This window comes from Glycine soja, chromosome 15 (genome assembly GCF_004193775.1).
Source record: "Glycine soja cultivar W05 chromosome 15, ASM419377v2, whole genome shotgun sequence".
In the NCBI taxonomy this organism is placed as follows: Eukaryota; Viridiplantae; Streptophyta; class Magnoliopsida; order Fabales; family Fabaceae; genus Glycine; species Glycine soja.
In genome coordinates this window covers 43,977,094-44,049,182 of record NC_041016.1, presented here as the reverse complement: position 1 = coordinate 44,049,182, position 72,089 = coordinate 43,977,094, and the positions used below count along the sequence as shown (strand labels likewise).

The following is a 72,089-nucleotide window of genomic DNA, read 5'->3' as shown; positions in this document are numbered from 1 at the left end:
GCAAAATAGCAAATATGAAATCTTGTCAAAGTAAAACTTGAATGGCATACTTATGAATTTCTTTTTCTGTTTGTCCATGAAACTTCCTAATTTCAATTTGATAATTTTAAATAATTTTGAGTATTTTCTTTTAGTGTATATAATCTTAGTGAGCAGCACTTTTAGACAATTTTTCTGCTAACGTCGTGTTCAAATTTGATTAATTTTATTCGTTTGTTCTCATTTCGTATGAACAATTTAGTTTAGTAATTACTAGTTAGTTTGTAGAAATATTTTTTAATGAAATGATCATGCCACCAATTTTTATGTCATCATAATTCTTGCTTCCAAAAAGCAAAAAATTAAAAATAATTAATAATTCTACATCAGTTTAGGCCACAACAGATGTAGAATGTCTAGCATTCTACATCGGTTATTAGAACGATCGATGTAGAATTTTGACATTCTACATCGGTTTTCAGGACAACCGATGTAGAAATCTGGCATTCTAAGACGGGTTTAGGGTCCAACCCGTCTTAAAATGGACAGAGTTTTACATCAGTTATCCTAATAACCGATGTAGAATGTTAGAATTCAACATCGGTCGCTCAACCGTTGTTGTGTTTCAACGACACCGGACTATAACGACGCGTGATAACCGATGTAGAAAATTTACTTTCTAGTAGTGAATTATCAGCTAATAAAGCAACGTTCATTGATGTTGGTACAATAAGAACCACTAGGGTCGGTCTCGGTCTAGTGGTGGAGTATTTGGAGTAATATGCATAAGGTAAGTTCAAACCCCAGTGTGACCATTATGCACCCAAAAAAAAATTATGATGAAATAAGCAAATTCATAAACTCTTATGGTATGACCTATATTAGACATGACCAAGATGAGGCAAATTGTCTGAAAGGGGGTACTATTAGAAACTTATTCCTGAGTTGGGTCTCTTTTATAACTATTTACCCCATGGGGCTGTTTTTTACGCGAGATGCATGCAAAAACCATGCAAACCGCCAACCCCATTGGCGGGTTTGCTATGGGTGTGACACGTGGCAAAGACGCCATTGATACTGGCGATTCCCCTGGTATCGCCACCCCCATTGGCGATTTGGCCATGCAAGGGGGTGTAGCCAGTTTGACTGGCGAGTTCTAAGAAGAGGGCGTATTTAATTTTTTTCCGTTAAAATCAATCATTCCTAATTTAACTACAATCAATTACAATTATATTTAATTTTTTCCGTCTAATTTTTTTCCATTAAAATCAACATGCCTAATTTTTTTCTGTTAAAATCAATCATCCATAATTTAACTACAATCAATTACAATCGTATTTAATTTTTTCCGTTTAATTTTTTTCCGTTAAAATCGGCAATGATTGTAATTGATTGTAGTTAAATTAGGGATGATTGATTTTAACGGAAAAAAATACATTGATTGTAGTTAAATTAGGGATGATTGATTTCAACGGAAAAAAATAGTCATGGTTGATTTTAACGGAAAAAAATTAAACAGAAGAAATTAAATACAATTGTAATGGATTGTAGTTAAATTAGTGATGATTGATTTTAATGGAAAAAAATTAGGCATGTTGATTTTAATGGAAAAAAATTAGACGGAAAAAATTAAATATAATTGTAATTGATTGTAGTTAAATTAAGAATGATTGATTTTAACGGAAAAAAATTAAATATGCCCTCTTCTTAGAACTCGCTAGTCAAACTGGCTACACCCCTTTGCATGGCCAAATCGTCAATGGGGGTGGCGATACCAGGGGAAATCGCCAGTGGCGTCTTTGTCACGTGTCACACCCATAGCAAACCCGTCAATGAGGTTGGCGGTTTGTATGGTTTTTGCATGCATCTCGCGTAAAAAACAACACCATGGGGTAAATAGTTTTAAAAGAGATTCAATTCAGGAATAAATTTCTAAAAGTACTCCGTATAGCACAATTTGTCCCAAGATGATATAATAAATTATGATACTTTTTGTCCAATTCCTTACAAACCCGTACAAAAAGCGAACAAATATGGCATGATGTATGTGGGCAAAACAAAGGTGGGACAATTAGTGGTTTTCTTAAACAGCCTGTGGCAAAATTTGAACCTCATTCACCATAAAGAGAAATGCTACCACCAACGCACTCTACTAAAGGCTGAAATTTATTCAAAATAAATATTTGTTGAGTCTCACTTTTTGGTTAATGAATTTTTCTCGTAGTTTTCAATAAATTTTAAAAAATAATTAAACGTAAGAGTATGTATCGGAAAGAGTGCATGGCTAGAATTTCTCTTCACTAAAGAAAAATAAAATAAAAATTGTATAAATATTAATAGTAAATAGCTTAGATTGCCCTTATATTTGGACCAGCCCTAGAAACTAGCCTCTTCCATTCCACAATGTTTATTAGACGAGAAATGCATTCAATTTGGATCGGCTAGTCTAACTACTCTTGCATGTAAGGGTAAAATAATGGAAGGCCTCACCATTCCAAACAATTTTCATCTTGGTAGTAAATATATAAAATTATAAATAATCTCTCTCGTCTTATTATAAGTAAAAATTAAAGAAAGAAAGAAAAGGAAAAAGACTTGATAAACAGTATTGCAGTGTGTAACTTCAACTTCTAGTTAATTATATGATCTATTTTTTTTATCAAGTAATTATATGATAATTTGACTATAGAAAATAATAGTATAATATCATATTGTTTTAGTTGGGAGTGAGTATACAAATCAATTTGATTTGTGTAAGGCCTGACCCACAAAGTTTGTATTTTTACGTATCGAAGAAGTTCATTCTACAAAATTAAATGGACTACATTTTTTAGTTCATATCAGGTCAACGAAGCTCACAATTAAACAGGTTGGGCTGTGGACTTAATAAAGAAAGCTTAAAATTTTCTTTTAAAAAAAAACATAAATTTATCAAATAATTGATATTTCTTTTTACTTTTTCTTCCATATTATAAAGCTAAAGTAGAGAATAAGAACACATATAAATATAATTATAAACATTCAATTAAATATTAAACATTCTAACTCTAAAATATCAAACATTTGCAAGACTATTACCTAACAAAAAATATAAGAATTTAAGTAAATATTAAACATTTAACTCTAAATAAAACATCAAAGACTAATATATACCTAGTAATAAAATATCAAAATTCTAACACATCAAATATAAGTGTAAAGTGATTAAAGTTAAAAGTATTTTTTTTACTCAGGTTATCCATGGATTTCGCATATTAAGTCTACAAAGTCCGTGGATTTGTCATACTAAACCAAAAATATTTTACTATTAGATAAATTATATTCTTTAACCCATATTCACGCAAATCACGGACTAGTCCGTGAGTTCGAGTTCATATACCAACCCTAATTTTAGTCCAAGCTTCCAAAAAGAAAATATAGTCATCAAATAAAGAGCACACAATTCACTAGAATTTGATGTGATTTCTCTTATTGAAGCTTTATTGGATGGTTTTTTTTTATCAATGCCTACTAAGTCTTCTAAGTATGCCATGGAGGCATTTCTGTGCGTCAAATCTGATGTGCTCAATTTTGGAGGTTACTAGAAATAATGTTAAGTGGGGAAATGAGGACCATCCTCGATCTCAATTTAGTGGCCCAGGTAAGTTTTTCACTATGTCACTGTCAAATATTAACAACTTAGTCATTCACAAGAACAATTCACATATTTTTTTAATTACCGTGATATAAGTACAAAAGTATTTATTAATTTTATTAAAATATCATTAATTATCTTTAATAAAAAATTTCTTTATAATTATCTTTTTTCCTCCACAAGAGTCAAACGAGATTTTGTTGGAACCAAATGTAATTTTCGTTGGACCAATAACATGCTGGCGAATAATTTGCATTTTAAATCCAAATTAATTAAACTTGTATTTTCTGGAATATCAATTTTCTGCTTACTTGTGTGAGATGAGGGGAAAAGCTTAATTAATAATCAATTTATTATTAGATGCAATCGATCAATGTCATATGTGTAGAAGATAGAGCATCACGAGACCTGGATACAGATCATTGGTGAAGTCAGTGCAGAGAAAATTAAGGGCAGTTCCCTGGATACATGTATCGTATATTAGAAGAATTGATTAATCATGATATTCACATTCTTAAAAAATAACACCAGTGACAATATAAAATCTTTTGAATAATAATTTCTTCGTAATAAAATATTATAATCTCATCACACACACCTTTCATATAACAATAATTAATCATTGATAATATCATAATTAATCTACACAATACTAAATCAATTGCAGTGGAACTTCCTACCAAGTTCCTGTGTTAAGTGGTCACAGTGCTACTCAAGATATTTAGAACAAAAAAATAAAGAATATTGTTATCAAATGATACTTAAAATATTGAAAATTTTAGTTAGAATTAAACATATTAAAATAATTGATTAAAAAATATAAAATGTTAAGTTAAATTATTTAGTTGGTATGAGAATATATGATATGCATATTAGAACAAGGTATTTGAATTTTGAAGATAAAATATATGTTTAAAATTTGTTTTTGATATACAGTTACATGTTAGGATAGAAGTTCACGGATTAGGAATTAGGGATTTGATATCAAACAGAGAAAGATAGAGGGAATGAACATTTTGTATCATTAACTTTGACTTTATTAACTAGTATTAATTTTTAAATTGTATTTTTATATAACTAAATTTTATAATAAATAAATATTTGTATATATATGTATAGATTAGATTATAATTAAAGTTCATAACAAGTAAATATTTTTAGACATATAAATTATATTCAAAATTTATCATAAATAATTTATAATGGGATACAAAGTTTTTTTAATAACTAACATTTTTCTTTTAGAAGTTATTTTAATTTGTTTAAAAATAAAGATGTGAAGATAAAAATATAGAGATAAATTATTTTATATATATATATATATATATATATATATATAAGTCAACTTTGCTTAAAATTTTTAGAGTTATTGAATAAAAAATTTTAATTTTATAACAATCGTTGATTTAATTTAATTATGTAAATTTCACAATAACAATCACATCAAAACTTTAAATTTACATTAGCCATCAAATCGAAACATTTTATAGAATTATGAATTTTAAAAATAATTTTTTATTGTTATTATATATTTATCAAAATAGAAAAAGAAAAAAATCAATTAAATAAGAGATGATTTAGTATTAATTTTAAAATTATTTTTTAAAATAATTCTATAATTTTAGAATATTTCCATTTCAAATAGTTATTTAATATAATAATTTATGCACAAATTCCAAATATCTTATATATATATATATATATACATATATATATATATATATATATATATAAATTACAATAACATACATTTAAATTTTAATTTTTTGTTAAGAATAAAATTACTATATATAAGTGAAAACTTTTTAGGATTATGAGTTTTATAAAAATGATTTATTATTATTATTATTATTATTATTATTATTATTAATCAAATAGAAATACAAAAAATAAATTAAATAAGAGATAATGTAGCATTATTTTTAAATTTTTAATTAATTATTTACATTTAAAAAATATTTATTTAATTTATTTAATCCAATATATATATATATATATATTAATAATTTATGTACTTATTTAAAATATTTTACATCTATATATCTATGTAAATTATAATAATATATATTTAGTTTTAAATTTTAAAACATACTTTAATTTAATTTTTTGTTACAAATAAAATTATGCTTACTATATTATAAAAATATAATATGAGAGAAAATAATTTGATGAAAAGAATTGTAAAAATATTATTAAATTTTGAATAAATTGTAAGAATATGCATTTAATTTGATTACTTTTAAAGGTAATAATTTATATTAACCTTTCAACTACAAAATAAAAAAGATATATTTTTATTTTTAAAAAGTTAAAAACGTGGTATATTAAAACCTTTTTTTTCTTTCTAATGAATCAAGCACTGTTGCATAATCATTCGTAATTAGTGCCGAATTAAATGTTGAGAGTATTATCAAATCATTTCACCAATTAATTTATTCAGTTGATTTTGTAGGCAAAGATTAATTCATTCAATGTTCAAATCAATCAATAAAGTATAAAATTGATTTAAATTTTGTAACTTTTTAATATCATTTTAAGTTTTAATTGAAAACATGAACTGACCTTATTATTATTACAATAAAAATCATTATTTTCTATTACATATTCTATATTCGTTTGTGAAGTATAGGATCAATAAGTATAACAATAAATATAAATTATTAATGTTCTAATAAATTTTTAACAAGTGGACATCATCATTTATTATGTTGAAGGAATCTACAATATTTAGTATTGACCATTACAGAGAATATGTTCTATTTGGTGTCTAACATGTTAAATCGAGATAGCGTTCACCCTTATGGAAATCAATATAACATATTATCTTTGAGTTAACTTGCACGTCCAGTCTCAAGAAGCTCAAAAAGACTGAGAATGACGACAAAGAAAAGTGCACATGTTATGTTTTATACAAATTTTATTTGTCTCTCTTTATTTTGAATTACTAACATTTGAATTTAAGAAAATGACAATCTAAAAGATAATAGAAGGTTTTTATGAAATATTTTCTTAAAGGTTGCTTTCGCTACAGACAAAAAAGATAATAGAAGATTCTTACAGAATATTTTCTTATTTTGAATTACTAACATTTGAATTTAAGAAAAGAATAGTATAAAAGATAATAGAAGGTTTTTACAGAATATTTCCTTAAAGGTTGCTTTCGCTACAGACAAAAAAACACATGGCGTTGTTTGTATTATGGATCATTCCTCTCCTTTCAGAGCATAACACATTATCTTATCCTTCAGTGTGAGACAACAATCCTTTCAAGGAATCGACATTGATCCCATAACGGGTCCTTCACTAAAGTCTATAAAAGGTCTTCTCCATCGAGGAAGCAAATGACAAAAAACATTACAAGAGAGTAAGAAAAATACTTGAAGCAAAAACTTTACTGAAATCTTGAGACAACTAAATACAGTTTTCATTAGTTTATTCTTTGCGAAGCAAAGTTATTTTGTATTTGAGCTTAATTGTTTATTCACTTGTTGAGTGTTAAGAATAGTTATATTCATCCAAACTTTTGTTTGTGAAAGCAAGAGTAACTTAATGTTAAACAATGCTTGGTTTCTTAGATCCCCCCTAAATCTAAGAAGGTATAAAAAATGGTATAAAAAATACTTGTAAAATTAGGAGTGATGGATTAGAATACTTATTTTGTAATCAAGTTTTGATTAATGGAACCCTTTACTAGTGAGTAAATCAGAACTAGATGTAGTTCAATTTGAGTAAACAAGTATAAATCAAATGTTTCTACTTCTCTTCATAATGTTTTATTGAGCATCCTTATAATACTTTCTATCACCTTTTTAACACCAAGTGTTTATTTTAAAAATTGTTTTAAGAAATCTCTCTATTATCTAGTCACTGGACAACTATATCAATCTTCTTTAATATTAGTTTTATCATCATTGGACGACATGCCACATATTTATATTGTTGTCTATATTAACTTTTATATTGAAAAATTTATATCTTTGATATACATACATACATACTATTCAACCCCTTTTAGTGTGTTTCTTATTATTTCATATAAAAGTTATGCATTTTTCTTTTTGCATACTTCCTTATGCAAAAAGATTGAAAGTTTTACTTCATTAGTATTCTCTTTTTAAGGATCAATTAACATGTATACTCTTCTATTCGTTAACTTTCTATTTGCTCATTATTTGTTTCTTGCTTGATTAACATTGATGTGTCATTATGCTATCGTAGTTTGAGATAATGAGAATGTCACTAAACATATCTTACTTAGTTTTCTTGAAATATTGACACTTTATATAGATAAGAGATAAAAGTTCATCTTCAAATAAATTTGGCGAAACATGTGTGATAATTGCTATTCAAGAGTACTAAATGCATTAAAAATGGATAAAAGGTAGCAATGTGCCTCAAATCTTATGGTTTCTTGTGTGAGATATGTAAATAATTGATTTTTGTGTGAGTTTATACAGTGAAAGCTCCATTTAGATGACTAATGTTGAAATTATTTGAATTTTTAGGCTGAAGAAGAAAAGATTTGAAAATGTTGCTGAAGGTCTCGCTCAGCGAGCCAGATTGGTCAAGTGAGGCTAATCCGCTTAGCGAGAGAAGAACCCTAGAGAATGTAAAGTCAGAGAGCAGCGCGCTAAACGCGTAGCCAGCCCGCCCAGCAAAGCTCTTGTCTCTTCTCGCGCTTAGCGCGTCCAAGCCCGCTAAGCGCACAACCACTAATTCTCGCTCAGCGAGACATGCTCGCTGAGCGCACATTCGTAATTTGAGAAGCCCAAAAGTCTTTAAAACTAGAAGAGGAGGGGGAAACTAAGCAAAAAAAGCAGCATGAGAGAGAAGGAATAGAGCATCAAGGTTGAAAGAAGATACTTTTGTTAGGATTTAAGTATTGGAAAATGCTTCTAGTCCTTAGAACTTGGTAGAGCAGCTGGAGGCCTTCATTTCTAGGAATAGTATAAAGTAATCTAGTAAATACTGCATCTTTTGCGTAATGCAGCTCACTTAGCATGAGTTTGTTGAGGAATCAAGAACGAAACTAGGAGGGCTAGGCTCTTTCATGTGAAGAATTACAGCTAGAGTAATTTAACGGTGCAAGGAACATTAAGATAATGTTAAATAAAGAAAAACTTCTTTAATCACATCAAGAGAAAGTTCAGTAGAATACTCCCCGACACATTCACCTTGGTATTTGTTCTATTTTACAACTCTGCATTTGCTGTTGTTAATTGTTCTTAAGCTGAGAAAAATTACTACAATTACTAGAAAATATAAATGAGCTATTTCATTTTACTTTACTGCAATTAAAATTATTTACAAACTAAATATGCGTCATTGAAGTATAATAAATTTCATGTAGACACGATACTTGGTCTTATTGTTTTAATTACTACTTGAACGAATTGATACACTTGTCAATCTTCTAACAATGTGAAGTGGGGATCGAGGACCAAACACCACATAATAACTAATAGTAAATATTTCGAAGATATATAAATATAAATTATAATCACATTGAATATTATATCAAATTTATTAAAATTTTAAAATTGGTTACTATAAAATATATTTTTATAAAAAAATAATAATTGAAATTAACGATTTTATAAATATGAAGTTTAATTTAAAATAATACATATTATATTATTTTCATTAATATATAAGAATATATATTGATAAATAAAATATTATTTATAAAACAATTATAATTTTTATTTTAACTACTAAAGCATATTTTATGAAATTTTTTAATTAATTTATAGATATTTAGTTAATTTTCAGTTAATATTTTGAAATCAAATAATAAATAAATTTTCGTGTGTGTGTATATATATACACACTTCATTTTTAATTTGTTTTTAATAGAAAATTGCATCAACTACCTTAATGGTGATTGTTAATCATTTTTTATAATAATTATTAATAAATAAAAATAAATAGAATTCTTTTAGACTCATTTGAATGTCAATTTTAACTTTCTAACTGTTATTTTTTATATAAATTCATATCTTAAGAAATAATTTTATTCTTATAAATTCAGTTCATGATGTACTAAATATTCATTACGAATAATAAATATAAGACATATATAAATATGGAATAATAATATAATTATTATTAATAACATTGTCTTTTTAAATTTAATAAAAATAGAAATAATAACATATTAATAATAACAGGTAATAATATTAAAAAATAGCAACACATATCAATAATGTTTTTATAGATAAATAATGTTCATATCAATTAAATTATAAGATATAAAATTTTGATCATATAAAATATTTTTAAAATAAATATTATTTATAAAGCAGTTATATATTAATAACTTTAAAATATAAAAAGTATTAAAATAAAAATTAAATAATAATAATAATAATAATAATAAATCTGATTGCATTGATAGACGGTATTCAATTTAAGCCGTAATAAGGTTAGTTGATCCAAAACTTCAACAATATCACATAATTGAAACTAATATTTTCAGAATGATTAAAATATAATTTAAAAATAGAAATTTAATTTTTTGCATAAAAAATATTTAAAAATTATTAATTATAAACACAAAAAAATGAAAGTACATATAAACATAGTATTAATAATAAAAAATTAATACTTAAATTTAAATATTGATTAATTTAAATTTATTATATATTTTTTAATATATTCATTTCATAGGTGTTACATCAGTATTATTAATTGATAAAAGAAAAAATAAAAATAATTTTCATTAGGCTTAATAATTTTTAAGACAACAAATCCTCAATTAAAAATATAATTAGCTATGGTCCTCAATTTTAGTATAATTATATTCAATATGCTAATAATTATTTTAAAAATAAATTTTATTAATGTGTGTATATATATATTATAAATAGTAAATAAAAAATATATAATTTAATTAAAGTACTGAATTGTACAGATTTAAATCTAGTATCAAGTATATTATAGGTAAAGATCGATAATCATAGAGTTGTTTGAGATGATTGAGGAATAAAGTTTTTGGGTTAGATTAATTTCCCCCTTTCTAAGGGAGTAACCAGAATTTATAAAAATATATTTCATCACTAATGCATCATGTGATCAATTTCCCCTTTGTAAGGGAGTAACCAAAATTACTAGAAAAGAAAAACATGAAAATGAGTAGAACAAGTATCCAATAAATTTTAAATTGATTATCCTAATTAAACATTACGTGATAAATTTTAAATCTATCTAATAAAATAATATGATCTAATTATATCTAATAAATTGATCTTATAATTATTTTTTTATCCAACTTTAGAACAAATATATCTTTTATCAAGTTTCAAACAAGTATATCTAATAAAAAAATTAATGTAATTAAATTTAATATAATTTTAATATAATTATATTTAATATGATACTAAATATTATAAAAAATAATATATATATATATATATATATATATATATATATATATATATATATATATATATATATATATATATACTATTAAATACAAAAGTACAAAGTATAAATTTAAAAAATTATAATTTAATGAAACTCGTGCATCGCATGGAAATAAAATCTAATATTTATTTTTAATTTGAAATCTTATAAAACCATTTTTACTTAGAAATTGTATAAAATAATTTTATGAGTAAATAATATTTTTGAAAATCTTTGTATTATATAGGTGAAATGTTTATACTAAAAATTAATTAAATCTAATTAGTTAATATATTTTTTATTAAATAAAATTTTATCTCTGTGTTTAATAATTTTATATATGAAACTTTGGTTAATTAATATTTACAAAATAAGGTTAAATATTATTATTTTTCATAAATATTTTAATATTAATTTATTAAATATAATTTAATTACAAAAATATTATATATGGAACAATATCATAAATTAAATTAATTCTTATGGTGTTGAAATTTCATACACAAATACATTTGAATAAATTGCATGAGGTTTGTTTGTCATACTTATTTGCTTTTATTATAATAATAAATTTAAATATTTATAATTATCTTGATTAAAAAATATACATGGGTGATAATCATTAATTTATTAAAATTTTAAATATGAAGATATACTTTTTTTAATTAGCTTAATTATATTTGAATGATTTTTATGAACTAAAAAATAGAAAAAAATATTTATAACTTTTTGTATCAAATGCATTATATTTTCCTTTTTAACTTGTTTACTATAAAAAAATCAAGATAAATATATATTTTAAAATTATATTGAATATACTTATTCTAATGTTGAATAAAAAATAATTACAAGATTAATATATTAGATATAATTAGATCATATTATTTTATTAGGTAATATTTAATTAATTAATTAATTTAAAATTTATTAGATAATATTTTATTAAATTTAATTATAAATCACGTGATATTATATGATTGGATGTGTGACTTATTTTCAAGTTATAGCGAAGTAATGACCAACCTAAGGAATTTTTTAATGTTACATGATACGCACTTGCTCAACATCGTATTTGGACACAATTGAAAACAATAGTCATCAAGGCTTTTGTTTTAAAGGTTTTGAAGTGTTCTGTTTCTTTTCTATTTGAGTTTTCACCAACTCAAATACGAGTAACATCTACATGGTCTTGATCTCAGCAGTTGTGACCTGTGATGACTTGTTTTCTTTAACTAGCTGCATATAGTCATATAATCATGAATAACAATTTTGTCAGTCATGAATAACATAATTTTGTCATAGGCTTATGCTATTATCACTTGGACAACTTTGCAAACTTTTCACTTCATTTGATGAAAGAATTCAAATTACAAGGTTCTAGTTCTGAGGGCTTATTATTCATGACTTATAAGTATGTTTGACTTTTATTAGGATTTAGGAATATAAAGTACTCAATTTTCTTCTGTACTAGTTTCAGTCTTGCAGACATTTGACAAGACTACTAACTGAAAGGCAGCTTGAAAGTGTCTAAGTGCCCATAAATGATTCATTAATCATTAAAAAAGTTTACATTGGTTGTGTTTATTAACTCTATGGTGTTGTTGATAATGTCAAAGTACAAGTTTTATTAGGAATCTATTAGTGCACGAGTATGATAACAAGCAAGAACTTGGCTTGAAGGGGCGGTGACCTCCATAATTAAGGAAATGAGAATATTAAGGTGTTCTTATTATAGGAATTCTATATTTATAGTGATATTACAAATAAAAGAATTTGTAATTTGGTGCTAATAGAATCCTAACAAAATTAGTGGAAAAGCAAACCAAAACTGAAATATGGAAGACATGATTCCCAGCTCAGCTTCCAACTGTTGAGACATAGTCCTTGAGGTACCCAAGTGTGGTCACCTTTCTCATGGACCTTTCTCTTAGATCATGGCTGAGGTTCATTCTTCATATCATTTCCTATGCCATATAAAATCACCTTGTCCTCAAGGTGATAAGTGACTTTAAGTTGGGCACAATCCTCCCATGACGTATCATCTGGTGGCAATCCATCCCATTGAACCAACACCTTGAGCTTGGGATCTATGGAAGCAGGGTCCTGACGAATTCCTACAATAACCAAAGGAGTGATAGTTGTTTGGTTGTCATCGAACATCACTGATAACGGCAAAGGAGACACTAGGTCTGTGGTCGAATGGCGAAAAGGTTCGAGTAATGAACAGTGGAATACATGGTGGACATGTGCACCTTCAAGCAATTGAAGCTTATAAGCAACCTTTCCAATACGTTCCAAGATTTGATGGGGCCCATAATATCTCTTAGCAAGCTTAGAGTAAGCTTCTAAAGTTTTGAAAATAGTGGACTGATGATGAGGGCACAATTTCACCATGAGTTAGTCCTCAAAATTAAAATTGACATATTTTCATTTCGTATAAGCAATTTGCTTCATAAGAGCCCGTGCCTTCAAAAGCTTCTTCCTGATTTTAGAGAAAACAACTTCCCTATTAGTTAGGAATTCGTCAATGGCCTCGAGATTAGAAGTTCTGGCAATGTATTGAGGAATGTTGAAAGGCTTCTTGCCGAAACTAATCTCATACAGAGAAGCCTCAGAACCCAAATGACATGATGTATTTTAAGACCATTCGACCCAGTTCAAAAATTTACCCCTCGAGGATGGCTTCTTATGGACGAAAGCTCTAAGGTACTATTCAATTACACGATTAAGCACCTCTGTCTGCCTATCAACTAGCGGATGATGCGCATAACTCATCCGTAGGCGAGTACCGCTAAGCCTAAATAGTTCCTACCAAAAACGACTGATGAACAGAGGATCACAGTTCGAAACCAGGCTTCGAGGCATTTTGTGAATCTTACCCATAATTTCCATGAAATGAACGATGATAGTGTGAGATGTATGATGGGTTGGTAGCATGCCCAAATGAATTCCCTTAGAGAAACGTTCTACGACCACCAAGATAGTGGTGTTTCCACGAAACACCAGCAAGCTGACAATGAAGTCGAGAGAAAGGTCTTCCCACAGCTGGAATGGGACCGGTAAAGGGCACAACAACCTAGCTACCTTTCAAGTTTCATACTTTGTTTGCTGGCAATCAACACATGTCATGATAAAACGCTCCACATCCTTACGAATTCTCGGCCAATTAAATTTCTCACTAAGCTGTGCTAGGGTCTTGCCTACTCCCATGTGGCCACCGATCGATGAAGAATGAAACTTTGTGAGCAAAGTTATAATGAAATGTGAACCCTGAGGTAGCCAAATGCGACCACCTTTAAGGATTAAGTCCTGAGCAATGGAATAATCTGCGTATAGTGTTGGTGTGCTCAAAATACCTTGGCGCAACTAGATGAAAGCTAGGTCTTGCAGGAGGTGCTGCTTAAGTTCCTCCAAAAATGGCAGGCAAGGAACTGATAAAAGGAATATAGAGCTTGAAGCAGGGTCTAGAAGTTTGGATAAAGCATTTGCGGCCATATTCAATTTTCCTGAACGGTAGTGAATTGAATAATCATACCCCATGAGTCTGGCGAGATACATTTGTTGTTTCGATGTCTGTACCACTTGGGTCATCAACTCTTTTAGAACATGATGGTTTGTAATAATGGTGAAATGGTGGCACAAAAGATATTGTCGCCATTTCTTCACTGCAAACAATTCATGGACATAGGTGGAAGCACAAAGCAATTTGGGACTGAAAGGTTTATTGAAGAAGGCAATAGGATGCCCTCCTTGTGATAGCAGACGCTCACACCTATGCTGGAAGCATCGGTCTCCAACGTGAAGGGCAGGGAGAAATCTGGCAAAAGCAGAACAAGGGTTGTGGTAAAAGCACTCTTTAATGCACTAAAAGCATTCTAGGCGGCCGAGGTCCATTCAAAAGGATCCTGGGTTATCAACCTGGTCAACAGAGTCGTGATGGACACATATCCTCGAATAAACCGGCGATAGAATCCGGCGAGGCCCAAAAAATTGCACAACACCCTTGTGGATTTCGACGTGGGCCACTAGAGAATAACATCAACCTTAGCCTTAACAGGTTCAACTCCTTTAGCCGAAACCAGGTGGCCAAGATACTCAACCTGAGTTTTTGCAAAAGAACATTTTGACAAATTAAGAAAAAATTATCCATCCAAAAGAACCTGAAAGGCTTGTTTCAGATGAGTTAAATGTTCACTCAGGGTTCAACTATAAATTAATATATTTTTTATGAAGACGATAATGAAATGCCGAAGAAATGGCCAAAAAAAAGCAATTCATTATCGCCTGAAACGATGATGGAGTGTTGCACAACCCAAACGACATCACTCAGAATTCATAGTGGTCACGATAAGTGTGGAAAGCAATCTTCCAGACATCATCTTCATGCATTAAAAGCTGATGATATCCCTAAAGAAGGTCTCACTTCGAAAACCAAGTTGCACCCCCAAGTTCATCAAGGAGCTCATTAATTATGGGGATCTAAAAATGATCCTTGATTGTAATCGCGTTCAACGCATGATAGTCAACACAGAATCTCTAGGAGCCATCATGTTTTCTGACCAAGAGTACCAGCGACGAGATGGGGCCGATGCTAGGGCAAATGTGCTCCTTCTGCAACATTGAATCTACCTAGGCTTCAATTTCATGTTTATGAAAATGAGGGTAACGATAGGGGAAGACGTTCACAGGTCCAGAGTTTGGAAGGAGGTGTATATGGTGGTTGGTAAGGCGTGAAGGAGGCAAAAAGTGTGGTGTCTAAAACAGGGAAACAAATTTAGTGATGAGGGTATGAATTTTCGGAAGGTGAGTTGTGCTTTTTTGGGTTGAAGGGAGGTCTATAGGTATAATGTGAATATGAAAGTAGGCACTGCCTTCATCCTTACGAACCAAATGACGAAGTTGGGGTGGGGTGATGAGATAAAGAGAAGAGTCAGCATCGCCCTTCAACTCAACAATGCGTCCATCTTGGAAAAACTTTATAGATAAATCATTGTAGTCCGTCAACACATGGCCAAGGGATTTAAGCCATTGCACTCCCTATACGAGGTTTGCACCACATAGCGGCAAGACGTGGAGGTCAACGGTGAAAGTGACGTCCTAGACATATATCGGAATAGCTTCACATAGAAGGTGACAATCTAATTGATGTCCATCACCCACCACTACGCGAAGAGGGGTAGTGGCTAGAGGAGACAAGCCCAATTGGTTGACTAAATGCTCCTGAATGAAGCTGTGGGTACTACCCCCATTAACTAAGATCACCACCTTCTGTGGTGCAAGGTGGCCCAAAAGCGTGTGAAGGCTAATATGGGCCTGAGGTGGGTCATGAGAATTAGGTGGGTCAGGTAATGGGTTCATGGCAGGGTTATCTTCTGGAAAACCCTCATCATCTTCTGCAATCAAAAGAAAAGCCTTAGAGGCGCATTTGTGGCCGCGATGGAACTTTTCATTGCAATTGAAATAGAGGCCATGCTTTCACCGCAAGGCTAACTCCTAAGGAGACAGTCTCCTGATAGGTAGAGAGGAGAGTGGTTTTGACGATGTGGGTAGCAAAGGGGAGGAGGATGACGCCAGAGAAAACGAAGGAGGAGACAAGGTAGTGAAAGATGGAATTGGAGTAGGTTTGCCACGGAAGGAGCGTTGGCTGTCGAGAACCTTCTCCTCCTAGAGGCAGGCCAAGCGAGCGGCTTGTACCAACATTAGTGGTTGCAGGGCCTAAACTTCATGGAATCCTTGGGGTCAAGCCAAAAATGAAGCAACTCAAGAGGAATTGCGGTGGGAGATCGATGATTCGGTTCGCCAGGTCCTCAAACTAAGAAAGGTATGCTTAGACAGTGTTGTGTTGCGTTAATTTGAACAAAGCCCAGCTGGGTCCTCATACAGGGAAGGGGCAAAGCGAGTCTGAAGAGCTTAGAGAAATATTGGCCAAGACATGAGTTGACCATTACGGGTCATAAAAAAAACTCGAGAGTTTACGTAAACTAGTGAGAGTTACATAGACTCGACTTGTAGACTCGTAAGAGTTCACTTCATATAAAAATAATAACAAAATGTCTACAAATAACATACCAATTAAACATTTCAACAATATAATAAAGCAAAATAGTAAATCATAAATTTCATAATACTTAAATAACCAAGTCTAGTAATGCATCATTACTAGGTAATAACTTGTAGATATTATAGTAGTGGTAGATCATTCCCATCAAGGGTTTGATGTTATTAAAGGTGAGAATTTTTTTATTTGGGAACAACACACTAAATAAAAGTATGTTGAACACTAAACAAACATAAAACAATCCAAAATGACTTACATTTTGGTTTATTTTTTTTAACTTGCGGATTCGTTGACTTGGTGGTAAACTCGAGAGTCTACCGAGTTTAGTTAGAGTTTATAGAGTCTACCCAGAATCTACTAAAAAGAGAGTTTACCCACGAGTCAACTCACAGATGGTAAGTGGACTTGTAAACTCATAAGAGTTAGCGAGTTAACTCAAGAGTTTGATAACCAAGCGGGTCATCCATTAAAACCAAGTCAGGGCTCTACCTTCCATGTAGAAGGAAGCGATAGTTAGACACTCATGGTCAGGGGTTGAGTAATATTCAAAGAACTGATTTATCTTGAATATCCAACCCAGAGGGTCTGTACCATCAAACCTTGGAACTTCAAGCTTCATGTGATGAGAAGAAGAGGGCGAAACAGGTGGTGGAATGGCAGTAGAGGACGATGGGGAGTGGCTAGGGGATTCAGGGGTAGCGAGTTTGGAATGAGTTAGTCCAGCTTAAGGGTCATGGTGTGAAGTGTCTCATTGAGGGATAATTGATGGGTTGGTGATAGCATCCTCAAGTCTATCGAAATTCACCTTGGAACGAGTCAATTCCGCCATGGAAGATGGAAAATGAGAGCACCAAATTGTTAGTGCACGAGGATGATAACAAGCAAGAACCTGGCTTCGAGGGCTAGTAACCTCCAAAACTAAGGAAAAGAGAATATTAAGGTATTTTCATTGCCTTTGCCTTATTACAGAAATTCTATATTTATAGTGATATCATAAATAACATAATTTGTAATTTGGTGCTAACATAATCCTAACAAAATTAGTGGAAAAGCAAATGGCAGACCAAAACAGAAATATGCCAAACATGATTGCCAGCTCAACTTCCAACGGTTGTTCAGACATAGTCCTTGAGTTACCTAAGTGTGGTCAGCTTCCTCATGGACCTTCCTCTTGATCGTGGCTGAGGTTCATTCTTCCTATCAGAATCATAATTTATTTGTTTGGTAATGCAGTGGATGCGTCACATCAGGAGAGACAGTTATGTTGGAGACACAAAGTTTGGAAGTGTTTCTGAACAACATTAATTCAGGAAAAGTTGTGATTGTGTCTCTTTCTCCTCAGTTAAGGGCTTCTATTGCAATTCATTTTGGTATTTCTCCAATTCAGGTGACACTTTAGATATTGCTTTGGTCATAATATTTTCTTGGGTCAGATATATTTTTGGTTACTCTAAAATGTTTTTATTTTGGTTTTTGTCATTGTAATTATTTTTTATGATTTTAATCCCTCCAAAATCTAAAATCACTAGATTTATGGTTTGTTTGGTAGGAGAGAAAGTGGGAGGAAAGAAAACTCGTCTAACAAAACATTTTTGTCTGCTTGTTTGGAGAGAGAATGAAAGAAAAAATTGTTTTTGTAGATACAATAATTTAAAATTTTCCTTCCTATCATTTTATTTCCAATTCAAATTTTAAACCTTTTCTTCCTTCTCTATTTTCCTTCCATCCAACCAAACATACCATTAGTCCCTGTTGCTGACAGACTTTCTTTATATTTGGGAAGAAAAAAAAAGTCCAACCTTCTTGTTCCCCTGACTGTCAGCCAAACTCTTGGCATTACATGCTTTCAAAAAGCTGACAAGATTTTTTAAATCCTTGGGAGTGAAGGCAATTTTTTATAGAAGTTGCAGTAGAGATTTGACCCTTGTTGAATCTTGTGTGGAGTTCATCACAAGGTATATGACAGAAGCACTTGGTTGATGATGAGAAGACTAAATTAAGCCTACCTATAATTGCATTAGCCTGCCCAGGTATAGAAGTTAAACATATCAAGATCATAGTATTGGCAAATTGTCTATGAAACACAGAGACTTGGACGTTGGACATCACTTGACACATGAATAATGACTCGAAAAAAATCCAAAATATAAGAACTCAACAAAGTGAAGTGTATTAAAAATTATATAAGTTATCAATAAGCACATGTGTTGGGGTTAGAAGTTGAACTTGTGTAGAAATCTTGAAAAAATGATTTTTTTTTCTTTAGACTTTTGAAGTAGAAATGTAGATGTTGTGTACGTTGACGACTATGGTCTGTGTTTCTCATTAACATGGCTCTATGTTTCTGTTGTGATTGCTTCTTACTATTTCATTTTTTGTGTTAGAAATATAGGGTTGGGGACTAGAATTACTTTTCAATGTGCAGAATAGGTTACGGTTATTGATGTGAACATCTATGTGCAGATTGGGTATCCTATGCGAAAAAGCAAGTTGGATCCTTTGTTCTACCTTATATTTCATCAGTAAAGATTCTACAGGAAACGATTGGAGCTATCATAAAGAACTATGTGTGCCAAGAATTAGGACTTAGGTTGTGTATTAACTCCAAATTATAATTTGAGATGGAAAAAAACATACATTTACCTTGAAGTTGAGGGAGGTCACTTAATCTTTTGATGATTATGATGCCTCAACCGTTAGTCATATGATATATTTTGGCACAAAGCAATTTCCAGAGAGTTATATGCAGAGTAAAACACCTGAATGATTTTTTTAACTGGCCAAAAGAAGTTTATCGTGTCATTGTGATGCCTTGTTATGATAAAAAGCTTGAGGCTTCTAGGAATGACTTTGCTTCCCTATTTGGGTACCAAGTTGAAGGGCATGAGAGTGAAATTAACATGATTTCAGAGGTAGATTTAGTATTGAGAACTGGAGAAGTTTTGGAATTGATTCAGGTTATAAGTTTGATGCATTCCCTCTTTTTTTGTCATTTTTTTCTCACTTTTAACATAACTAATGTATGCTAATGAATGTTTGGGTTCAATCTTACAGTCAAAAGAAGTTGATTTTAAAAGCCTAGGTTTCTTCATCTTTACAAGAAAAACTAGTAATTAAGTGTAACATGTTCACTAAAAACAATCCTTTTGTAGTGAATCATTTATTAAGAAAAATAAATAAACTAAGAGACTCCTCTGGACAAAATGTATGAAACTAAGTAACTAACTTTTGCTTCCATTATCTAATTTCATGTGTTTGTAAAACAATGGTGTTCAAATGTAGTGTGGTGCTTTCAGGCTAATAAATATTAATGAAGAAGGATACATTTATGGGGTCCATAGAAGCTTTGGAGGTTATGCGGAAACAATTTTCCGATGTGCTGCTAAAAAACATTTTGGAAGACAGATTGATGACTACTTGACCTTTAGAAACATCAGGAATTCGGATTTTCTTACTCTGGAGGCAAGTTCTTGTGAACTTTATAACATTAGTTTTATGCTTGTGAGGAAGGTTGTTATCAGTATCTATTGTATGAATATCTGACTATTTAAGTATTTATCCATTATAACAAATTGGACAATTGGTGTTTAAGAACCATTCATTGATGACATAAATTTCCAAAGTAGTTTCTTGATGTGTGTCATTTAATTTCTCTCATCATTTCTTTGAAGTGAACATTCTTTCATGCGTAAGAGTCCATGATTATCCCTTCACCAACAATCTTTGCTTGTTGTTTATCATTCTTTCATCATGCAGTGCAATTTATGTTGCTTTGGTCCCTGAAAGAAAGTTTTCATCTATGCAAATTAGTTTTGATGGATGAAATTGTTTACACGTTGACAATTATAGAGCCTCTTCAAGGGACAAACCTAACATAAGTTGTCACTTTTTGGGATAAAATTATGTATTAACTCGAAGATAATATAGGGTTTTGTTGTGCCTTGTATAGCTAGAGTTTGTTTATCTGGGTATATATAATATAATGCCAAGCTATATAATGATGTAGATGTTGAGACTAATGTGTATGTCCAAGATTAAATTATCATGAAATCAATTCTAGTTTTTATAATAAAGTATTTTGTTTCTTTATCATATTTATATTGTTTGATAAAATAGTTATTTTGATAAATTCTTTGATTATGGTTAAAAATTTGTTATCATAACAGATTATGAAAAATGAGAAACATATCTTTTATAATTTTAATTTAAACTGATCTTGATATAAGATTATTGTGAATAACACATAATAATATGCATAGATCAATATATGTGAAAGTATTCATTGCATGAATATTAATAGGTTTTATTTATTAATTTACACATATAGATAATGAACACAGAGATGGGATCATTGAACTCAAATGAGGTTTTCTAATGGTTAATGTTACCTTAGACTATCAATAGGAAATTTTTTAGAAGAAATGTATTTTTTTTAACATGAGATTATCATAATAATTAATAAGTCATTTGTTATATTTTAATTTCGGGATACCCAATGTTTCAAAACACTAGTTGAATGGACATTAAATATGATTGAATACTTGTAGGATTAATGATTATTTAAGAAAGAATTCATCTACTCTAGGTAATGAGTTTGAACTTATAATAAAATTAAGATCTTAGCCAAGACAATTGATTGAAAGAAAAAGTAAGTTTCTTAAGTCATTCATGGTAAGTTAACTTATTAGAGTTTAACAATTATACCACACTCTAGAGTTAACTCTATGCTATATTGATGGAAAAAGATTATATCGTTCTTCTAATGGTTCTTGAGAGTTAAGGATGTAAGGAGTGTTGCTAGATGCCTATCTTGACAATTGAAGAACTTTCATGCTTGAGGAATTGATATGCAGGTATTTATTTATAGCATAATTTTATTGTGATAGTATTTTTTTGAACCAAAATAGATCCTTTATTCCCCTGTACATGTTATGAACACAAGTTTTCTATTAGTAGATTTAATGGGCTATTAGTTTTCATTATTCCATCTAGATTTATTTTTCAAAATTAGGTTTTTTGGTCTGGGATTATTTATTTTATTTGTTTGGATTCTCATTCTGGCTCAAAATAGGATTATTTCATTAGGATGTTTTGCTATGTTGGGTCTACAAATAAATCGTAGGTATAAACAATTGAGTCACTTTTTGCTTAGTAATAATAGATATTATATTTCTTGTTACATTGGGAGAGTTGCTGAATCCTAATGAAAGAGAGTACCCTGCCAAAGCCTATAGGACATAGAGGAGTACCTTTGCTTACCGTTCTACATATTGTCTCTGTTATGGATTAATAATGTTGAAATTTGCTCTCTGTTATGGATTACAGAACCTTGTTAACATTGTACAAAAACTTAAAACTGGAAAATGTGATTATCATTTCTTAGAAATCATGGCATGCCCTTCAAGTACCGTGTTTTCCCTATATTTGAGATTACAGAACCTTGTTAACATTGTACAAAAACTTAAAACTGGAAAATGTGATTATCATTTCTTAGAAATCATGGCATGCCCTTCAGGTACCGTGTTTTCCCTATATTTGAGATTTTATTTATTTGTTGGTTTTTGTCATCAATATTTTTTCATGAAGCCCATAAAGTTGGTAGGTATTGAACTGGAAAGGAATGTTTATTGGTTCAAGTTGCTTAAATGGGGGAGGTCAAACTAAACCAAATTCAAGGCTATCTCCAAATGAACTGAGTCAATTGTTAGAATCAAAATACATGGAAAATGTAAGTAGTATTATCTTAGAGAGGTTAAAAAAGTCATCTAAATTGTGCTTACACCTAAATATAGGGATGTGTTGAAAGTCCCACATAACAGGTAGCTGTGGGCAAAAGGAAGACATGTTGAAATCCTACATTAATTAAAGATAGTCTTAAGGTGGATTATATAAGAGAAATAATTTTCACCTTACAAGTTGGTTTTATAGGATCGAGTTAGACCCAAAATGACAAGAAAAGCTAATATTATTAAAGATATCACAAAAACATTTTTCACTAATGTCTCACATTGTTTCTTGTTTTTAAAAGAATCAAGATACTTCTTGTAGTTTCTCAGCCAGCATCCTTTCTCCTTACAGAAGAAACACTTAGCATCACTTTGGTTATTCTTGGCCTTGTTGTGCATGGGTTTGGTCACACCACCCTTAGATTTTGTGGGGCAAAGCGGATATTGGCAAAAACAAGCCCTTGGTTGCTTGGTCAGTAGTTTGTTCTCCGAAAAAAGAAAGGGGTTTAGGCCTTTTTAATCTCAAGGACTGGAATCTTGCGCTTCTTTCTCGTATCCTGTGGGACTTTCATTGTAAGAAAGATTCTCTATGGGTTCAGTGGGTTCACCGTTACAATTCTAGAGGGAGCGATGTGTGGAATTACAATACTTCTTCATCAGATTTAGTTTTGACAAAGAAAATCATTCACATAAGGGACTTTATTATCTCCAAAGAGCTAAGTACGGAAGAGGCCAAAAAGAGGATTCAATCTTGGAGCACCAATGAACAATTGCTTGTCGGCAAAGTTTATGAATACATTAGAGGTGTCAAGCCTACTGTTAGTTGATGTTCAGTTATATGGAACTCAGCAATCCCCCCTAAGATGTCTTTCATTCTATGGGTTGTTAAAAGGAACCGGTTGCTTACTCTTGACAAAGCTGCTTTTTTGAAGAAGGGTTCCCTCTGCCCTTTATGTTCAAATGAGACTGAGTCAAATGCTCATTTGTTCTTTTCTTGCAGGAAATCTCTCCAAGTTTGGGTTCACATTCATGATTTGGCTCCTTTTCGCAGGTGTTTCACTTCTTTGCAGCGCATTACTGACTCTTTAATTAGGGGCAGATCCACATCAGGTGTTCAAGGAAAATTTCGTTGTCTGGCTATAGCAATTACAGTCTACTGCATCTGGCTGTCTAGGAAAAAACTGATTTGAAGATTATCAATTTTTTGTAGTAGAGGTTATTAGTAAGATTAAGTTTCTTTTGTATAGACAAGCGCACCTGTTGCATTTGTTTTAGCATCTTGATATAGGCCTTCTTGTATTAGGGAGGCTTTTGATTTTCTCTAACTGCGGGGTATGCCCCGTTTATTGTTGTATCATTTTGGGTTTAATATAATTTACAATTTTCCTAAAAAAAAAGAGGCTTCCTTTTTGGTCTATATTTTCCCTTGCCTTTCTTCTTGGAGTTCTTGCCAACAACAATGGTAGCTTCCTTTTCTTTGTATAGGCGATTTGATTCTCATAATCAATCAACAAATTCAACATCTCATGCAAATCTTAGTTCATTTTGTTCATGTTGAAATTCACGATTAATTGTGAAAAAGTATCAGGGAAAGACCGCAGAATCAAGTCTTGAGAAAGCTCTTTCCCAAGTTTGCATTTTGACTTCTGAAGTTGCTCTATTATTAGATCAATCATCTTAAGGACGTGTGGTCCAACTTGAGCATTTACAGGCATTGTGAACTTGAACAAAGTCTTAGATATATAGTATTTTGCAGTCTTGCTCTAACTACCATACATCTTCTTAAGATGTTTGATGGTTTCTTGTGGATCCATATCCTCATGTTGCCTATGGAGTTTCAAAATCATTGATGCCAAAATAATGAATTTGTCAATAAGGGAGTGTTCCACATACTTCTTATAAGTATTGGTTGCCTATTTAGGTCAAGTGCTTCAATAACATGCTTATCAATGTGTCAATAAGCTTCTCGTGTATGAGAACACTTTTCAAATTGCGATATCAGTCATCATAATTGACTCCAACCAATTTATGAGATTCAAGTATTCCACGGAGTAAAAGTAAAGACATACTATCAATCAATCATGCAGTAAAACACAATTATGTTAGAACATATTTTCACATTTAAAAAGAAGACAAAAGAGTTACAAAATTAATAAAAATATTAATTAAAATCATGAATGAACTACTTGGTTGCCAAGTCATTTCTCATACATATTTTAAGGAAGAGAAATTGTATCATATACACTTTAAAGATTATCATACCTCATAAGTTCTTGGTTGTTAGATTAATACTATTGAAATCTATGAATTAAATGTAACACTATCATGAGTAGTCAAAATGTTTAGTATAAAAAATAATTTCGAAAATTACATCTCATGCTATAATTAATTATTAATTATAAGTTTCCTTTCTATCAGGTTGCTTCTTCTTATTATTAACCATTAATTATATATTAAAAATGTGTCATATACACATCTCACGACACTATTACAAATGAAGCCTTTTAAGTCGATTCTGCAAGACATTTTACGACAGTTTTGAACCGTCATAACACAGTGTAGTAAAATGTGCCAACATGTACAACGACGGTTTTAGAATCGTCTTTATAAATTGGAATTTCTAAGACAGTTATTCTGACAACCGTCTTAGAATGTGTCGTTTGTTAAAGACGGTTTTTGGTTTTTAACCGTTGTAGTAGGCCAACTTTCTAAGACGATTCTACGAATAATCGTTTTAGAAAATTAGACATACTAAGACGGTTTTTCCAATAACCGTCTTAGTATGTCATTTGTGTGTAAGACTTTCTAATTCGTAGCAAAATACCAGGTTATCTACAAATGTCAACTAAAACTACAACACTGCATTAGGTTAAATAATTTTCCAAGCAACAGTTTTAACAAAACAATGTGAATGAAAAACAATCAACCTTCAACGTGCATGTTGGGTTTGTGGGTCTGGTTCAACCCGTGTCCGGTGGCTTAAAATCAATATGTTCTTCCTTTATAAGGATGGGGTAGATGGAACTACTTTTGAATCTAGAATGAGTATTAGTAACATATGTGGTTTAATAGAAATTACAATACAATTCGACACTAGTGTTATGTTTCTTACATAATTTTTACATATATACTATTAATTTCTTAAAATTTAAAAATTTAAATACTATATATGTCATATAGTGGTCCTAGTAATAATTTATTGAGGTTGAGGGAGTGATGCACTAATATAAAGCAATACGAATCACAAGACATATCCCAAAAAAGAAATTGCAAGTGCTAAGTAAATTAAAGAAGTAAGGTTCATCTGCAAATCATTCATGCTAAAATTGATTATTATTGTTATACACTTGGTGAAAGTAAGGTTCCTCTGCAAATCATTCCTGCACCGCTCACGCAACCCCCCCCCCCCAACTCCAACTTCACTCATGTTCCTCGATCTCCTTTTCCCTTCTAATATTTGTGCCTCCCAAACACCCTGAGGACAACCATTAAGTTTCAGATTAAGTGTTTTTCAAATTAGAACTATGCTACAACATTTTTGGATCACTAGGCTATTTTGGAAATTGTCAAAACTTTCATGTACAGATCACAAGCTACATAAAATGGCAATAACATCCCTAAAACACAATATGTATTTTCTTCAGTAATACTATCAAAAATGACAAAAAAGATCAGTGCATTTCTTGTGGATTGCCGTTAATTTTAGGCATAAAACATGCGACAGTTTTTCAATTCATTATGTTCTGGTTTGGCATAACCATAGATGATAACTCTCAATCAGACACTGAAATCTAACATCAGAAGTTCATATGATTTCTCTCTCTCTCTCTCTCTCTCTTTATATATATATATATATATATATATATATATATATATATATATATATATATATCCATTGCTTAACATTTGAATTTTCAATCACACAAAGTTTGGACTGACTCACCCAAGCAAACTAGCATTTCCTGGAACAAATGAACTTCCCACACCACAACTGGTATCTATTGCATTTGTCTTTAAGAAAAAATAAAAGAACACTAGCATCACATTAGATTATCATCTTCATAATACATTAGTCTATATAATGATGCTTTCTCAATATGAGAGTTTTGTTCTAATATAAGATCTTTTTAATTAAAATTTGAACAAGATTATCAGAGGTGAAGTCTAAGAGATAGGCATGTACACACACACACACAAACATATAAATCCAGCCTGCATAACTAATTTCTTCTAAAAGATATTATACATTACACGCTGGCTGATTTAGGAACCATGATAAGCATCAGAATAATAGCCAAAAACAATTTCAGAGTATACTTTTTCATAATGTTGCTTTGCTATCTGCAAAAATTGATCAACAGCTAGAAATGCCTTAGTTCTAACATCACTGTTTAAACAATGAAAAGAACAACATGCAACCATTGTCTCAATAAATGACCAAATAACCAGCAGTACAAAAAAACGATCTCTATTTAGAATATAAACACAAGAAACAAAAAACAAAGCATCACATAGCACATGTATAAATATATATACAAAAGAAGATCCACGTGAGCATATCAATATATAATAAATAGGGAAAAAAAGGAATCAAACAACAATGAATTACAGTACAAAAAAGATGAATCAACCCCCTAAAAATACTAATTAATGGGGTAAGTTAAGTCACTGAAATATTCCTAATCTTCACATAGTAAAGGAATTACAAGGAATACAAGCTCATAGTGAGATATAACCTGTTAGGATCAATTGTGAGCACAACAACATTAGGAAGAATCCGAGTTGCAACTTCAGTGATGTCATAGTAGGAACTGGTGGCGCATAAAGCCATAATTCCTGAATGATAAAAATTCAAAATTACGTAAAAGAATGTTGGAGGAAAAGTGTAACAATGAAGAAGAGTTATGTTGGAGGAAAAGTGTAACAATGAAGAAGAGTTATAGATACATGTGTATGGTTCTGATACCTGCTCCTCTAGCAGGTGGAAAAGTATCACGTAATGCACGAATTGTAAATGCATTAATCAAAACTCTTTTATTGTCTGCAAAATAGCTTCCAAGTTATTTCACCAAAGAAAAATATGCTAACATTATTAAATAAAGCACATCACACTTTGAATTTCAGAGCACATTTGGAACATACTCCTTCATTTAAGTAACTTCCAATATTGCCTAATAATATGGTAGTATTTGTTCTAATTGCTGGCTCTTCATCAACCTACAAAAAATTGCAAATGGTATACATTTGATATATGGAAAACCATGAAAGCATGAACATAAAAAAAATAAAATAATAGAAATAAAAATGCAGATTTTTTCCCTAAATAAAATGCTTGCATACCAATCAAATTGGCAGTCAGGTTATCAGTAAATTTTGAGAGATAAGAGATGTGAACAACATATGCTTCAAAAAAGGATCTATGTACTAATCAATACATTATAGAATTTTAATGGGACACTTCAAATTTTTGTGTCTCCCATATAGGTCTCTCATGTCCAAGATTCATAGAAACAGTCTAAAACACTATTTTAAGCAAAAGGGAAAAAGAGTTGGTTGAGGAAGTACCTGCAACTTTGACAAATACTTCAATAATGACCCTGACATTGTCCTTTGAGACAACTACAATTATGAAACAAACCACATTTTAACAAACAATTGTGCAGTGAAGTTTCACCAAATAAATATGCTATAAAATTTGGGAAAGGAGGAGGAAAAAAATAAAGAAAAGGAACAGCACAGGAAACAAGCTCTAAAAAGTACATGATACTTTAAGAGTCAATCAGAATTTGTTGACCATTTAATATTACAAATATCAATGTAATGTAAACTATGCATCTCATTGAAGGTATGATGAACAGAAAAGCTAAATTATGTTAACTAATTTGTTATTTTAATTTCTAAAGTACTTTGTTATTTGACCTGGTATCTCCTATTTTTCTCTATAAGAGAGAAATGGAATCTTTCAGAGCAGAATGCAAACAAGTTTGTGACAGCAGTGTTAGCTGGGAAAGTGGCACTAACAGCAGTGCAGTTATTATGGGTGAACTTGATCATGGACACATTAGGTGCTTTGGCTTGGCCTAGAACCTATGCTACGAAATGCCTACACAAAGGTTGCTCCATTTGTTCTTCAATTGATCCAAGAAGGAGTGGCACTAAACACTACTGGTAGTGTGCACAAGTCCAATAAATGAGGTTCTGAATTTGAGTTTCAGGTAGTGCCACAAAGAAAGCAATCCTATCTTGGGCTGTATTGGAATTGAACATGGAGATGGAGAAATTGACAAGAAGTTATTCCATCTAGACAAATCCAGGTCCTGAATAACACCACCACTACTATTTTTGCCACTGATATCAACAACAAAAGGTGGCAATTGACCAGAGAGACAGTTATAGCTCAATTCAAGAACCAGCAAGTGATTCACCAATGACAAAAAGTGGTGTTGGAGAGTACCAAACAATCTATTATGGGAGAGATTAAGCTGAAAGAGAGAACGGAGTTTTGTGAGAAAGGGGGAGATGGAGCCAGTGAGACCTGTAGATGGTAGAAACAAGGTTTTCTAGTAGCTATTACCTATTTTGTTGTTAAGATGTTGGTTTCACTGTTTAAGTGGGTTGGTCAGCAAATGTATATCTAATAGCTATTAACTATTTTGTCGTTAACATCTATTTCACATTACTAATTTTTGATTCATAACTCTTTGTTGTTTGTCCATGTGGATGAAATCATTGATTATGTGGTGGACCAGGCAAGAGTACATTCTCATCGAACTGCATCAAAATTAGTTCTTCAACTGTCATTTTTGTTAATGATATGCAACCTGGTCGTTGTTGCATATAATGTTCTCACTTAGCCAAACTTTCTTGTACTGCATCTCCTTTTATGTTCAGAAGGTTTTCAACTACCTAAGAGAGTTGATGAAGAGGAAACAAAGAGAAGATAGGTGGAGCTCAACTTTTAGTTTTATTTGCTATCTAGCTAGTCACAGCTGAATTGATTTGTTTGTATTTTTGGAAAATATTCTACAAGTTGGAGTATGAGCAAAATCGGGATATGAATTCACGAATTCAAGAATTGGAAGCTTCTCTTGGTTCTTTAGATAAAGATTTAAAACATGGACATCACATAGAGGCTGCAGCGAAGTTAGCAGCTGAGAATGTTACGGAATAGATTAATCAATTTAAGGAAGAAGCTAAAGGTATATTTGGTGTAACCTGTTTTTTTGGATTTCCTATCTGTTTATTCCCCTTGTGGATTTGGGGTGTTATTGGGTTGAAAGCTTGGTTATCTGGGTAGTCCTTTGCTGTTTTGCAATTTGAAATTGATGGGAACACAGATCCACCATTACTTCAAGACTGGAAATCAAAGTCATAAGATTGTGAAAAGGAAATCCAAGACTGGAAGAAGAAAGCTTCTGCAGCCACATCATACATATCGAAACTTAATGGTCTGATACACTCTAAGGTTAGATGGGCACAGTTCTTCTCTCTTGTGTAACTTACACTTCATAATAGATAGGCAACATCTTTTGACTTTCATAAACTAAAAATGGCAGTAAAAGATAGGCGAGAGTCAGGCATGGGTCAAATTTAGGAATAGCTTAAAGCAACAAATTGATGCCTTCATATCTAAGATTGAAAGAACAACACAAAATTTGATGGCATTGGACCAAAATGAACCTCTGCTAGAAAAAGAAAGAGTTGTAACTGAAGACTTTGAAGCTGTCAGCAAACAGGAGAGGGAAAAAAGACACAGATTCAATGACGTTAAGCACAAAAGTTCAAGCTATTTTTTATCTGCCTCAGGCAACCACACTGTACAACAGACAACAGGATTTGAAAATAAATTAAACATTATTTGAAGAGAAGGTCCGTGAGGCAACAAAAGTTAATTTTGTCTCTCTTCCTCTCTCTCATGGGTCTCCGAATCAAACTAAATTATATACACCTTTTTGGTTTATAAGACAACAACCCTTTAAAACTATGTTTTACTCTGATTTCCCTCGAGGTCTTCAAGACGAATGATTAATACATGTTGATTAAAGATAAAATAACTCAATATTATTATTACAAGTACTCAGGCAAACATGCTACAACGGCCCTCCTACTCTAATATGCCCTCATTATCAATATCACTACAGAAATTGCATTACATTCACAATCAAGTCTCAATAGTACCAGAAAAGTATGTTATAATCTTACCAAGTAAAAAGGTTGGTACAATCTTCTACAAAGCAGTGAGGTACTTAAGCAACTAGGAAGCGGCTGACCAAGGATACCATAACCTGAAATAATGTAACAAGATGAAATATCTAAAGATTCAACTCATGAACTAGTGTTAGTATGACTATAACTCGAAGCTTTAACAGGGAAAATAAGAAGCGGATTAAGTAAAAGCCAATGACTGATTCTTAGAATCATACCATTAGTACATTGCCATACAGCATAACAATTTCATGGTATGAAAATGGTATACAACTTCCATAAATAAAAATATTACCAGTCCAAAAACAATTTCAATTTTGTACTTTGAACCTTCTTTGATACCCTCTCAATTGTCCAACCTGAAATGCATATCAAATTGACAAATAACAATAGAAAAAACTTCAAATAACAATAGAGTTCAAATCACAGTTGAAGAACTAATTGTTTGCAAAGCAAAGACGACAACAAGAAAAATAACTAATTGTTAATGCCATGAGTGTTGTTTCTGTTTCTGTTTTTTTTGGTCATGTACCGACCTTGCTGCCACTCGTGGTTTATGTATCCTAGGATTTATCAACTAACATAATAAGGTAAAATAAGAATTGTGCAAGTGGCTGGAGTGAAAACGCATCATTACAACAATATCTAAGGTGAAAGTTAGTGCCACATGGCAAATAATGTCACCACATACATAATTTTAAAAGGTTGTGTCTTTTTTAATAAAGAGAGGCAACTTACAAAATGAGCCACAACACTGATATTTTCAGCCAATGACTGTAGCAATTTTTGCTTTGCACACCAATAAAAATTGCCGAAGCTTTACAAGAGAGGAAGAATAGTCTATCAGCCATACGCACAAATGAATCAATTCAAGAAACAATATTGTACCACAATAAAAGAATGTTAAACTCAATGTATGATGAAAAACTATATTTTTTCTATAGGTTGTGTTTTCAAGAATTAAAATATGATTATCTTCCTCCTGGAGATAGAGTGAAAGCCAGAAATGGTCATAATTGATCCTTTCCAACTATTGCCACCGATAATAGAAATTAATTATGTTTTGTCATGCTTAGGTGATTATACTGTGATTAGAATTTATAAGTTAGAACAACATCATTGTTAAGTTGTGTCATAAATCGTAATAGTTATCAACTTCTGGGTATAGCTGAGATAGTTATGTTAACAGAAATAGCTGGGTTGATAGTGCATGTGCTATTGCTTATTTACTTGGTTCAAAATCAGAATACAGGCCATCTTTTCCCTAGTATCAATATACAAACCACCTTTCCAAAAATAAAAAAATTACTTTATGCCAAAGAAGCAGTTAGAAAGAAGTTCAAGCAAATGACCATAGGGAATAAATAGATTCATCAAGTAAATTCCTAATAAGTAAAAGTAGAATGAGAAACTTTTCACACTTTCATAGTGTCAATAGAATTGATAGAAAATTCCAAAATAAGAAAAAATTGAACACAACTTGGTCTTGGACTTGTTAAACCTGTGCAATTTTTCATCTTTATTATTATATTATTTCTTAAATGATTTCCCCCTTATATTGTAAGAAAATTCCAAAATTATAAAAATGAAATAAGTGATTTCATCATAATTAAGGAAGTTTCTAGTTTTTTCGTCAAAGTGGTTGCTAAGACATTGCTTATAGCAAATTGTCATAGTAAATAACCAACAAACTCACAAGCTGTTACATCAGAAATAGAATTAGCAGTTATTCAAATCTTCAAAGTTGTTACATCACTGTTAATTTAAAAGTCAGCTACCGCAACCAAATCCCGTTTCACATCAATCCCGTTTCACATCAATAAATTAATCACCATTCCACTAATAACTGAACAAGATTTTTCAAGGGCTTGTAATACTTTTACTGAATCTGTTGTTACTAATATATCGTATTGTTTATATTACCCCAAAGATACTGTCATAGGATTCAATTCAGACATTTAGTTGCCACACTGGTTATTAGGAGGTATACTTAAGGCTTTCTAAAACTAGGTTTTCCCCACTACAAGCCAAGTCTACTGCTGCTTTGACATATTTTTCTAATGCTTTCAAATTCAAATATGATGACAGAGACACTTTCTGCCTTGCAGGTGTCTATGGAGACTGTGATGGTGAATTGGTGGATGAGGAGTAAAAAAGTGTAACTAAATAAATCACTTGCCTTCCAAAATTTGTGAAACATCTATGTTAGTTGTCTCTTAGTGTTTGCATCATGCTATCACAGTTATCCAACAAACCTGAAAAGTGAGTCAGCTAAATTAAGGTTAGCTTCTGAAGAAGGCTGCTCAAATTTGGCCCACAATCTTATAATTCTAGACATTACTAACTTATAATTGCATCCATTTTTGTATTTGATTGTAATTTATTTATCACCTAAAATATTTAACAGTATTTTTGAAAAATTATATCATTTTTCATGAAAATATAATTAGGTAGCTTTTGAATTAGGTTAGGTTTTGAAAAAGAGGAGTTACTGATGTGCAAAAGTTTTTCCTGTCAAAAGTAGTTCAAAAGTATCGATATACCATCGATCCTTTTTTTTTTTGCAACTCAATTTTTTAACATCCATGATTTATATATTTTTTGGCTAAACCACATGTTTAATTTTATAATTTTTAACTATTTTAGAAAATTTAAATAATGTTGAAGAAATATTTTGAGGCTTAAAGGGGCCATGAAACCACTACTTTCACCTTCTCTCCATCCCTGCTGTTTGGATTTTGGAATAGGAGACTTTGTAGTGAAAAATTTGGAAGAAAACTAAAAACCAATGGGAATCTAAATAAGCAAATGTTCCTTTATTTTGGGACATACGTATAGTTTGGGAAGGGTCAGGGTATACAACAATTATCTCTCTCACAAATTCCTTTTAAAATATTAGAAAGTGTGTGACTGTGACCTGTAACATTATTCTCAAAGAAAAGAGTAAAGCATCCATCTTGGTCTACACATGTATGAGGCTAATACTATGATTGTCACCTGTAACATTATTCTCTATAGGTATGAGGCTAATACTATGATTGTCTTCTACACATGTAATCTTTCTATGTGAAGGACTAAGATAAATATATTATTTAATTGGAGTAGTAACTGGAGAAATAGATTTTAGTCATTACATCCTTTTCTTTGCCACAATCACCTACAAGCCTACTACTAGTAGATAATTTTTAATTTCTGAATACTTGAAAATCAATAGTTCTGTTCTTCAAACATTGCATGCAAGTACATAAGTAATAAAGCACTAGTTACAACCCGTTAACTCGAGTAGGTAGATAAATAATGAACCATTGCCATAGCGCATGGTCTTTAATCACTTTTAAAATTGCAAAATTATTAAATTAATCACACAAACATATGCTTCAATTTTCAAACAACAATTATGTGTACAATGAAGAAACCCCAAACAAAGAATGTACAGGATAGCATGTACCTTGTTAGTACTACACTCGTTCCCAGAAAAGAAACAAAAAATGGTCCAGCATTACATAAACCATACAGTCCACACGATTAAATATTAAATAAAAAATAATGAAAGGGAAAGAAGAGAAAATACCAGCAAGGCGCAATCCAATGGTCCAACATACAACAAGTAATCACCGGTTAACACAACTAGAATTCCAATGCAGTAGAATAATGAGCATATATTGGTCTTCTGGGCACGTCGAAGCCTTGTCTTTTTGGCCTTGATAACCTGCATTCCAACCAACACAATCAAACATGAAGCTACCCAAACTGAACCACAACAAAAACAAATCAAAAACCAAGAGCAGAGCATTTCACATAACACCACTAAAAATGCACAAAATTAAAATAAAATTACGACACCTAAACATGAACACCTCCTCTGACTTGAAATTAGCCCACCACGCCTTCAAGTTTCTATAAAACCTATTATGGGGAGACAATGCGGGGGACCTTCGATGGCACTCAAACAACGGGCACGAGATACGGCGGCACGAAAGCTAGATAATAGTGGGGATGAGGGAGCTAGGTTGGGATGAAAGAAAATGAGGGAGGTAGCTAGGTTCGCACAAAAGTCATGGGAGCGCGAAAATGCTAGGGCTTCTTGGTAGTAGTCAATACGTGACTAAGCAAACAAAGACGGTCTTTAGGACATAACCGTCTTTGTACCCTAGTAAAAATTTACCATTCTGTCATCCCGTAAACTCTTCAAAGGCGATTTTACGCAAACATGTCCTAACGTTTGAGTTTATTACAAAAATGTCACCGCAAGTCTTTCTAAGATGGTTGTCTACAACCGATTTAGAATCAACGACGTAAATAATAGCTTTTCTAGTAATGCGAAAGAACATTAACACGTGACAAGTTTCATAAAAGAGTTAACATGCATTTACATATATGAAATATGCACATGTACTGTTAATCAATTTAATCAATGTATATCAATAAATATAGATATCCATATGTACATATCATCACACAATTGGCATTAAAAAAATACATGTTTCAAAAAACTATGTTAAAACTCTATAAATTAATAATATTAGGACCGGAGAAATTTATTAATTTAGAGAGTTATTAATTTATCGATAAATTAATAATTATTAATTTAAAGAGTTTTTAAGTAATTATATTGTACATACCAAACAAAAAGACAAATTAGTCTATGTCTCTTAGAATTACGTGACAGCGAACCTTGGGACTCAACGTAAATTAGTAATTACTGTGTTCATATGCATTGGAAATCAATAATGACTTTTGAAGTACACTAAATGTAAACAAGAGGAACAAATGTGTTCAATGTATTCTTAAGCAAGTTTGGCATATATAAATTACATAAATGTGTTAGAGTATTCAAACCATATCTCACAAATAGACTTCAACTTTAAAGGAAAACAAATAACTATTGAATCATATTTCAATAGAGTATAATATTTTTTTTTCAGTTTCTATAAATTATTAATTTATGATTTTCTTGGGACCGAAAATTATAAAAGGATTTCACGAAAAATTATTATTTTATTATTTTATTGAGTTTTTTAATTTTTTATATTGACCTAAATCGGGACCGGACAAATTTATTATTTTAGAAAGTTTATTAATTTACCGAGTATTAATTTAAAGAATTTCTAGAATATGATAATCATCTACACAATTTGAATTTACTATCCGAAACATGTTAGGACAGAAAAGTTCCAATGGTCTCAAATAAATATCTATAATATATAATCAAAACCATCTAAACAATGAGGATGATCAATATCTAACGCATATCATCGTACATGTTTTGAATGTTGTTGATATTATGTACAAATAAAATAATATATAATGCGCATGATATTTACAATAGCGCATAACAAACAAATATATTAAAGCTTGAAAAGAATTGATGTGACAAAGTATGACAAAGAGAATGCTCATCATGTACAAGTTACATGTAGTTCAATATGGAACATATATTGTACAAGAGAAAACAATAATAATACTCACATGGATCGGACTGTGCAACTTTTGCAGTCTGAATGTACCGTCATAATAAGCCATAATCTACAAGCAAAATAATAGACAGTTTTGTCACATTTCCAAAAATATAATTTAAATACAAAAGATTCATGCCTATGATATCAATTGATAGAAAAAACATATTCATAACTCACGTGGCGGAATAAAATTAGATTCATTTTTTTTTATCAAAATTATATTACATCACATAAGATGTTTAAATGTGTATCTATCTTATATCATAGAAATTCTTCATTACAACATATGTCTACATCCGGCCTAACCTCTTTTATCAACTATTTTGAGAAGCCAAAAAAAAAAAAAAACTCTTAAAATTTTTGTCCTTTGGTACGGAGAGAATATGAAAAGAAATAGTAACTCTTATCTCAACTTTCTCTCAACGTGTGCAGGCCAAGGCTTCATTTATAGCAGCACATTGTAAGAATCACTTTTCCTAACCAATTGGAAGCCACTATCTCTCAACCGATTTCTAACGTGAAGTTGTCCCCGTTTCCAACACCAAATATTTTTTAAATTATTTATCTTTATATTATTTATATTTTTAGTACTAACAAAAAATATAATAATATTTCATTTATAAAATTAATTAATTAATTAATTGATCATATTAAATTTTTAATTTAATTGATAATCAAATATTAAATAGTTTATTTAACAAATATTAAAACATACTCATTTATGTGATCGTAAGTTCAATATTAAGTCAGTAATATATTAATCAAATTAATATATTAATCAAAGTAGACATCTAATAATATTCCTTAACGTTCAAATAGCATGAAATAATATTTGTTACTTGCAATAACTAATAGAAGAATGATGTAATATTTTATTTTTTTCATTTATAGCTCTGGATTGACTCTAGAATATGATATTCATGTCAAATTCAAATAAGTTAATCAATAAATTTACTTAGTTAATGACTTAAGAAACTCATTTATTCATTCATTTCATTTTCCTTGCCAAGGTTTTAATTTTATTATAGAACTCAAACTCATTACCTAGAGTTGATGAATCCTTTTTGAATAATCATTAACCCTACAAGTATTTATTTATATCCAATGTTCATTCAACTAGTGTTATAAAACATTAAGTGTCCAAAATTTAGATATAAGAAATGACTTGTTAATTACTATAATAATCTCATGTCAAAGAAAAATTTACATTTCTTGTTGAGAATTACCTATCGACAATCCCTAAGGTAATATCAACCATTAGGAAATCTCATTTGAGTCAGTTCAATGATCACATCCCTATGTGCATAATTTATATGAGTAAATTAATAAAAGAGACATTAATATCCATCCAATGAATACTATTACACATATATTGATCTACCTAAATTATTTTCTCCAATACACAATAATCATATGATCAAGAATAATTTAGATTAAAATTATAAGAGACTTGTTTTTCATATTCATAATCTCTATTATGATAACAAGTCTTTAATTATAATCAAGAACTTTATCAAAATAACTATTTTATCAAATAGTATAAATCTGATAAAGAAACATAATACTTTATTATAAAAGCTAGAATTGATTACATGATAATTTGACCTTGGGCATACACATGTATTCCCAACAATCTCCCACTTACACTAGAGTCGATTACTCATGTACTTCTTTCCTACTTCCCGCTTATGCTTGTGATACTCTTTTATGCCAAGTGTCTTGGTTAATGGAAGTGTCGCGTTATCCTTCCCTTCTACCTTTTCAATCTTAATGTCACCGTGTTCCATGATTTCTTTAATAAAATGATATATTCGTAGAATATGTTTGGACTTTTGGTGTGACGGTGGTTCTTTTGTTTGAGCAATTGCAAAATGATTCTCCCATTGAAGGAACCACACCATGTTTAGAAATGAACTTTTTCATGCAAACTGCTTCCTTAGCTGCCTCCTCACATGCCACTATGTACTATTTTATCAAACAGTTTAAATATGATAAAGAAACAAAATACTTTATTATAAAGGCTAGAATTGATTACATGATAGTTTGATGTTAAAAATATATATTTATTTCCAACAACAATATAATCCTGTTGAAAAAAGCATTACTTCTCAGTTGCATAATTCGTGAGGTCCCACACAAAAGATAATCAACTTCTACTTACCAGATATGACAGACTGGTAGTAGTTCACTTTCAATCTACAATGGGAGGCAGATCACACAGTTGGCTACACACACACACCACAATTCCTTCTTTTGTACACAATACTGCAAGACTATGAAAAACATTGAATTAGTGAGAAACAAGATATATCAAAGATAATACAAGGAATTAGCATCAACATTATTGTCATTAATCGATAATGTATAAAATATAAAACCACCATGAACATGCTTACATAGAAAACAAACAAATAACTTCTTTTTAACAATCTACCTAGGTAATTATCTTTTCTGCATGTCCCTATCCAAAAACTGATTAAGGCAGTCATTAGCACACCAGTAGTAAGAAGTGCACCTGAAATTAACACAACATACTTAATCAAACTCAACTAAACAACATAAGTTGAATGACAAGGACAACACAATCATAAAGAACAACCAGGTCCAATCCAACTACCGAAACAAAACAAAAACATTAAGATTAGCCATCTCCAATTCCCACGCAATGTAAACTTGATGCATCCCTCAATGCCAATTAATATTCCATCGCACATTACAATTTAAATTTCAAACTATAAAATTCCTTATTTCTTCCTTTGAAAATCCAAATAGAGCCAATTGTATCTGCATATTTGTGTGCAGGGAGAAAAGGCGTTCATTACACTTACACCCCATGTCCTTCACATTTCATCAGTCTAGAAAGAAAAAATAAATAAATAAGAGACTCCTTTTTCACACACTAGAAGTGAAAACTCTAATGCCTAAGGTACCATATTCATTTCCTAAATCCATTAGCAACCAGAGATCAGCAACAACAACTTAATAACTTGATTGATGACACTCAAACTTGGTAGATTCAACAATTAGAATAATATTCAGCAACCTAAGTAAATTTGTTGCACTCACAAACCATCCTTCATAAAGCAAGGTCACAGATTTGGTGTCTTTTTGGTGTTCTATCATTTTATATGAGTGAAGTATAAGTTTTGGATACTCATGAGTTTATCAGCTCCATTCCTATATTGTTTTTCTGGATACTCATGAGTTGTGGATACTCATGAAGTAAAAGGTGATCACCTTCATTCATATATTGTTTTATCTAAAAATATGGTAAAACCATTACATGCTCTGGGTACCTTAGAAACATCCAAAAAAGAAAAGCAAAGAAGATCTGTATTCTATCTTGAATTTTGGATAAAGATGTAGCAACATTTACTCCTGATAAAATAAAAAAAAATCTTGAACAAAAGTTGCACCTTGCTCAAGAAGCATAAACACCAAATCAAAACATAAATGATAGAAATTGAGCATAAGATAAATTTAGTATAAAAAAAACATGGCATCATTATACCAATTAATACTCTAAGGAAAGTATAACTTTTGAGTAAATAAGCAATAGTTACTGAAACAAGCTTTTATGACACAAAGCACATAATATGCGTGTCCTGAGTCTAGACTACAAAATGCTGAGGAATGAAGATACTTTCAACACAATACAAATATAGTTGACTATATATATATATATATATATATATATATATATATATATATATATATATATATATAGTTGACAAAATGTAAAGTTGCTTTGATTAGAGGGCCTTGAAAAACTACCATATCTTACATAATTCAATACTACACCAAACAACAAATCATTTCAAACAATTTTTTGCATCATAGAGTGACTTCACCTTACCTAGTTTAGTTCATTTTTTTGGGTGCAAAAGAGGTCTAAAAGCCCAAAAACTACAGATAGACAGTACGAGATTTAGGAAGCTCTATTACATCTTTAACCTACTTTAGTTTCTTGCATCTAAGTATTTAGATGGGTAACTATGCAACTTCAAACTTTGAAATATTTTCTGGAATTAACTTGACTATCCCTTTGTGGGCCACTTATTCACAAAAAGAACAGACATTAATGTTATATTAAAGGAACAATGGAAGAATTAGTTAGAATTGATGATAACAAGATAATACATTAGTAACACAATCATAAAGACAAAATTTGATCATCAAATACCAAGCACAATAGTTGTAGCATCGTCACAAAAACAGCGTGATTACAAACTATTATTTTCAAGCTTATATAGCTTAAGCTTGACTCGATTAAAAAATCCAGTCTAACTTCAAGTTTGAGCTTGTTTATTCAACTACAAAGAGTTCAAATGATCAATTAACGTGTTGAATTTAAACAATACATGAAAAGCTAAGTTTAGTTTTATTATATCCCTAGCTGTAACAATTATCATGTGATTGAACATCATCAATCTTCCATCAAAACAAAAAACCAACTTATTTCATGGACCTAAACTAAACTTCCCTTTAAATTTCATATGAGTAATTCTTATCCCTTTCATTTCGAACCAAAAGAGACTTCAATTACCACACTAACTACTCAAACACGAAACATAAGGGAAAAAGAATTTAGGTTGATTTGTTTCCTGCATATTTCCCTAAATAGAATTATTCTAATTCTATAAACTTATTTACTGTACAATTATCATTCAAATACAACACATGTTATTCAGTCCAACACACGTTATTCATAAACTTTGATCCATGGTAGCAGAAAATAATTGGGTAAACTACACATTTGATCTCCCTATTTTAGTAAAATTGCGATTTTGGTTTCCTTGGTTTCTAATTCAAACATTTGGTGCCTCTTGTTTGAAAAGTTTAGAATTTTGGTGATGCTGTTAAATCATCCTCAATTGATCAATGATTGCATCCCATTCAAAGCAAATCATCCTCAATTGATCCACAACAAAGAAAAATGAACAAAGGAAAAAAAAAACCATTGCAGCTCTACGTAACAGGCTTGGTGATGACATTCATGAGGGTGGTATAAGTCTAGAGACAAAAGTTGAAATTACCAATTGCGTCAAAAATCCCTAAAATATGTTTGTTCATTAATTATTTTAGAGGATTCAATTATTGTATAGTTTCATGTTCATACGAAGTTGGCCACAAATGCACAAGCAATTAAAATGCTAAGAATAAAAGTCCTAACCCTTATCATTTTAACTTATTTTTCTTGAAATCCTTTTGGCATACATTGAAACATGACTTTGTGAGGGCCATTCAAGAATTCCACCAAAAATTATAACATTCCAAGGGGAGTTAACTCTTCTTTTATTGCTCTCATCCTAAAGTTAAGTCAAGCCTTAAGCAACTAATATCTTCAAGACCAAATAAGGAAAGAAAAAGAGAAGCTTACCTTTGCGAACACTTGCAGGGCAGGACAACTAAAGGGCACGAGGCCGAGGTCATGGTGGTGCGAAAGTCAAGCCAACACGCGACACGGAGGTCAGGGTGGTGCAACAAGCTAGGGTTCCTTTGCAGAGGTCGTGCGAGAGTCGCCAGGCCAAAACGTGACGCTAGCTGAATGAAGAATTTTGAGAGAGAGGGATTTTGAGGTTCAATGAGTGCGCGACAGGAATATGATTTTGAGGTTCTTTGTATCTCACGATTTCTACAATGGTGTTTACAAATACACCGTCTTAAATAAGTTCCACTTAATTGCGAAAATTCCCTTGCCTAACCTACTAACACGGTGTTAGAAGTAAACATCGTTGTAGAAGTACCATATTTACATAAATGCCACCGCACAGTCTACTACGACGGTTTTGTTGCGACCGACCTTGAAGATGTGTCGTAAAAATAGCTTTTTTTAGTTGTGAACACAAAAATGATTTTTTTTTTGTTTTTTCTTACAAAAGCATTTTTCTATATACACTACCATATATTGAGTTATAATTAATGTGTTTAAACAACTCAACTGTCTACTATCTATATTGAATTTTGTTGGCATATCTTAATCCCTTTAAAAGCTCATTTTCTAAGGTCAAAATAAGAATTCGACATGATATTAAGCATTACTTAAATTTATGAAAGAGACCTAAATTTATATGATGCTAGTTCTTGTGAGTGATGACACATGCATGGAGACACGAACAAATATGCGAGACTCTTCTGCGTAGGCACCCAAAAATTTGGACCACTGAAGAGGATGTACATCTGTGATGGAAAATTAATACTCAACTCCTTTTACTTCTCTACGAGAAAAAAGATAAACACAAAATAAAAATAAAAAGAAAAGACTTGAAATAGTGAGTCCTAAATTCAAATATCACATATATGCAACAAAGCCATTAAGACTATTTCTTGTAGAGATATGAAAAAAAAATATTATTTTTAGTTATATGAGTGAATCCATCAATAATGAATCATTAAGGTTGACCTAGTGATAAATGATAATGATTGGAAATAGATGTACGAGACAACTCTAATGGGAGTTATCTTCCTAATGCATACAATATAATAATTAGACTTGATTTGGACTTGATAGGTCGACTTGTTGGTCTAAGAATCGGGCACTCAATCGGTCTGAGTCACTTGTTAGATCGGTTGTGTATGCGACTCGATTTGACTCAATGAGACTCAACCTTGAACCGGTGACTCAGTAACCCGATTGACTTAGTGGACTATACATTTTTTAGTTCTTTTTTTTTTCAATTCAACATCACTCATGTAAGAAAATTCAATTTATATTTTACACTTGTATTATTTATAGATTTTTATATATTTATTTACCAAGCATAACCACATTTTTAAATTTAAGATGATAAAATTATTATCATTTTTTTATTTTCCCTCAAATTATTTGTGCATATTATATTATGTCTTTTGTTATACAACAATGATTGATATATATATATATATATATATATATATATATATATATATATATATATATATATATATATATTTAAGTTTAGCTTAAAGTTATTTATACTGAATTCTAAAATAGATGTTTAAAATTTTAAATAAACATAATTATATATTCTTTTAAATATGTTTTACTAAATTTTAAATTTTAAGTGTATAAAGTTACATATTATGAAATTATTTAATTTTTTTAATATAAATCAAATTATATGGATTAAACGGTGATTTAATGGATCGATTCTTAATCCAGTGGTCCAATACTCTGCCCAAGGCAATAACCGTTGGAAATCTAATAACATTACATACAGTAATAGCAACTCACCGAAGTTTCTCTTTTGCATTGGAGAGTAAGTTGGTGGGGCCCATTTCAAAAGAGAATTACCAGCTGCATCAAGTGTTTCTCTTGTTGTAAGGTCGTCTATTTGCAAAGTATATTATTAAAAAAAAAAAATGGAGATGACTTTGAAAAAAACCGGTGCGGTGACAGATTTTTTTTACTCAAAAACTTATCTAAAAAAAGCATTTAATGTTAACGTTAAAAATATAAATCTAACTGTTGGATGTAAAAATTTGTTAACGTTTTTTTTAGGTAAATTTTCTTTGCTAACGTTAAAACCTATATATAAAAAAAGCATTTTAATCACATTGAACCGTTATATAGTACTTTTTTTATGGTTAAACTCTTGAACGTTATACAATATATAGTTTGTGGTTTATAAATCATACATTTAGGTAATATTTTTTACAACAATTTTTCTGATCTGATTTCATCTATTTAATCTCTTAAATTTTATTGTTTGTATTTTCTTCTTTTTACACAAAAATGAATTTCAATAATCCCAATTTTTACTTCAATTGGATGCAAAATTGGCAACCCTCAAATACTCACAATGTTTAAAATCCTCCTCAATCTTCAAATTTTTCAAATAACTCAAACATGAAGATTTTTTCCCCAAATTTCATTCATTAGTTTATTTCCACCAAATATGTCTTATATGGATAATCCATTTGTAATGTTGTTGGACCAAAGTGAAATAATTTTTTCCTTCCTAACAATTAGTCTCATCAAGTTTGGTGGTGCTTCAGAGATGATCAACACATGGAAATTGCTATGATTAACACATGGAGATTGTTATGATCAACAAGTGCAAACATCCGTGAGATTCGTACCAAAGTCTCAAGTTCCTTCAATTTCCTTCTAAATTAACTTGGAAAATGTTGCAATCAATAAAGATATAAGCAAGAGTGATCATGTGAATTCTAAACAAAGGCTTACAATGAGTGAGGATAAACTACTCATTAGTGAATGATTGAATGTTTCAAAGGACCCAATTGTTGGGGTTGATCAAAAGAGAGATGACTTTTTGTCAAGGATAAAAAATTACCATGATAAAAACCATGTTATCTGACGACAAAGGCTAAAAGCTCATTGGACAAAAATGAATGGTGTAGTTCAAAAGTTTTGTGGGTGTTACACACAAGTGGTATGAATACATAGAAGTAGATAATGAATGCATGAATAATATTGCTTAATATGATTATAGAAGATGATAGAATATGATGTCAATATTGATTGTTCATATGATGGTCTAAACAATGATGTCTCAATACAAGTTTCTAATGGACATCATGATGATTTTAGAATATATTTAGAAAGAAAAGCACATATATCACAGAAAGAAATATATCATCATCTTCAAGCAGGTTTAGTAGAGTATATTTGAAAATGTTTTAGACGCGAGAATAACAAAACTTGAACTATTTTAATGATAAATTATTTATGTTTCTTTATATATTTTAAAAGTTATTGTTAATTTTAATTTGCATTACATTTTATGTATTTTAATTTTGAATGTTAAATTTTCTTTAATTAAAATTTATTGTATATTTGTTTATTATTTAAATATATTAACTTAAAATTAGGATGAACAATAAAATATAAAATATTTTTTTTTGGAATCCATTTGAGAAAATTTAATGAGTTTATTGATTGTAGTAAAAATTTGATTAAGTTATTTAAAGTAAAAAAATATGATGTAACATCATAAGGAAATGTAAAATATTATTTAAAAAGTAATAGAGAAATTTTGGTAAGTTTCTTGATCGGAGATATTATGAGAACTTAAATTTGATCTTTATTATTGTCTTTATACCAAAAAAAAAACAAAAAAAAAATCAATCAATAATAGAAAAAAATCCTTGAAGCTAAAATGAGCCGTGCATTAAAAATAGATTAAATAAACCAATTAATCACCAAAAAACGAATAAATCTCGTAATATTTAGCCTCGACTATATATATATATATATATATATATATATATATATATATAAGAACACTTCAAAACTATGTTTTGACTTGTGAGAAACAACCAATGCTGGTCTTACTCTAGCACACCCCCTATACAATAGTTCTATTAAAAGTACACATAGGGTGCAGATGCAGAAGATTAGGTTCGCATTTCTAAGAAAAATTCAGCAAGCCATGTTGTCTCGAGACCTTGTCTTGAAAAATTACCCATTTCGAGCAAGGAAAACCACTAAAATAATTTGGTGCTTAAAAAATCTTGTTCATAGTACTTTAGCCCTTACAAAAAAAATGTACAAAGTTCCTTATTAGTTTGAAATTCTTCATATCTCTTCTACCAATCTATCGAACATTGCAATTTTGCTTGAAAGGAGGGTATAGTAAATTGCCAAAAAAACAAAGCAAAAGCAGAAACACCCTAAAAATGTTTGCATAACATTTCCGTTCATTTAAATGAAGGGTCACGAAAAAACCATACTATGAAAAAGGTGCACCACTACACAAAATTGAGTTATTAGTTAACTTACAATCAAATTCCTTCCTAAGGTGATAAAGATGATCCATACATTTCTGTAGACAAAAATCTTAATGCCCTTTATTTAATTTTCTGTACATTTTTATTCAGCGCTGAGACCCCAGAGGCTCACCTGGGATATATTATATATATATGTAAAAAAAAAGTTACAAAAAGAATAATTTCCAATGCTGTTTGACCCTTTCTGTTGATTCATTTACAATTGGAAAAAGGCTTGAGTAACTCTGAACAACATTGATCTAAACTACAACATACATTAGCTGTGACTATAATTAATATAAAATTCACAAACTGTGAGAGGGTGAAGATGAACAAATTTCAGAAACATGTAACCCCTCCTGTCTATTATCACAGAATACCCTCCAACTAGTATGTTAGTGGCCATTCTGTGCATGGATATATCATTGTGATGGTTAGTGTTGTCACTGCAATTTGAATATGTTTAGTCCTCTACAAAAACTCTGAAGATGAAATCACGAAACCGTCTTGAGTATAGCCTTGGATCAACTGCGGAGATTGAAGTTGGATCATATTGAAATGATTTGTAAGCATGCTCAAGCTTTTTGCTAATGTCATAGTCTTGTAATATGTCGATGATCCCGAAAAAGATGATGATCTCGTATAATTCCCCAGTTGGTTCTCCAACCAGCTGAGGAGTGTCACAACTTTTTCGCACTGTTGATTCAGCCCGTGCTGGCATGTTTATACCTAATTGAACCCACCTGAAAGATGAACGAGAATGCAAATGTTTTCAGAAAAATGTGAACATTCCAGACTGAAGAGAATCCATGTATGAATCTATGATAGTAAAAGCTTTAGTATTGGTGCAAGAAGCAAGATAAATATTTATACAAGTTTGAGGGCAAAAAAAAAGGAGTGCAGAAAATGTGATGAAAAAAGCATCAACAATGAATTCATCAATGCATGATATACTAGGATTACTGCATGCATGTTGCATTAGCAAAATAGTAACTGCAAAACAACGCATTGCCTAAGCTATCAGAACTTGAGTTATTGAAAATTTGAAACTTATGTCATGACAAATGCATTGCCTAAGCTATCAGAACTAGAATTATTGAAAATTTGAAACTTATGTCATGATGTGTTGATAGACTATACCGACTAGGATCTACTACAAGATGATCAACATCCACTCCAGAAAGACGAGGGGCTCCATCATCAAAGTTACCATGGCCTGCAATGTAAGTCCATGTGTTCAGAAAAAAAATCATGTTGAAAATATAATCAAGAAAAATCCATCCAAGACAAGATCTAACCAGTTGGGGTTTGAGTGCCTGGACTGTAACCAGAGGGAGTGACATTATCACTACACGACATTCCTCGAAAGTGAAGACCTACTAACATACTGTAATCCATGATCCTCTCGTGTTCCAGAAAGTCACAGTCTCTGTCCACTTGCCTGCACAAATGAATGTTAGGAAATATAGCATGTTATATTGACATATGCATGAAACAAGCAAGTGCAGTGAAGTTTCCTAAATGGGGTACACAGTAATGGATGCAACAAAAAGTGATAAAGTACCTGCAGAATTCTTGAAACCAAGACTTCCGCAACCGAAATATATAATTTAGATCAAGGTCCTTGAGTGTTGTTGTAGGCTCTATTTCTGACTCGGGTTTGTCAGTTGTGCGACCGAAGGTCGAACCTTTTAAGTCAAAGCGCCTATGGATGGCATATTGTGAGCAGAATAGATTTCCCATGATAACAAATCGTACCTGAAATTTATAAAGGATGGTTAATTATACATTTTTGTCAAAGTAGAAACCTATCCAAACTTCGGATTACCTTCTTCTGTGCAGTTCCTGTTAGCTTAACACAGTGGAGACCAAAGAACTTGGTGACTAGAGTGTTCTCAAAAGCCCGAACATGTTTGTAGTAACCAGGTAGCATTCTCAAGAAAACCTGCAATCAATTTATATAGTCCTGAATGAAGTATCTTTTAGTGGATAATAAAAAAACCTTTGTAAATTGTAATGAAGCAACAACCGAAAACCATCACATCAAAGACAAAGAGACCTGTTACAGTTGTAACCAAGTAACTTGAAAAAACTTTTAAATGATTTCTGTTTAAACAAACTTCTCAACAAAGACTTGCAAGAAAAGAAAATAATAGATAAAACAAGTTTGATTTGTTTTACCTTATTTCTTCTATAAGTACTTGTGGAGAAGTTATTCAAACCGAGCCATAATGTGCAAGTTTATGATAAATTTTCTGAATATATAGTAATTCTTGCTCTTTAGTGATACTCAAAATTGTTGCACTACTTCTCTGAAAACTTGGGATTACTGGTGAAACTTTCTAATTCTTCAAAAGCAAGATGAGCAAAGTGTATGATTAGGACTTAGGAGAATTTCAAAACCTCAAGGCTTGTATTATATCTAGTATCTAGCCAACTAAAAGGGAACTCACTTTTACTTCTGATTTCTTCATGGTCTTTATCATGTACCGGTCATCATTGGTCAAATAAAAAAAGCTTCCACTTTTTCCAGGGGAAGAGAGTTCCCGAAGGGCATCATTCCCACATAATGATATCATGTAATCAGCAGGATCTACTTTGAACAGTTTTCTAAGAGCCCTGCATATATATATATATATATATATAAAATAAAAAATAAAAAAAAAGACAGATGAATAAAGTTCTAACAGTCAGACTCTGTGGGATACAAATCCACAAGAGCATACTCAACAGGTTGCAGATTCAGATACAAAACACGGTTCACCTACTTGATGAACAAAATTTTGGTGGACTAAAAAAAAGAGAGAACCATTTATTTAGTCTTATGAGTTTGATCAAAAGCTTACCTGAACACTACTGGGCAGTAGTCTTTCCATCTAAACTCGCAAGAAGGGTGAGGTGGTGTGTGCTTGGATCCTTCTGGTGGAAATTTAGTCCACACTTTTTCTTTAGGATCAAATGCAGAAGACTTCAAATCAAGAGATGTACTTGGAGCAGGTCTTCCAACAGCATGTCTGTGCTATGGCACAAGAAATTAATAATCGCGCAGTTAAAATAAGAATCATGGAAAGAAATTATTGTTTTTCAGAATGCCATATTATCATTGCACCATAACCATTGAGACAAACATTTAAAATAAGCTAAATCCTCATATCCTAGAAGATACAAGGTATCAGTCTACCACTCAAACAGAAATTAAAAAAAAAAGGAAAAGAAAAGGCTAAATGTTTAACTTTTTGAGACAAAAAAAAATGAGAGAAAATAAACACAATTCACATGAAAACAGCTGTGATCAGTACCTGATACCAAGCTGCAGATTAAGCATGAGCTCATAGTTCTTATGCCCTTTAGAAATAGTCTCTCCCTGTCTCTTTGGAGCCTTCAACCTCAAATGTGGCACTCTTGGAATAGAATTATCTACCTGAGAACTCCTTGAGACATCATAGGAGGAATAAGAACCATCTTCAGAGCTGTAATTACTAATCCTTGCATCCACTGACATCCTCTTTGGCCTCCCATTCCCATCAGTCCCCTTCTTACACATCTTATCCACCTCCAACATGTTCAAACTCTTCTGTGAAGGGTAAATTGCCACCTTCTCAAGGGAACAAACACTGCACTCCACCAAGTCCACAGAGAACAGCTCCTGAGGATCCCATTCCAAATGACCAGCACAAGAGCCAGAAGGGTAATAAGTCCCACTTTGCTCCTTTGGATCCTTACTCCAAACCCCAACATAGAAACTCCCATCACCACCCCACCTGAATGTGCCATTCCCCATAGGCAACCCTTCCTCCCAACAACCATCATACCTATTCCCATTGCTCCACATCATGGTGCCATTCCCATAGAACAAACCATTCCTCCATTGTCCAATGTAATGGTTCCCATTCTTCCATTGGTACCTCCCATGTCCATTCTGCAACCCTTTCCTCCATTCCCCATCATAGAAATCTCCATTAGGGTAACTCTGAGTCCCCTGGCCATGTCTCAACTCCATTACCCAACAACCCTTGTAGGTGTCCCCAGAAGACCCTATGTAAGTCCCTTTTCCATCCATATAACCACTCTTGAAATCACCCTCGTAGGTGGCACCACTAGGCCAACTGAACCTCCCTTTTCCCATGATGCCACCCTTTTGCCATTCCCCAACATACATGCACCCATCTGTCCACAAATACTTTCCCTGGCCATGAGGGCCATTGTTGTCAAGCCACTGGCCTGTGTAGAAGTCACCATTGGGGAGAATCTTCTCAACCTCACCAACAATAACATTCCTTGCATCATCATCATCATCAACATGGGCAACAGACATTGGTGTGAAGATGCTATTAGCCCTCTTCTTTGGACCTGCTGATTTCCTAACTGCTGCTTCCCAAGCCTTCACAAAGCTTGTAAGCTCTTTGTTCATTCTTCTCTAAAAGGCTTCAACTTTGCCCCTTCCACCCTCTTTCCCTCCCTCACACATACCCTACAAGAAACAAACAAACACCCTTTGGCCTATTCATTCACCCATCAATGAACATGTTGTGAGGATAAAAATAATAATAATAATACCTGTTGTGTTGTGTATGTTGTCAATGCACAATGTTGTTCAGAGAAGAAGACATTTTTTTTTCTGAAGAAGAAGGAGAAAAATTAATTAAACAAAGGGAATGAAAATTGACAAAATCAAAATCCAAAACCCAATGCCAAGTTTGTTTCTTTTCCCCAGATTTTGGTTCCTAATTTGGGTTTGTGAAATGGGTTGAATTCAGATTTTGAAAGAAACTGGTGCTGTTGGATTGACAGGGAAAGCAAAAAGGTTGGTTGGAACCAGTAACTGGCTTTTCTTTTCTTCTTTTTTTTCTTTTATTAATTTTTTCCTTGTCTTTGTTTTTATGTAAATTTTTCTTTTTTTATTATTTAAATGTTCACTTTAATTTTTGTCTTTATTTTATTCTCTTTCTTTATTTAATTTTTGTTTTGTTGGGTTTCTTTCTTTAGATTGAGCTCATCATTCTATTGATTCCGAATTTGGCTCCTAAAAGCAATAGCAGACTTCACAATTGGAAGAATGAGAGGAGAGCATGTCTGTCAATAGCCATTTTTAGCAACTTACACCTAATTTTAGTTTTGTCTTTCTTCTTTTCTCACAAAATGTTCAGCTTTGCCTTTTGATCATAACATTTTTTTCGTTTATTTCCTTAATCCTTTGGTACATGGTACTATTTAAGAAAAATTGTTTTCTTACCCTTGAAAATTATTATCAAAATCTTTGTGCACTAATGTTATTTTTTTCTATAATATAAAAATAATTTTTTTTATCTAAATCACATTATCTTTTATTCAATTAACTTAAGATGTGATTTTAATTTCTATAAATATTTTTTTTTAATTTCTAAAAAAATGGTCTCATTTTAAATCTCATCTATGAAAATATATTATATATCAGTCTTTGTTTTTATAAGCCAAGAATCAAAAGGAAATGTTTTTTTTTAAGAACGATGACCATGTTTTCAAAAATGAGAAATTAAAAGGATAATATCTATTTTTCATAGACTAAAATTAAACATTTTCCTATTTAAAATTACTAAAAATATATTTAGCCTTTTACTGAATTGTTTGATTTGAAAAGAAATATTTATATTTATATTTTTTTCACCTTTGTTTTTTATTTTTAAAAATTTATATAAGAAATAGTGATAATAAATATAATAGAAAATAAAAAATATATATTTCCACTATTTACTATATAATATTTTGAAACAAGAAATTAAATGGGTTGCAAAACTTTTCTATCAAGTATTTAATGCAATTACACACTAAGACTCGATATCTCCAATTAAGCTGGAACAATTCTATACTAGTTGTTCTGATGCTTAATTATATAAATAAATATTTTTTAACGTATAAATTTTTAATTTATGATAAAGAAAATTCATTTTTCATACAAAGTTGTTTTTTTACTACTGATAATTTCTTTTTAAAATATTAAGATTCAATTTATAAATAAAGATGAAAAGGATAAGTTTGAAAGAGATAAAAATGAAGAAAAAAAATCCCGAAAATGATTTCACTGAAAAATATGTCCTAAAATGTTTTTATTTAAAATAGAGAAAGATTCATTAAACTAAACAAACTCAAATAGGTATAAGCAATTAAGCATAGTTGAATGTTAAATGTGAGTATCACTCTTTTTCAAGTTTTAAACCGTAATTCAAAATTTTATGTAAAACTAATATTATTTTAGTAAATCTAAATAACATGCTTTGATTTATGGGAAAATAGGTTTGAACTCACAATTAAAACTGTTTTATACTCTATTTAACCATGTGTAATAAATTTGTTAGTTTTTATAATAATTATTTTAAAAGTTATATTAATAATAATTTTTTATTAAATAATAATATAAAATTATTTTAAATTGTGAATACATCATGATTACAATCTTAATCTTTCAATGAATTCACTTAAAAATAAAAAATAATATGTGACATTAACTTTGTGTAAAAAATAACAAAGTGATGAAAACAAAATATGAAACGGTGGTGACTTTATTTCTTTGAATCTGTATGTATATAATTTTGTTTGATGTCACAAGCAGATCACTCATTTTATATAACAAACAAAATGTCATTGAGCATTGGCATTTCAGAAGTGTTGCATTGAAGTGCCAATTTTTTCATGCCTATTGTTGCCAAAACATTTATTAAAGATATGCAAGTTATAACCCACCTACACAGACTTTTCAAAAGTGAATGAGTTGTCGAGGAGTGTGAAATAAATTTTGTACCAACCTATCATGAATCATAAAACTAAAAAAGGTAATGAATTATTAGACAAATTAACCCTAATGTGTTTTTACACAGAGATAAGTATTTTCTGCGAGCTAGAGGTAATTTTGTTCATGGATATTGAATAAAGATATTTTGACAGTCACGTATTGTGCATGTTTAAATTATAGTTTAGAAATTTAAGTTTGAGTTAAATTTAAGTTTGCAAACTGAGTTTGTAAAAATATTCTAATAATTATTTCTTTTAAATTGAGTTTTCAAATTAAATTTTAACATTAAACATACTTTTAGGAAAAAATTAAATATAATATTAAACTTATATTTTTGTCCAAACTGAGTTTGGAACTCCCCACACGCAAATCAAACATCAACTTAGTTTATTTTTATCGTAACAAGATTTTTTAACCTGTAAGGTTCTTTAATTTTCTATATATCAATGGGTTTGGATAGCCAATATTAGATAGTAATGGAAATTTGTCACGTAACAATTTATTTTCTTTGCAAGTAATGGAGGTAGCTCAAACCATGATTACATGTAGAAAAAGGCCAGAATTAATTAGTATACGGGGAATATGTGTGCTGGTCGAGTAATTATAGTTCTTCTTCATTATAGCTAGCTAGTAATCATTAATTGATTTTATGTTTTTATAATAAAATTTTGATAGCAAAAGAATAAGTGCCGATTTTTTTGTTACGTCAGAAAACATGGAGCCAATAGGTGTTGGCACATAGTATGCAACATATAATTAGGATACATATGCATTGTAAAACAATAATGGATAAATATATATGTGTTAGTGATTGTATCTATCATATTATATGGGATGATGTCACATGATATTTTTATATTTATTTTTTAAAATAATAAATGTAATAATAAATATATTTTATATCATTTTAATTTTTTATTTATTAATAATATCTATCTTTTAAATAATTACCTTAATAATAACATATTTGTTTCAGCCAAATTAATAAAAAATACTCTGCAACTAAACTTTTGCACTAACTATTATATGAATTTAGTTTTTTATATAAGTTTTATTTGGTGTATATTTTAGTTCAACAATGATATAATAAATTATTATATTTTATAATAATTATTATAAATATTTACACAAAATTATTTAATAACGTTTTTTACTATACTAAAATTTAGGTCTTACATATAAAAATGATATAATATTTTATCATTGATGGAAAATATCCCTCAGTCCATGAATATTTGGTTGAAATTTAATGAAGGAAAAATCATTTATTTATTTATTTTAATAAAATTTCGTTTCTTGTGTCATTTATTCATGAAAAATATTTAATGAATTATTATAAAATAATTATATAAAATTATTTAATAACATTTTTTTAACATATTAAAAATTAGACTTTACAAATAAAAATTATACAAGATTTTATCATTGACAAAAATATATTCCTTCGTAAATATTTGATTGAAATTTAATCACCCAAAATTATATATTTATTTATTTTAATAAAGATTCATTTCTTATAGCCTTTATTCACGAAAAATATTTAACAAACAAGTTGTTTTTGGAACTAATTTAATTAAAAAAAAGAATTAACCATAATAAACTAAAAATGAAATATATGCAGGTAAATGACTAAATATATTTATGCCATCTACTTTATTTTTTCCTTTAATTCCAATGAAAATTAGATGTCATTTTTTAATTACATTCTTTTACCGTGAAAATATTTTTAGATAACGTTTAAAGATTAAAAAGGTAAACTAAATAAAAATAATAATAATTTTTTTTGTAATTAAACAATTTCCCTCAATTTTTATTATCCCAAATCAAACATGTAAATAAAAAAAATAAAAAAAATAACTAAATTAAATTTTTTAAAAGAAAATAGTAAATGAGCATACAAAATATTACTAAAGTAAACAAAGATCTTATCCAGGACAACACTTTCAATAATAATATTTTTTCAAAAGTATATGTATATCTAAAACAATATATTTAAATATTTACTAACATATATTTATTAAAATTTAAACTAAATAATTAATAATACATTAAAATTTTAAAATAATATAACATTTATTCAGATAAATTATAAAATATAAATTTAATGTCCCGTATAAGTCGCAGAACACTAACCTAATAGTCTAGTATATTATACATCATAATTAATGTTCTGAGTTAGTTAATCAGAGAAATTAAATTAAATTTCCATCTCATCATTAAAAAAATATTAAGATATTCACATTTTGGACACCATCGATCTCTAATAAATTAATAACATATAAATTCTAATGTAAGATCCATATTTTATTTTATAAGATGAAAAAAAATGCATTCACTAGGGCACTTTTCAACAAAATTCTCAACTATATGAAGAACATGACACTTTTAATACGATATTACTGAATAATGAATGCAGTTAAATTAGCTATACAAAGTCGCCATTATATTTTTTAATTATAAATATGTTTTCTTAAATATAGCTTATTAATACATCATTCAATGGTGGAACAGAGAGTGTTTCCTTAGAGCCGACCCTGGTTTCTTTCACTTCTTTTGTGGTGTTTTTTTGTTTCTTCTGTTTGATTTCTCCCGTTGAGGTAGTGTTTTGGTTCTATTTTATTATTGGCCATCTTCTCTAACGGAGGTTGTCACCAATATCCTTTGGTGATAAGTAATAACCCTCTTCCATTTCTTAATTTAATGATCATTTGAAAAGGGTTTGATTTTCAAAGATGTCTTCTATCATAGTAGTAAATTTGAAAGTTATGCTTTGGTTTTACTCAAATTTGTTGTATATGTTTGACCTTAAGGGACACTTAACTTTAAGATTTATTGAGCAAAACTTTGTATTGGTAGATGGTAGAAACTTTGAGTGGAGAATATCAAGACACGTTATGCTCAATGAAAAAGACCCATGTAAGTTTTTTTGCCCTCAGAATATTTCAAAAATGTTGGTTTTAGTTTTTACAAAAATTCAATACATTTTTAGTTCTAACATTCATTAAAAGTAATGTAGCTGCAGTCCTTAATCAAAGACTAAAAACACATGTTTCTGAATAAATGTAAGAGCTATAAAGACGTACGAATTTTTTTTAAGGGCAAGACGTATGGAAGTTTTATAGAGACTAAAATTAACATTCTAATATATTTTGAAGAATTAGAAACATAATTTATCCTTTCTTTGTTAATTTTTACTCCCATTTTACTTTTTTATTTGAAGAGTATAGGAGTTATAAACTTGTAATGTTTTTTTTTTGTCCTTTTGAGTTATAAACTTTGCATTGGTAGATGGTAGAAACCTTGAGTGGAGAATATCAAGACACCTTATGCTCAATGAAAATGACCGATGTAATTTTTTTCCCCCTCAGAATAGTTCAAAAATGTTGGATTTAGCCTCTACAAAAATTTAATACATTTTTAGTTCTAACATTTATTAAAAGTAATGTAGTTGCAGTCTTTAATCAAAGACTAAAAACACGAGTTTCTGAATAAATGTAAAAGCTAAAGATGAATGGTTTTTTTATTTTTATTTTTGAGAGGCAAGACGTATGGAATTTTTATAGAGACTAAAATTAACATTTTAAAATATTTTGAGAAATTAAAAACATAATTTATCCTTTCTTTTCATTTTTTTCTCCCATTTTATTTGTTTTCTTTGAAGGGTATAGGAGTTATAAACTTGTGATATTTTTTTTGTCCTTTTGAGAGTGATTTTGAGTTATATCATTAAAATTTGTTTGTTTTCCAAGGCGAATGGCCGGTGTGAGGAAGTAAAAAAAACACGAACCAAGCTAATTCAAATTTTTAAATAGACACAAGATAATTGATTCATACGTGTTCGAAATATTTAATTAATTTAAAAAATAGTAATATTTTTTCATAATAATAGTAAGATAGCTTTAAAGAATAATTAATTTCTGTAAATTAATTAACCGTGAATATGCACAATGAAAAACTTTTTTTGCGTTAGAAATTTTAAAAACAATGTAAAAGTTGCCCCAAAAGTTGAAATATATATTAACTTTTTTCTAAGCAGGAATGTTTGTTATTACTCTAATGTATTTACTTTCCTTATGTAATTAAATATTATATATATATATATATATATATATATATATATATATATATCTTTAAATTATTAGTTTGATTGATAAAAAAAGAGAAAAAAATTAATAAAAATTATTTAAATAGAAATGATAAAAATAAGTATCGATTTTCACTAATTTTGGATCAATTGGCTGTGTTTTTAGCTGGTTTTCACCGCTCTAAAAAATAGTCACTAATTTTGGATCAATGGCTAGGCTGATTTTCTGTTAGATCAGACTGCTTAGTTAATCGATCTATTCTAATTTTCAAAAACAATGATTACACATATTGCTTCATGTTTTTTTAGTGCAATGGCATGTTAGCATCATTGAAGTTAGAACTTAAAATTACCTACTCTCTTTCTCCCTTAATAATTATCATGTAAAAAAAATATCTCAAAATAATAATTATTTTAATTTTTTAATGTATTATTAATTAATTTTGTAAAATTATTTTTTTTTACCAATTTATTAATTTTTCTTGTGTAAAATAATCTAACATAATAATTACAATAGAACTGATTGAGTACAAACTATCCAAACTCTCTGTTGCTAAGCCAACTTTAATGGATTACACTTTGTTTCTAATTGTTGATTACTGTAAATCTGTAATAAATTTGAAGTTTTAAAATTTCACATACATTTTATAATTATTAAATAAACTAAAAACATTAGTTCTATGCATTATACTAAAAACCGATTTTTTTTTACTTAAAAAAACCGATTGTTATGTAGACAAACTTTAAGCAAGATATATGAGTGGTCATAAGTATAAGAAAATTAAAGGTACAGATTACATTCATATTTCTTGAGATTTAATAAAAATATATTTAATACTTTTTCTGTTATATACTATGTTAATCTTATTCAACTTCTATAATTACATATAAAAAAAGTAGGATTTATATTATCGAGGAGACAATTTTACGTTATTATACAAATTAAACAAATTATATAGGGTTAAAAAAAAGTATCAAGTGAACTTTTGTTAAACTTGATGTTATGTTAATGCGAGTATAGTATAGTTTTTCTTGAAGAAAATCCCAAATACGTGTACGAGTGTCCCTTTCACATCTTTATTATCATTCATGAGTCTGCTCTATCAGTGCCAAATTAAACCGTGCAAGAAGTGAGATGGTCCCAAGCCATACGTGCAACGCATCCAACTCTGGATTCAAACCCTAAATATTCGTGGGCCCACAAAGCCTTCACTTTGATTGCACATAAAGGTGACACTTGTCATTTGCTCCCACACAACCATATTGATTGCCACATTATCATAATGGATCACCGGCATAAATTAAATAGCACACGAGTAGTGGGAAATGGCTTTATTTTTTAGGCAAGAAAATAATGATAATAGGCATTATAAGTGGGAGGAAAAAAAAATAAGGAAGCAGTGAAAAAAAAGGAAATTAAAAAGGGCAAAGAGCCTTATAACATAATTTAATTTCCTTAATTAAAGAATGATATCTTTGTAATCCATGTTTCATAAGTTAATTATTTAAACCGACTTAAAGTAACGGGACATTCTTCCTAAAAAAAGGGAAATTCTTAATTACTAATTAAACAAGAGATTTTTTTATGAAATATGTGTTGTATTAACTTTATTAATTATTTTTAACTAACATTTTTTTATATTATAGCAAACATTATATCTATTGTCTTTGGCTCTTAAGTGACAAATTTGATTTTAATCAATCAAAATACTTATTTGGTATAGATCAAAATATATTTTTTTATATAGGTCATAAATATTTTTTGTGGGAAATAATTATGCTCAAGTCATATTTAATGGTGAATCAATCCAACGCGGATGATGAGTTATCTTTTTTTTTGTGTGTTTTGAGAAATAAAAACAAATTACATATTGGAATTATCAATCACTAAGAACTCCAAAACAAAGTTTGGAGATTATTTCATCTACTATCTACAACCATATGCAAGGCACCCTAGGCAGCTAAACTATCCGCAATGCTATTTGTTTCACGTGAACCCACACTATATGATACGATCAAATAGAGATAAAAAAAAAATAATGAAAATTTGAGTAGGTGAAATTAATGCAACTACTTTTAACGTAATAAAAATAAAAGTAAAAAGTGGAGTGCAAGAGTTAAAATCATAAAAAGAATTCCTTACTTCATTCTTTCATTTAAAATTGTGGATAAGACTTTCCTCGCGCTCAACTTCTAACTCCTAAGTGTTAAAAGAAGGATTGAGGATGAACTTTTCTTTCTCTATTGATTATTTTCCTCACATATGCATCAGCCTCAATCTTTAGATTTTGGATTTTCAAAAGGATCACCGTTGTAATTGGTCCAAGTATCAAGTTAGTTAGTTATTAAGAGTTAGTTACAAGTTAGTTGGTTTATTTCTAATTAACCAATCACTTGTTAACTGTTTTCTATTTTTACAATTAGAGTGTTGAAGCATGTATATATAACTTAAACCAATTTAAGTGGTAGTTAGTGTTGATTTCAGCTTTTGTAAAAGAGAGAATTTTGTAACTGTATTGAGAGAGGGAGATTGAACTCTCAAGTGAAAGCAAAGGCTTGATAGCATTGTTCATTCGGTGAGAGGAAGAGCACATGTGTGTGTGTGTCTCTCTTGGTACAATAGGGTCTGCTTGAAGGAGAAGCAAAGCTAAAAAATTCAATGGTTGAGAAAGATAAGAAAGTGTTGTTGGAGAAAGCCCATAGTGTGATTATCTGAGTCTTGGAGATGAAGTGGTTACACAAGTCTCAAAAGAGAAGACTGTTGTAGGAGTTTGGACTAGACATGGCAAGAAAATCCGTACTCGTGAGTACCCGTTTGAAATCGTCCCGACTTTGACGGGTAATACCTAAGTTGATTGGGTATGAGTTTAGGTTTGGATTTTTCTCGATAACCAAAAGTCAGATACGGGTACGGGTATGAGATTACTACATCCGTTCCGACCCCGAACCCGGACCCGCCTTGAACAATTAAATTTTTTTAATACTAGTTAATTTTATTTTAAATTTTTTACATAATTTAATATTCTTTTCTTAACGATTTTTGTAGACACATGCGCTATAGTAAATTTATTAACATATAAGTAGTTAAAAATAAATGTTTAACAATCAATTTATTTTTTTCTAAAATCAAATTTTTAATATTTTCTTTACAAAAAAAATATTTTTCTAATTTGAATTTGGTACGGGACGAGGTCTGGAATACCCGATACCCAATGGGTACGGGGATGAGATAATAAATTTTAACCTGTCGGGTATCAGGTACGGGTATGAGAACATGTTGGCGGAGTCAGGGTCGGGGATTGGGGAGACAATACCCGTCCTCGCCTCGCCCCATTGTCATGTCTAGTTTGGACAAAGCTCAACTATTTGTACATGAATAAATCTTTGGTAAATCAATTATATCTAAAGCAAGCCCTTTATTCATTTAAGATGCAAGAGGATAAATTAATAGTTGAACAATTGGATATGTTTAATGAACTAATTCTTGATCAGAAAAATATTGGTGTTATTATCGATGATGAGGACCAAGCTTTGCTACTGTTGTGTTCTTTACCAAGATCCCATGTGTACTTCAAGGAATCACTAATGTTTGGAAGAGACTCACTGTCTCTTGAAGAAGTGCAGGCAACATTGAACTCCAAGGAGTTAAATGAGAGGAAAGATTTGAAGGCTTCCTCTATGCGTGAATGGTTAGTAGTGAAGGGAAAATCTCACAAGAAAGAGAATAAAGGTGATAAGAAGAAGACCAAATCTTAACAGAAAAATGATGGAGGGAATGTTCCTAATATCATATGCTACTACTGCAAAAAGGAAGGCCACACCAAAAAGTATTGTCCTGAAAGACAGAAAACCAATGGTGGGAATGACAGGCAAAACGACCTAAGAGATGTTGCCAATGTTCATGATAACTATGAGATATCAGAAGTTTTAATGGTGTGTAATAGCAGTCTAGAAACATAATGGATCATGGACTCTGGATGTTCCTGGCATATGACCTGAAACAGATCTTGGTTTGAAGATTTATGTGAACAAACTGAAGGATTTGTGTTCCTTGGTGCCAATAAGTCTAGTAAGATTGCTGGTATTGGATTAATTCAATTCAAACTCCATGATGGCAATGAAAGGCTGCTTACAGAAGTAAGGTATGTACCTAATCTTAAGAGAAACTTAATTTCACTTGGTGAATTAGATAATATAGGGTATATGTTCAAAGGAGAAAATTCAGAATTGCTAGTTGTTAAGTGCACATCTGCCTAAGACATTTTGGGCAGAAACTGTTGTGATTGCAACCTATCTGATTACTAGATGTTATTCCACAAATTTTGACATGAAGACAGTAGAAGAGATTTGGTCAAGCCATCCTCCAAAGTTAGATCAGCTTCAAGTGTTTGGTTATGTTGCCTATGCTCATATTAGGTAGGATAAGTTGAATCCTACACCAATAAAGTGTATGTTCTTGGGTTATCTAGAAGGTGTGAAAGGCTACAAGCTATGGTGTTTAGAACCTGGCATAAGAAATGTCTTATAAGTCGTGATGTTGTGTTCAATGAGAATATCATGGCTTATTAAGACAAATTTGATCTCACAACCAAGCACAAGTGATATAGATGAGACTGAATCTTAGAGAGTGAACTTTAAGGTGGAGCAGATAAGAAAGCGTGATCAAGTTGTAGAAAATTACTTGCTATCTAATGAAGATGATGATGAATCTGAGCAACAAACATCAGAGCTAGACAATTATCAATTAGCTAGTGATAGAGTAAGAATAGAAACTAAAGTTCCTAAGAGGTATGGATATGCTGATTTGATAGCTTTTGCATTCATTTCTGCAAGTAAGGTCTTGGAAGAAGAACCAAAATCATATGAAGAGGCACTTGCTAGCAAAGAAAAAGGAAAATGGTTGACAACCTTGAATGAAGAGATTAAGTCTCTTCATGACAACAACACTTGGGAGTTGATTAGAAAACCTCATGGCTCAAAGTTGGTTAGCTGCAAATGGATCTATAAAAGGAAGGAAGGAATTCTTGGTGTTGAACCTGAAAGATTAAAGGCTAGCTTGGTTGCTCGAGGTTTCACTCAGAAGGAAGGAATCGACTACAATGAGGTTTCCTCACCTGTTGTAAAACATAGATCAATAAGATTGCTATTGGCCTTAGTAACAAAACTTGATATAGAATTTGAGCAGATGGATGTCAAAACTGCTTTCTTGTATAGAGAGCTTAAGGAAACTATTTTGATGAAGCAACTTGAAGGGTTTGTAGTGAAAGGCAAAGAGAATTATGTCTGTAGATTGAAGAAGTCACTTTATGGCCTAAAACAATCTCCTACGCAATGGAACAAAAGGTTTGATGAATTCATGTCTCACATCTAGTTCAAAAGAAGTCAATATGATCATTGCGTGTATTTTAGATTACCAGCTATGGGAACATTTGTGATTTTATTGTTGTATGTTGATGACATTTTGATTGCGAGCAATTTCAAGCTTGAAATTAACAAGGTCAAAGGTGAATTGAATAGGGAATTTGAGATGAAAGACTTAAGGGCAACAAGTAAAATCTCGAGCATGGAAATTAAGAGAAACAAAAGAAAAGGAACTCTCATTTGTCTCAAGAATCATATCTAAAGAAGGTGCTGGAGAAGTTTGGAATAACAAACTTGAAATCAGTCATCACTGCATTGTGTCAACAGTTCAAGTTGAGTGCATATCAATCCCTAAGACAACTGAAGAAGTAAACTATATGGATAATGTTCCATATGAAAATTTAGTAGAGTCTTTAAGGCTTGACATAGCTCATGTTGTGAGTCTAGTGAGCAGGTTCATGTCCAATCCTAAAAGAGCACAATGGCAGGCCCTAAAGCGGATACTCAGATATATAAAAGGTTCTCTAAGTAGAGTGTTGGTTTATGGTGGAGCCAAAGAAGGAGAACAAGGCTATAAGTGTTTGATGTTTTTTTGATGTAAATGTTTGATGTTGTAACCACTAGTGTATGTAACTTGATATTAAACAAAGGTGGAGAATTGTTGTAATTGGTCCAAATATCAAGTTAGTTAGTTGCTAATAGTTAGTTACAAGTTAATTGGTTAGTTTCTAATTAACCAATCACTTGTTAATTGTTTTATGTTTTTACAGTTAAAGTGTTGAAGCATCTATATATAGCTTAAACCAATTCTAGTGGTAGTTAATATTGATTTCAGTTTCTGTAAAAGAGAGAAATTTGTAACTGCATTGAGAGAGGGAGATTGAAATCTCAAGTGAAATATTTCACAGGCTTGATAGCATTGTTCATTGGGTGAGAGGAAGAACACATTGTTCTTACTTGAACTGGAAGCAAACATGTGTGTGTATGTGTGTGTGAGAGAAAACACATTCACACTCTATATGTTTTACAAAATTGTTGCAGAAAATACTTTCTAAATCAAATTTTTATCAACTAATCTAGAATGTTCATCTCAATATCTCCTCTCCCCCTCTCTTTATATATATATATATATATATATATATATATATATATATATATATATATATATATATATATATATATATATATATATATATATATATATATATATATATATAAATGAACTTTCTCCCACATTAATTCTTTCTCATTTAAATTATCTGTCCTCAAGAAACCGTGTAAGTGTAGCTCATGCGGCAAATTTCCCCATCTGGGGTTCTTTTACAAAATATTTCCCCAGATGGGGTCTTTTTAAAAAAATTTGCACGATGGGGCTGTTTTTTTACGTGGCATGCATGCATACGCACCCAAACCGCCAGTACCACTGGCGAGTTTGGTGATTCTGAAGGAGTCGCTGGTTGCAATGGCGACATAGCCATGCATAGGGAACTGCCAGTTTGACTGGCGAGTTCCTAGGCTGAGGCTAGGGTCTAGGCGCGCAGGTGCAGCAGTGGCGCAGGTGGTGCAGTGGCCTGGAATCGCCAGTACGAATGGCAACTTGCATTGCTTGGAATCGCCAGCACCACTGGCAATTTGCATTGAGAAGGAACCGCCAGTACGAATGGCGGTTTGCTTGATTTAAACAAATCAGCCTCTTTCCCTTATAAAAGAAGAAGCTCGTTCTTCATCACAGCACAGCACCTTCCTTGCACTTCTTTCTTCTTTGATATTCTTCCTCATAAGTTCTTCCAGCCTTCTTGTTATTTTGTTCTTGTGTTTTCTGTTTAGTAAGTATTTATCAATGATAAATATTATTATGTTATATAACTATATATGTTAACTTAATTTTATTTGATACGTTTGTTTATTTTTGTAGGACAATAACTCTCTCCTAAGTAGTTTCTCTTCTCTTCTTAAGTGGTTGCTCTTGTATTGCTGTTAAGTGATTGCTCAAATTGGTAAGTTTTTCTTAACTTGCAACTTTAGTTGATATTAGCTGGAACTTTTAAATTTTAAGTAGTATATGTTACAAATTTGAGTTGGTATATTATTATTTTATACGTTAGTTGTAGGTTAGTTGATTTTAAATTCATATGTTATTATTTGTGATAAAATGATTTGTACCTTAATTTCAGCTGTTATATTATTATTAATTGGTTTAGATTTATTATGTTTGTATGATATTATTTGTATTTTATATATGGTATTTTTAGTTTTAGTTAGACAGTGGATATTATTTAATTGACTTATTTATAGTTTTTACTGAAATATATGATATTTTATTAATTTTATATATGTATGTTGTTTAATTTTTTGATTTAATGCCATTTTTTGTGTATAATATATGTTATTTAATTTAAATTTTAATAATTGGAAAAAAAATATGGTCATTTATTTAAATTTATGTAGATATTTTAATATTTAATTTTGTTATTTGTAGAGTATTTTAGTTAGTAAATTAAGTTATGTTGTGTTAAATTTAAGTACGTATTTTATTTTATAATTTTGTTATGTAAGTATTTTAATGTGGTCATTTATTTAAATTTATGTTGGTATGTTAATTTTTAATTTTCTTATTTGTAGAGTATTTTAGGTTGTATTTTAAGTTTTTTTGTGTTAAATTTATATACGTATTTAAATTTTTAATTTTGTTATTTATTTTAATTTGGTCATTTATTTAAATATGTGTAGGTATTTAATTTTTAATTTTGTTATTTGTAGAGTATTTTAGGTCGTATTTTAATTTTTTTTGTTAAATTTATGTAAGTGTTAAAATTTTTAATTTTGTTATGTATTTTTAATTTGGTCATTTATTTAAATTTTTGTAGCTATTTAATTTTTAATGTTCTTATTTGTATAGTATTTTAGGTAGTATTTTAAGTTTTGTTGTATTAAATTGATGTACGTATTTAAATTTTTAATTTTGTTATGTATTTCTAATTTGGTCATTTATTTAAATTTTTGTACATATTTAATTTTTAATTTTGTTATTTGTAGAGTATTTTAGGTAGTATTTTAAGTTTTTTTGTGTTAAATTTATGTACGTGTTTAAATTTTTAATTTTGTTATGTATTTTAATTTGGTAATTTATTTAAATTTGTGTAGCTATGTAATTTTTAATTTTGTTATTTGTAAAGTATTTTAGGTAGTATTTTAAGTTTTTTTGTGTTAAATTTTTGTACGTGTAACAAATTTATGTATTTTAAGTTGGTCATTTATTTTAATTGGTGTAGCTATTAAGTTTGTAATTTTTTTATTTGTAGAGTATTTTAAAGCATTTATTCAAATGTAGTTAATTTTTTTAATGTACAATTTTTGTTGTTAATTTTTTGTATTACATTTTACTTTACAGTATTAATGGCATCTTCATCCTCATCTTCATCTGGTATACACATTAAGTCTGGTCCAATAGATGGAGACGTTTTATGGCTGCAACCTAAACATGTTTCCGAACATGTTTGGAATGGAGAACCAGACAGGAAGTTACATATCAGACGAGCTGTACCCATCTATCAAGGACAAGAAGAAATACCAGAGGAAATTATTCCTCTGCTTCGCCAATCAGGATTCTATTGGATAATGAAAATGGGGTACCTGAAAATTAATTCTTCATTAATTACAGCCTTGATTGAAAGATGGAGGCCCGAGACACACACGTTTCACTTGAGATGCGGAGAGGCTACGATTACTCTTCAAGATGTGTCAGTGTTGTTAGGTCTTCATACTGAGGGGGCACCATTAATTGGTCAGACTAATCTTGATTGGGCTGAATTGTGTGAAGAATTATTGGGAGTCAGACCACAGGAAGGTGAACTTCAAGGCAGTGTGGTCAAATTAAGTTGGCTGGCTCACCATTTTTCAGAAATAAATATCCATGACGGGAACGTAGAACAATTACAAAGGTTTACCCGTGCATGGATCCTCAGATTCATAGGAGGAGTTCTATTTGTTGACAAAAGCAGCAGTAAAGTTTCCCTAAGGTACCTCCAATTTTTACGGGACTTTGAACAGTGCAGCACGTATGCATGGGGACCTGCCGTGCTTGCTTATTTATACAGAGAGATGTGCAGCGCCACTGATTACAAAATAAAATCAATCGGAGGTATGTGCATCTTAATCCAAATGTGGGCATGGGAACGCTGCACGACTTTGGCTCCAAAGAGAACTCCTCCTATAATGGAAAACAAACCACTCGGACACAGGTTAGTTTTTTTTAAAAAAATTTCATTTGAAAATAATCAATAATGTAATGCGTCGGCACTAATTATTTCATATTTTTTTTGTAGGTGGCTGCGACGTGGAAACCAACATATTGGCAATGATGATCTAATAGTTTTCCGTCGCAAATTGGATATCATGAAACGACATGAGGTAACAAGATCATCATGTATTTGTTAAATAATAAATAAAATGTCATGGTTTAAGATAAATTAACAATTGTGTTATTGTATGCAGTTTCTGTGGGAGCCTTACACAGCAACTGTTATGTCGATGTTGCCTCCCATTTGTTTGGTTGGCAGTATGGCGTGGTGCGCAGTGGTGCCACTCATTTGTTTCCATGTTGTAGAGTGGCACCAACCGGATAGAGTGTTGCGACAATTTGGAATGCAACAACCTATTCCGGAGTCTCCTTCGCAACCATGGAATGTCCACGGGCTAACACTGAAAGGCAAAATGGATGAAAATTGGTTCCAGCTGTTGGCCCCATTTATCAGTTAGTGGAATAATCGAGCTGAGTTTAGGGTCGACGTTTATGCTCGACAAGAGGGCCTATTGAGTTTTAACTCGGATTACATGGTGTGGTATAGGCGCAAAACAAAAATGTTTATCGACCCAAACAATGCAAACACGGCTACATTGGTATTTCTTTCTTTTTAATTATTTAACTTCAATTTACTTTTTAAAGCATCGACATTAATTTCCTTACCCTAATAATTGCAGGGTGAAGTTACCGAGACATTGCAGTATATGGTGTCACCACAAGGGCGAAACACATGGACAGTTGATGATCTCGTGCCATATGTGGAAAAGTTAGCGATTTTATCCCAAGAGCAAGAGAGGATCACTGAGCCTGTGGCACATGGTCCAGCATCAGAGCGTCGATTTCCCCCACAACAGTTTCACATGCTTCAGTCAAGTGTTGAAACTCGAGGTTTTGACAGACGAAGGGAGATTGTTCAAGCGGAAGATTTTTCCCAACATATGGAGCAGCGTGGACATGGAATGTATTACACGCCACCAACATTTGCTCAGTATCCTTCGCAGATGTATCAGTATCCTTTCGAAGGCCATGACACTGATATGTCTGCAAGCGAACATTCGTTTGGTGGTGTTGCGGAAACACAACCTAATTTTTCATGGCCGACCATGACCCCTTCGCAGCAACATGATGCCCCAATGGCAACACCTAATGCCCCATTAGGTCAGCAATGGGATGTACCCGGAGCAATCCCTGCAATGGGTGACTTATTAGGTGTTGATTTGCGTCACGAGTTTTCTGCAGAGGCTGAGGAACAAGGGCGGAGACAGCGCGCAAGAAGAAATCCGGATCGTCAAGCCCGAAGGTGGGATCGACCATGTGGCACATCCTCGCGCCATCACGGACACCATAATGACTGATTTTGATGTCTCTATTTGAAATTTGTTTTGTATCTTTGTAATTTGAATTTCAGACTTAATTTATGGTATGTCATTGTACTTGTTATGGAATTTGTTATGGAATTGCGTTTTGTATCACCATTTGTTATTGAATCACCATCGCGGACACCATAATGACTATTTTTATGTCGCGCATCAAACTACAATAATAAATAAAGTCAAACAGCAAAATTAAAGTTGACAAATACAAAGTTAGGGTTAGGGTTTATGAGTTATTTGTAGTACGAGTTAGGTTTATGACTTAGTGTTTATAAGTTAGGTTTTAGGGTTATGGGGTTGTGTTATGAGTTTGGGTTAGGGTTACGGGCTAGGGTTAGGTTTATGAGTTAAGTTTAGGGTTTATTACTTAGGTTTATGAGTTACGGTTAGGTTTATGAATTAGTTTTAAGGGTTAGTGGTTTATTTTTAGGGTTATTGGTTTATTTTTAGGGTTAGTGGTTTATGTTTAGGGTTAATTAGTTATTTTTAGTGTTACTGGATGGGGTTTAGGGTTAGTGGATGGGGTTTAGGGTTAGTAAGTTATTTTTAGGGTTAGTGGTTTATGTTTAGGGTTAGTGGATGGGGTTTAGGGTTAGTGGTTTATTTTTAGGGTTAGCGGATGGGGTTTAGGGTTAGTGGTTTATTTTTAGGGTTAGTGGATGGGGTTTAGGGTTAGTGGATGGGGTTTAGGGTTAGTGGTTTATTTTTAGGGTTAGCGGATGGGGTTTAGGGTTAGTGGTTTATTTTTAGGGTTAGTGGATGGGGTTTAGGGTTAGTGGATGGGGTTTAGGGTTAGTGGTTTAGGGTTTAGGGTTAGTGGTTTATTTTTAGGGTTAAATAGTTATTTTTAGGGTGAGGGGTTAGTGTTTTGGGTTAGTGGTTGATTTTTAGGGTTAGTGGATGGGGTTTAGGGTTAGTTGTTTATTTTTATGGGTAGGGTTTATGAATTAGGGTTTAGGGTAATGAGTTAGGTGCATGGCTATGAGTTAGGGTTAGGGTTTATGAGTCAATGGTTATGACTTAGGTTATGGGTAGGGTGTATGAGTTACGGTATAGGGTTATGAGTTAGGTGTAGTGTTATGACTTAGTGTTATAAGTTATGTACTAAAGGCAAAATGTTTTTGACTACTGAATTCATAGAAACCCCAAAAATTCAATACATTGAACATAACGGAAACAAATACAAGTCACTCGACTAACATACATAAATCAAGGATTTGAACAACTCCCACGCTCAGATTGCATTGGACAGCGACGCCTGTTATGCCCTTCGGCTCCACATCTACTGCATTTTGTTCGGTGCTCAGATGGTTCGACCCAATCCATCTCATTTCTTATCCTTGTTGATTTTGGACGACCTTTCGCACGAATTGTGGTTGGGTCAGGGATAAGTGTCCATGCGTCATCAGAAGGAGGAATAGCCGCTTCATTCCCAAGAGGCCACCATTGTGCGGAGTAAGCTTTTAAGATGTGCTCGTTTGTATAAACAACATCTATATATTGGTAGTAGTTCATGCTCACGTAACCACAAGCTGCAATAATATGTGAACATGGATAGTGAAGCGCAGAATACCTTCCGCATTGACAATGACGATCATTCAAGTTTACTGCCCACTTTTGTCCGCCACGTTGCGTTATAGGGTTGAAGCTCTCCTCTACTTCAAACCTTGTGGAGTGGATATCATACACGCGAACGATGTGCGTACAAGCTTGTTCTTGATTTTTCCTCAGTTCTTTAACAAGCTTTGAACAATATACTTGGCCTTCATTTAACTGTCTTTGGGCTTGGCGGCCACGCTCAACAAAGTACTTTCGACACCTACTGTACGTTGATTTCACCAATGCTGTTATGGGAATGTTGCGACAATCCTTTAAAACCTTATTGATACATTCTGAGAGGTTCGTTGTCATGTGGCCATATCGACGTCCTTCTCTATCGTAAGCCATCGTCCATTTTTCTTTTGAGATGCGATCAATCCATGTTGCTATGGCTGGACTCAGTTCACGAAATTTTTCTAAATTTTGATCAAAAATGTGCTTGCAAGGAGTGTAGGCTGCATAAAATTAGTTATGAATAACAATTTAAAGTATAAATGAAAGTAAAATAAACGTGGCCATCAAATATGAAATTTTACCCAATTTCTTCAACATTTCTTTTTGTTTTGCATTATTGAATTTTCGATTGAAGTTGCTTGCTATGTGTCGCACGCAGTAGACATGATAACCGTGGGGAGGTTGCCAGCCAAGTGCTTCGTTAGCGACAGCGGACTTTATACTTGCGTGTCGATCAGATATCAGACAAATACCATTTTTATCTGTGACATGTTCACGCAAGTGTGCCAAAAACCATGACCACGCTGTCAACGTCTCACCTTCCACCACCGCGAATGCTAGAGGAAGGACACCACCATTTCCATCTTGGGATGTGGCCATTAAGAGGGTCCCACGGTATTTGCCGTACAAATGTGTGCCGTCAACTTGTATGATTGGCTTACAGTACTTGAAAGCCTCTTTACATTGGCCAAATGTCCAGAAAACTCTATGAAATTGGCGGTGTTCGCGACTAACCGTATTTCCAACGATAAAATCGTCATGTAGTATTTGAAAATACGATCCAGGAGAATGATTTTGCATGTGTGTTAGCCACGACGAAAGTTTCGCATATGACTCATCCCAATCGCCATATTCAATAGCAATGGCTTTCTGTTTCGCCAACCAAGCTTTTTTGTAGGACACCTTGTACGCAAATTGACTGTTAATCCTTTCTTGAATCAATGAAATTTTTATCGATGGATCTTCTCTGATCATGCCTGTCAATAGAATAACAAAATTTAAATGACAATTAAGGCTAAACAATAACATAATATGAACATAAAATACTTACCTACTACACAAGTCGCAATTAAATCTGAATCAAGTTTCTCGTGATCTTGGGTCATGGTCATATTGAGACATGTGTGTGGTCCACCCCATTGAGTGACTTTCCATGAATCAGTCTTTTTAGATAGGATTGACCTCATGTAGAAAGGGCAAGGACAATCTGCATTTCTATTCAAGCAACAAACCACATACTTGTCCCATTTGCTTTCAACCACTTTGAAACTTTGATGCACCCTCATAACATATTGTTTGACCGCATTCTTGACCGCATCTTTACTATCAAATTCCATGCCAACATATAATTCTTGACCAACATTAAAAGTGGATGGCATCTCCAAACCACAAATGTCCTCCTCATCAGGATGACTCCAGTTGATATTATTATAATGCAAAGCATCATTCCAAAATGGATTCTGAATTCCTTGTACACCTTATAGTCCAAAAAAAATTCAAATCATACTTATTTGGCATTAAATACAATTGTCGTGAAATAATAAATATATTGACTGAAGTAATTTTTAAGAGGAAATCATACCTTCTGCTGGGTGAACAATTCTTACTGGTGGAATCATCTCGGGGACTTCATTGTCTGTATCTGATATACCGTCAACACTGTCATCTTCGTCTAACGACTCTTCAACGTATGAGTTAGACACAAGATAATCATCATCATCATGATCATCATCTTCGTCAAGATTTAAATTGCTCATATTTGTTGGCGGTTGTGTGTAATCATTAGATACATAATTTCCACATGATGTAAGGGAATTTGCAGAATGAAACATTGAACCACCAGCCACATCCTTTTCTATGTACAATTCTAGAACTGACATTTCTTGTTGTTGTTTAAAACTTTCGAGCATCGTTTCAACGTCTTCGTCATCGCAAATTTGCAAGGCAATATATTTTCCTGACACTAAAAATCTACAACTGATAGCAGAAATAATTTCATTATTTTGTAACTTTACCTTGTCTCCAATTTTTTTCTTCAAAGCATTGAAACTAATTCCACGTTTAATTTGAATCGCTTTTTTACTGCCTTCAAATATTACACCATCATTATCTTCATATACCCTTCCATTGAAATACAACAGTGTTATAACCGAATTCATCGTGTACCTACAAAAACAATATTTTAATTAATTA

The 72,089-nt window shown here is 31.2% G+C and overlaps 2 protein-coding genes, 2 long non-coding RNA genes and 1 pseudogene across 7 annotated transcripts; 2 read left to right on the top strand and 3 right to left on the bottom strand.

Moving 5' to 3' along the window:
• Positions 1-18,309: 18,309 nt before the first annotated feature.
• LOC114386191 lies at positions 18,310-23,834 on the top strand (annotated as a pseudogene).
• A 2,218-nt stretch (positions 23,835-26,052) lies between these two features.
• LOC114387696 lies at positions 26,053-31,567 on the bottom strand. 4 transcript variants are annotated; one of them, XR_003661383.1, is made up of 7 exons: positions 31,302-31,566; positions 31,004-31,086; positions 28,367-28,420; positions 27,944-28,018; positions 27,768-27,842; positions 27,538-27,637; positions 26,053-26,276 (listed from the first exon to the last, which is right to left on the bottom strand). It is a non-coding gene; the product is annotated as an uncharacterized LOC114387696 (long non-coding RNA). The 4 variants fall into 4 exon arrangements; XR_003661384.1 differs by lacking the exon at positions 26,053-26,276 and adding an exon at positions 27,003-27,188 and having other exon boundaries at positions 27,749-27,842; positions 31,302-31,567; XR_003661381.1 differs by lacking the exon at positions 26,053-26,276 and adding an exon at positions 27,006-27,188 and having other exon boundaries at positions 31,302-31,565.
• Positions 31,568-33,154: 1,587 nt separating this feature from the next.
• On the bottom strand, positions 33,155-35,075 carry LOC114386873. Its single transcript, XR_003661190.1, has 3 exons — positions 34,850-35,075; positions 34,578-34,715; positions 33,155-33,261 (listed from the first exon to the last, which is right to left on the bottom strand). It is a non-coding gene; the product is annotated as an uncharacterized LOC114386873 (long non-coding RNA).
• An 11,206-nt stretch (positions 35,076-46,281) lies between these two features.
• On the bottom strand, positions 46,282-51,038 carry LOC114387454 (phosphatidylinositol 4-phosphate 5-kinase 6-like). Its single transcript, XM_028347648.1, has 9 exons — positions 50,734-51,038; positions 49,476-50,647; positions 49,023-49,190; positions 48,630-48,795; positions 48,005-48,121; positions 47,741-47,934; positions 47,475-47,617; positions 47,317-47,392; positions 46,282-46,919 (listed from the first exon to the last, which is right to left on the bottom strand). Exons 2-9 carry the CDS (start codon positions 50,585-50,587, stop codon positions 46,640-46,642), a joined length of 2,256 nt encoding a protein of 751 aa, XP_028203449.1. The 5' UTR covers positions 50,588-50,647; positions 50,734-51,038; the 3' UTR covers positions 46,282-46,639.
• Positions 51,039-65,783: 14,745 nt separating this feature from the next.
• On the top strand, positions 65,784-68,124 carry LOC114387839. Its single transcript, XM_028348049.1, has 4 exons — positions 65,784-66,628; positions 66,713-66,797; positions 66,882-67,286; positions 67,368-68,124. Exons 3-4 carry the CDS (start codon positions 67,221-67,223, stop codon positions 68,043-68,045), a joined length of 744 nt encoding a protein of 247 aa, XP_028203850.1. The 5' UTR covers positions 65,784-66,628; positions 66,713-66,797; positions 66,882-67,220; the 3' UTR covers positions 68,046-68,124.
• Positions 68,125-72,089: the final 3,965 nt, after the last annotated feature.

Coding starts and splice junctions, on each gene's coding strand:
- LOC114387454 (XM_028347648.1), bottom strand. CDS start 50,587: ATGAACAAAGAGCTTACAAGCTTTGTGAAGGCTTGGGAAGCAGCAGTT. Junction 48,796..49,022: donor TACTGCCCAGTAGTGTTCAG/GTAAGCTTTTGA, acceptor ATATATATGCAG/GGCTCTTAGAAAACTGTTCA. Junction 47,618..47,740: donor TGGTTTCAAGAATTCTGCAG/GTACTTTATCAC, acceptor TCATTTGTGCAG/GCAAGTGGACAGAGACTGTG.
- LOC114387839 (XM_028348049.1), top strand. CDS start 67,221: ATGGTGTGGTATAGGCGCAAAACAAAAATGTTTATCGACCCAAACAAT. Junction 67,287..67,367: donor ATGCAAACACGGCTACATTG/GTATTTCTTTCT, acceptor TAATAATTGCAG/GGTGAAGTTACCGAGACATT.